Source organism: Stegodyphus dumicola, chromosome X2 (assembly GCF_044657685.1).
Source record: "Stegodyphus dumicola isolate Sdum_Otavi_A_Nest chromosome X2, ASM4465768v1".
Classification (NCBI taxonomy): Eukaryota; Metazoa; Arthropoda; class Arachnida; order Araneae; family Eresidae; genus Stegodyphus; species Stegodyphus dumicola.
Genome location: NC_140781.1, coordinates 69,262,549 through 69,334,637, shown reverse-complemented (window position 1 = coordinate 69,334,637; position 72,089 = coordinate 69,262,549). Strand labels below are relative to the sequence as shown.

Genomic DNA, 72,089 nt, shown 5'->3' with positions numbered 1-72,089 from the left:
TGCTTTGATTGACACAAAATTCGGCAGGAAAGTAGCATATATATTTATGCATAAAACAAAATCAATAATTGCATGCAGAAATTAAAACAATGTTAAATTTTTGTAAGTTATCAGATAATGACATACTGGAGACTTAAACAGAATTATGTATAAAGTGAAAATAAACTGCATAAAATAAAAAAAAAAAAAAAATAATAAAAAAAAAGACATTAATAGGGTTTTTATGTGATCACCCCTCATCTGTATACAAAGTTTACACCTTCTATCCATGCTTTCAATTAGGTGGTCAACCACCGCAGAATTAAGCAATCGCCATTCTTCTTTTAGAGCAGTTTCCAACTCAATAAGAGTGGCTGGATGTGGGAAACGTGAAGATACAGCACAGCCGAGAGCAACCCAAAGATTTTCAATGGGATTAAGGTCGAGCGAATATGCTGGCCACGCCATACGCGCAATCCCTTCACTCTCCAGGTAATCATCGACGATGTCAGCTCTACGGGGACGTGCGTTATCGTCCATTAAAACAAAAGTAGGGCCAACTGCTGCAGCGTACAATCTCACAATGGGTTCTAGGACTTCATCTCGGTACCGGACAGCCGTCAAAGAGCCCCGTTTAAAGATGTGCAGGTCGGTGCGGTATCCTAATGAAATCCCTGCCCACACCATAATGCTTCCGCCTCGGAATGCGTGATGTTCAGTGATGTTTTGGGACTGGTTGTTGTTTACGCCATATCCTTATACGCTTGTCATCTGACTCCAGAGCAAATCTTGACTCATCAGTAAACATGACATTGCCCCAGTCAGACACATTCCAATTGACATGTTCCCGGCAGCATATTTCACAAGTGCACATCTGTGTAACCACCGAGAGAGTGGCTTCTAGGAAGGACCAATGAGCATCCAGTAATATTTCTGTCATGTCACATGACCTTTCGCGTGCTATAAGATTTAAGCAAGATGGTTGAAAATATTCTGCCACGCAATTTTCTGTACAAAATAATTAAAGCATCGTCGATTGCTTCTGAAACTTTTCATTGCGAAGTTAGATCAAATATAGGAAATTATGAAGATTTCACTACCTGGTTGAAATAAATACAAACAGATGTTGGATACTTCGCAAAAATATCGATGTGAAATATTACTTAATAAGCGGTAACTAAGATGAAGAAAGAAATATGTGATAAACATCTGAGCCCAAATGCAATCTTTACATAAAACTATGCGTATGAGAAAAATATTTACAGCAATTATATATGTTAATAGAAGTCAGCACTTTTTATTGCAGTCTGTATGAAAAAGACGTTCTATAATAATATCCAATGCATAATTTTATTCTAAAGTAGTAAAGTAAACTTTACTAATTTGCATTCGTATACATTTAGTGCGTTAAATTTCACATTAAATAAATGTTCACTCTTAAATGTACTGTCTGCACAAGAAATACTCATCAAACAGAGAGAATTTATCGTATTCACAATGAGTATATTCAATTTATTCATGTATAACTTTTAATGTTAACAATGGATATAATCAGATCATATGTGTTCTGAATCTTACACTTTAAAAATTAAAAGAATGCAAGCACTGAATAAGAAAACGCTAGATTCATTGTAACACTTTCAGTCATTCTCAGCTCAATTAAAAAAATATATACACTTGAATTCTCTTAATCCACATAATATGCCGTGAACATCAGTCCTAATATTAATGCGTGATAAAAATCGCGAAAGTGAAATGTCAGCGATTAATCAAACTCATAAAACGAAAGCTGGTTTTCCCCATATGTAACGTGTATACGAGCCAGTTTCCCTTAGAAAGTCCTCCACGAAGGCATTCCTCCTCTTAGGCAGATAGCCCTCGAGGCTTTGCCATAATCACACACACACATAAAACGAAAGCACTACGAGATCTTCTACTATTACGCCATATATTTATAACTGCGAAACAAATGCAAATTAAACGTAAACAACATAAGCTCACATGCACGAAGATTTAACGTCAGAAGGAACAATAGCAGCTCATTGGTCCGTTTTCTAAACCCCTCCCTCAGTGGCTGCGGTGATGTGCACTTGTGAAATATGCTTCCCGGCACCATTGTAATAGTGCCCCTCTTGACTGGACGGATAGAAGAACACAAATTCGAGGTACCTGGGCGTACAGTCCACTCATATGTAATCTTCGGCGTACAATAGCTGCAGATATCGCCTTACCAATGGACGCTGTAACCATAGATGTCACACGTGTGGTGTCGCTCTGCGATTCCGCTTGGCTACAATAGCGATATATCGATCTTCCGCGGTGTTGTAACCCTTGCACGAGCGGCTATGGGTCTTCGGACAACTATCTGCATGGTTTGGAACTGTTTCCATAAACGTGAAATTACAGAATGTTGAACGCCGAAGAAAAGAGCAACATCTGGGATCGACTGTCCTGCTTCAATGCGCCCCACAGCACGCCAGCGCTCAGAATCTTCCATTCGTCTTCTGGAAATCATAGAAACACGTAAGTTTTGAAAACAAATTGTACGGATATTTTAAATACCTTCTATCAGCACTTACAATCAACTTCTGTAACTCTTTATAAAGCTGGCTTCTTATAAGACTGGCTTTTTTGCATATTTCTTGACATGAAAGTGCGATTGGCTGTTACCTAACATATTTGCATACTTCCATCTACCTCTGCAGCGAATTGCATCCTCTTCAATTCTGATTGGCTTCCGGAAATTACCATTTTCCTCTCCGTGCTTTTGGAAGTGAGTGTATTACAAATAATGCTAGTATTTATGCATGGTATTAAATTTGCGTCCAAGTTTATTTTCACTCTCAAGGGGAAAACAGAGAGTATTCAACTTAAATAATTCTCAGGACTAGTATTAAGTATATTTATTAAAATTTCGGAAAAACTGGAATTAGAGCAAAATTTCTCGTTAAATCTGCACTTATTATTAGAAGTAAGCTTTTCACATATTTTAGTAGGACATTGCAATTTTATGTTACTGGCCACTGATTTCACATTTTTCGATACACATTTTGTTTGAAAAACAGAAGTGTTTTTTTTTCCCTTGTGAGTTGACTTTTTGATTGAAACCTACTAGAAAAGTTTCTATACGGCATTCATATAATTTTTTTTGTACCTACAATTTATAAAATAATTCTAAGTAACAGAAAGATTTTTTTCTCCACATTTCTCCTGCGTTTTCATTTACACTTAAATTTATCAATTTTACGTAATATTATTAATGTTGTAAACAGTAGGTAGTATCATGCACTGTAAACAGTAGGTAGTTCAAGACCATTATGGGTGAGATCTACTGTTGGTAATTCGAATGTGGGAAGCTTTCGTTATATCAGACACTAAAAATATTGGTGAACAGAGGAATAGTGCTATACTTGCAGGGCATTGCTAAACCACACATAGAGAAAATGACCCTTAATGCAATTACATCTTTGGAATGGGAATCCATTTTATTCTACGGGCACCTTCCCCCCAGATGATTGTCGTTTGTTCTGCGGGGTGGAAAACAACATGCACAGGAGGGAGTTCCGTGATGATGCGTATATTAAATCGTCGATGGCCAGAGTTATCACCTCTAAACATTGGATAATTTGCAGAAATGTATTCAGAGATCTGTCAGACCGTATCGCACAGTCGTATGTAACTTTATTGTTAAGACAGAGCAATGAAATAAAATCATATAATTTTGGACCTATAGTCACAGCATCATATCACTCCATGTAGAAAAGGATCCATTGTTTTTGACTACGTCGTTTGCCAATGTTTTTTCCAGATCGTGAATACATGTTAGTAAAATGTCAGAGGTTGGTCGGCGCATCAGTTTTTGACACTCGCAGTAAGCTTTTTGGCATTGCCAACTATCTTACGACGCAAATAACCTTTCAAACTCAATAAAAAAAAAACAAATAAGGCAAATAAAACATTGAAGGAGCCTTTTTTTTTTTTCCTTGTTATATGTATTGTGGGAAGTCTTGTCATTGCCATATTTTATGTCAGTATTGCAGACCCGTAATGCATGATTGTGCTTTTCTAGTGCTGTACAGTATCTCTGTTGCATATGACCTCGTTTTTCAGCGAGTGTGAAAGTCACTGCACTTTGATCCTAGAACGTAATGGTTATCACTTTGTTGCCTGATTTGAAGATTTTGATTGGTGGCTTCTTTCCCCATGAAAGTTCTGATGCTTTCATTCCACTGATTTCCGTTTACTTTTAGGGTTGTAAAGAAGCAAGCGTGTTTCATCTCCAGTGATAACATGGAAACAATCTGGTTCATCACTAATACTTTCAAGAAGATGGTCACACATATCCATCTTCCCATACATCATATTCGTAGTGAATAGCTTAGGAACCTAATGAGCATAAATTTTCCTATGACTTAATATATAATTAATTGTTGTAACATTTCTAACTGACATTCCGATATTTTCCAACAGCTATTTTGTGTTTATGCATCTGTTCTTTTGAATAAAGTTACCCGCGGTTGTCTCCTAGTCGGTATTTGTGACGGTTTGTGATGTATACAAAATAATATACTTGCGCACAATACCACGATTCATTGTGACACTACTGTACATTCCCAGGTGTTCTGTATAAGTAACTGTAGCTGAGTTATCACCATGTTTGAATACCGCCGACACTTGTCAGATGATGACGTCAATTTCGTTGCCGTCAGTCACGTTGATGTAAACAGAAAAGTGACGCATTATCAGTTACTTGTTCAGTTAAGGCCCAATGTTGTGTCACAAAAAATTTCAACCTTGTATTTTATCAAAAACAAAATGTTTCTTAGGTTTGTATGATATTTTTTTAATTACCTTTTTACATGAATTACGGAAATCTGATTAGTAACGAGTTGCTTTTTCTTTGGCCCTGATAATACCTGCAGTGCGACGAGACATGATTGAGCAAGTTTATGGAAGTATTACATTTGTGTGGGCCTGCCAAACATCATCTAGAATTTCCCATATATCAGTTAAGGATAGTGATGATGGATGACCAAAACTTGCACACTTTTTTCCCAAATTATCCATATATGGTGTTAAATGGGATTCTCTTATCTAAAGGAAACTTTGCAGGAAATAATCTCAAATTACGAGAACAGAAATGTGCTAACGGCGTCCAGTTGGCTTGGCAGAAACTGGACGTCGAATTAATTGTTTCTTTTCAAGAGTTTCTGTAAAATTAAGAAGTAGAATTCTGCAACTAACGTAACTTTAACAGAACAGGGCCTATTCCGTTCTATTTGGAATAATTTCATTTAAGACTCCATAGTCAATTTGTATGTTCTAAAACTGATACAACTGACCATTATATTTTTGATTGACCACTTACGACAGCATTCCGTTTCTGAAGGCCAATATATATAAATCTTTGTGTATGGTGTCAGCAGCTACTGGAAAACAGCCACCATCGTAATAAACTAATTAAATTGATGAATAATCTGGATAGTTAATATGATTGGATAATTAAAATATGACCACAGCAAATTAATGGCAGATGAAAGCTAAAGAAATGAATTCATAAAAGTTCAGGTGGTTTATTATCTGTAAAGGGCGGTTCCCACTGAGGTTTATCTGAGCTAACAGACACAGCTGACGTAGCTGACCCATCTCCAAAACCAGTTTTTCCTCATAGGGTAGCAAGTTGAAAAATCTGAACTGCAGGCATAGCGGAGCTAGTCGACACATGGAACCGACTCCTTTAGCTTAGATAAACCCCAGTGGGAACGGCCCTTAACACTTGTTTAAAATAATTTTTATCACTGCTTTACTTCAAAATGCCTATATATTTCATCTTACTAGTGCATGAGTGGGCAAAAGATCCAAATGGGGCTTTCCTGTGAAATCTTGTGAAACGATATTCTCATCTCTTTCCTACCGATTATTTACTCAAACTATTGAAAGCAGCAGCACCAGTGCACATTTATTGTAACAGTGCATATGCGCATATATACGCATGACTGTACTAGCGATCAACCTAAGCTGAGAATGTTAAATATTAGAGCCGTACGTACGTATTTTTTCATCTGTGGCCAAAGAGTAAATGCACGCCACAGGTTATTTATTTATTGTTGCACACGCACACACATATATAATTACACTACTACTATTATTACATAAAAAGAAATATATGTACCAATATAAAAAGAAATGTGTAAGTAGGCTAAAAATTCAAATTAAGAAATTAGAATAAATTTTTTTTAAACTCGTCCTGCGCTATGGCTGCAGGATTGAAGTAGAATAAACTTAAAGTATTTAAATTAATTAGTAAATTGGAATAAAAGCAAGGCAGTTCCTCTATAATATAATAAGTGTAACCGTGTACAAGAGGTTTAACACAATATCAAAACTAATCCAATTAAAGAAAGAGTTCATATTAGAACAAGCTCGAAAAATAAAAAATGCGAAAGGGAAAATATACAAAATTATACAAATAAAAATTAAGCTCCTTTTATTGAAACTTCAATTCAGAACTCATCAGGGGAAAATGAATTAAAGCTTCATAAAAGTCGATTAATATGTTTCGTTCTCCTGGTCCATTTGAGATCAAAAACCATAAAAAGATTTCATCAATTTTTTATTAAAGACTTTAAAAATTCGTATAAAACCGAAAACTCGAATCTCAAATGCACCAGAATTTTCCCTACACATTTTCGAAACACTTGGAAAAAAAGAATAAAACATTACATAGTGTCAAAATGACAATTCAAAAACCGTAGAACTTTACATTATGTACACTGCGCAAAAAAAAGGGGGAGACAGTTCTATATCTCTCGTTCTACTGGGTCGAACTAAATAAAGAGGAAAACTAATAGTCATTTAAACAAACTATGAAATTGGGAGGCCCCTGATTACGCTAAACTAAATTTTTAATATCAAGAAAACGAAAAACTGTACTTAGAGATTTCTATAAATAAAAAGTTTAAATCTGAGCTTTAATGTATCATCCTTAATTTTGCAGCATATTGCGCAAAAAAAATATTTAGACCAAATTGGTCTTACACTATTGCATTAACTACCTTGCTTGTTAATATGTATCTGTCTGTTTTAAAAAGCAAAGTTTAGAAGTACTGAAGTGAGAACTCTGAGACGTAGAAATTTAGAAATACTGATGGCGTAAAAATTTAGAAATACTGATGGCGTAGATATGTGACACTTAGAACGTAGAATTCGTATTGACTAAGAAACTTGGCAGTCGAGGCGGTTTTAATTCCATTTTTTTTTTTTTTTAAATCACATTTATAGCCACAGTTCACTTCGCACTCTAATCAGGCCTATTTTCAGAACATTTACATTTTTGAATGCAATTGCGATAGGATGGGAACACAGCGAAATGAAATGGTGTCCAAGCAGCAGCACAAGTGAAGTACGCTTTTATCCAATATGGCAGCCCACCATAGAGGAAGGTTTCGGTTTACGTTAGAAAGGTTTCAGTTTTCAGAGTTTAGGTTCTGAAATAACTACATCATGATCATTATGCAAGCTTTGTGGCATAGATTAATCTAGAAATGGCGCAGTCTAGAAATATTATTATTGTTTTTAGAATAAAGAGGTAATAACCAAATTAAAAAAGAGGACTTAAAATGCTATTACTAAATTAAATTATAAAGCTGATTTACGTATTTTTTATCTCTTTCTCTCTCACACACATATATATATAATAAACGCAAAATTTAGAAGTACTGATGTAGGAACACCGAGACGTAGAGAAAAATAGTGACGATAAAGCAGCGTCATGAAACTGCTTTCAATTTGTGATAAAAAATAACATTATTATTGAAATAAGACTGTATTACGCCATTATTGTGATAACACTGCTTCATTATTGAAATAAGACTAAGACTGCGTTATTAGATGAAACAAGATGATTTGTTGAGAATAAAGTTGCAACGGATCGGGTTCGGAGAAGATTGCATCATAACTTGAAGACTTTGCTGCGCAGTTAGCAAGATACACCGTAAAACTTGCAGACATGGCCTAAATTCCACAAATAATTTTATTTTTCGATAATTCACATTATTACTGTGGGTACGCTATGCACCTCCCAATTTTCTGCAGCTCATATTCTAAATAATGGACGAATTTAGAAAAGTAAATTTTGCGTGGCTAGCGACGAAGCGGAAAGCAGCAGAATAGGCGAGCGAAGAGAAAAAGAAGAATTCTGATTGCGTAGTATGCTAATATGTTGACTTCGTAATATCTAAAAAAATTGGCAGTTTTAATTCCCCCCCCCCTTTTTTTTTTTTTTTTTTTGCGATTGCCATTTTGTGACCACAGTCACTTGTCAATCACTTTGCACAATGGTCGTGCCTATTCACAGAACATTTACATTTTTGATATTATTGCGATAACAGGCAACACAGCGAAATTACATCCTAGCAGGGTAGAGAGCGAAGCTGAAGTGCGTAGTTATGCCCCATGAAAGCACAGGAAGGGAAAAGTTTTGGATTGAGTTAAAAGTTTCAGTTCCCAATTATTACATCATCAGCGCTGCGCAGGCCATGCAAAATGGAATGATCTAGAAACAACGCAATCCGGAGAAGTTGTTACGATTTTTAAAACAGAGAGGAAGAATTAAAGAGTTACCATTAGTTTATATCATAATTTTGATTTACATATCTTAGACACACACACATATATATATACACCGAAAAACCATTACGGGCCACCCTCCATCTATAACAATGGGCTCGCCCAGAAACAAAACCACTTGCGCGTGTGCGGCTGATGTTGGAGTATAGAAAGCGGTTATGCATTGTTTTCCCAAACATAGCTCAATTACCGACATAATGGGAAAAGCCGCTGATTTATCAGATTTCGATAAAGGTCAAATCGTTATGGCTTGGCGACTGGGGACATCAATATCAGAAACGGCGCGTTCAGTGGGCACATATTGAAAGTGGTGTATGGATGGTGAAAGGAAAGTCGCCGGCCAGCATTGCGTAGTCGACGGCGCATTGATTCAAGAGAAGAGCGGAGATTGCCACGCATTGTTCGCCGTGACCGAAGAGCTATAACAGCCGAAATCTACAACAGTGGCGAGCCAGATAGTGTTTCTCAACACACTGTGTACCGTACATTGCTGCGTATGGGCCTAAACAGCCGGAGGCTGAAGCATGCCCCTCCACTGACGACACGTCATCGCCAGAAAAATCGGAAGATCAGAGACATGGGCCAAGCAACATCGGAATTGGCCAATAGAATAATGGAAGAAAGTTGCGTGGTCCGATAAATCACGTTTTCTAGACCATCACATCGACGGGCTTGAGATAATTCGCCGATTTCCAAACGAAACCCTGGCTTCCGGATGCACATTTGGACGGAAACAAGCCGGTGGCGGGGGTATTATAGTGTGGGCAAGGTTTTCATGGAGCTCATTATTACCCATAATTCCCATAGAACAATCCCTGACGTCTGTGCGCTACGTGAACATCGTTGCTGACCAGTTTCACCCATTCATGACAACAGTATTTCCGCTAGGGGATGCTGTTTACCAACAGGATAATACACCATGTCATAAGGGTCGATTCATCAGGGAGTATTTCTGGGAACACTCCAGTGACTTTCAAGTCATGTCTTTGCCTCCAAATTCACCCGACCCGAATTCAGAGCGATGATAGTGGCATCGAGAGGATGCAAAATTACCATGGAACATGGGGTCTCACATTTAGCGGGTGAAAATTGTAAAAATAGACGTCAAGAGGACAGTGAGCCTGAAGAGATTGGCCAAACAAATACGAGGAAGAAGTTCAAGCGGTCGAGAAGAAGAAACCTTTTCGTTATGCAAATTTCCAATGCGTATGGGGAAATAAAAGCAGTGGTCCAGAAGAAGGAACTATCTCGTTTGCAAATTTCCTATGTGGTATAGAGAAAATAAGAACAGGTTCATTATTGGGCATTGCAGAATTTGCCGATATTAAACTTTATTTGGAAACAACATGTCCGATTACACAAACAATGAATATGCGGATATGCAGCTGATTTACAGCCGAGGAGGTGGCAACTGACGCCTAGCATAGTAATATCCGAGGAGGCGTTGTCTGCACCATACCACTTCCACGAACATCGATCGCCTGCTTCAGGAAACTGGATCCTTCCAAATAACGAGGCGTAATGCAAGGCAAGAACGCAAAGGACGCACACCTGAAACAGAAAATCGAGTATTACAACGGTTGCTGTTTCCCTGTCTACCACTTATACGATCGGTTGCAGCTGAACTGTGTATTCGTCATAAAAATGGTATGGAAGATTCTGAGTGCAGAAGGCCCACCTCCGAGGCGATGCTGATTACTCCCTTCGGCTAGATTTCGTACGCTGGATGCTTGAGGCCACACAGAATGATTCACTGCTTTGTTGTTGTTGTTGCTTATGCTCACTTGTCTGACGTAGTCAGCCGAAGCCCAGGAAATTCCTCGTGGCAAGGAGCGCCTGTCTTTGTCAACAGCCTTGAGCACCTAACAAGTGACAGTGCGATTTGACTCAATTCCGCCCTCAGTTTTGGTGGAGAGCACCTCGGGAGGGGAAAACGGGTCCGAGGGTCTCCCATCCTTCTTCCCTTCCACCAAACCACACTTGGCTCGCCCCATATTTAGAGTGCCGCCATGCCGTACCGACACTATACATTTACGAACATCCATGCCTTCTCCGAGATTCAAACCCGGGGCCTTCGGCACGGCAGTCAGCGACGCTAACCACCATACCGTTTGGGCGGCTTCACTGTTTTATTCTCAAAGGAAGCCCACCTTATGAGAGAAGTAGTGATCAACATACACAGTGCGCATATGTGTTTGTCCAAAAATCCCAACAGCTCTGTCTTATCGAAAGTGCGGCTCAAATTCGGCATTAATATCTTGGCAGGGATTCTCGGAGATCATCTGTTGGGACTTCTACCCGAACGCCTCGATGACGAAAATTATCTCGCTTTCCTACAGCACGTCATTCCGGGTTTGACGCACGAAATACCGGCCACTATGAGCCAAAACATGTGATTCATGCATGATCATACATCAGCACATTTTGCACATCAGCGATTGCGGTATTTAACTACCTCGGTGTTAATTATACCGGGAGGTAGATAAGATACTGTGGACCTGGTTGCTTGGTCTCCAGACTCACCGGACTTCAATACCTTGGATTTCTTCTTCTGGGCCACATGAAATCTGTTGCATATTAGAAGCCTGTGGATACACTGGAGGATTTGGGGATAGCACAAAAAAACATCGTCGTCGCCTCAGCAGACATCCGCCAGCACACCGGGTATTTTTTAACATGTCCGGCAATACTTCCTCCGTGAGTGTCGGATGTGCAATGACCGTGGCGGCCGAAGCTTCGAATAATTCCAGTTTCTCGTCGTTTCCTTCCTGACATTGAACAGTGATGTAATCTTGCTTTACGTGAAATAAATATTTTTCTGCTTATTATTGGGCCCGTTTCTTCCAATCGACCTCACACCCTTCGTAAGTATTTTTGCGATTTTTCTCCCACGAAACGTGGTTTGTGACAACATATTCTATGGCAATTTTTCTTTGAAGATTTACAGGGGTGCAAAATTAATAGAAACAGCTGCACACCTGGCAGCTATAACAGCCCTTACTCCACTAGGTATGGAGACAAACTTTGCCTGGATGATGGAAATGGCCAATTCATTCCATACTGCTTCAAGTCTATACCACATTTCATCAACAGTATTAGCTGGAAACGGGTGGTGGTTCAGTTTCTCAGCAACTTTTTTTTTCTCCATGATCAGATGTTTTCAATGGGTGATAGATCTTTAGACCGTGCAGGCCATTGCAGCAATCGAATCAAACAATGAAAAACAAAGCATATCACGAGGGAATAAATGTTCATCTTACGAAGCTATGTTTGGTTGTCCTATGAAGCTGGGAATTGCTAACTCAGTTTTTCCACGTAATTTGATTAGTGTCATGGCCACTGAAGAGGACTTCGAAAAAAAATATGTATTAATAATTAAATGCATGATTAATACAGAAGATGAAGGCACTAATCTTGAATCAACAGTTGATTTAGAATCGCAAGATAATGATAATACATGTGAAAAAGAAACATGCATAACGATGGAAGTAGATACTGAAGTTCAAATTGAAAAAAAGAACCAGATATATGCTCTGACACAATGGGTGCGATTATCAACAAAGTTCAAAATGTGAAAGTATTTCGAGAGAGAACTAAAGAAGGATTTGAGAAGCCTTCTTTAGCTCTAAATCTCTATCTCTTCTTTAGCTCTCTCTTCTTTTTTAGCTGAGTCTACTAAAAACTTTCTGAAATCTACTCTCGGACGAAATATTAAAATAAAAGTACCTGATATTGATAGATTTAAAATCAGTAATAGCCGTTATTACATATTAAAGATGACGAGCTTTATGTTCTTGGTGCTAAGTTTGGTATATTAAATTCGTTGTACAAAAGAAACCAGTTTACCTTCTGAAAAGAAATTTTTTTAAACACCGAAGAAGTTGGTACAGAAGATGTAAGTATACATGAAGTAATAAAAAAATCTTCTTTAGTTGGGGGACAAGGACTCAGAAAATGCAGCTGTTCAAAGAAGTGTACTACGAAGATGCGTTTGTGCAAATCAGCTGATTTACTTTATAATTCAAAAGGCCATAACAGTCAACCTTTTTGTAAAAGGTAGTAAGAAGTATTAAAGTAATAGTATTAAAAAAAAAAAAACATTATACATTTTTCTTATATTTTAAATTTCATAATTTTTATTTTTATTTTTTCTGAGCTATCAATTTAATTTTTAAATCCCAAATTATTTTTAAATTATCTATTCCCAAATTATTTTTAAAAATTATTGAAATCTTTTCAGTAGTTATCCGGAGAATTATGCATTAGTTCAGCGTTTTCACATTTGTTCTTATTTGTTAAATGGCATTAATATCGCATTTTTTATTAAATTTTTTTTCAAGGTATTTTCTCCATCCTTCCGGCATGCCTTCTTGGTGTAACGGTTAGCACACTCGGCGTGTATTCGAGAGGTCCAGGTTTCGAATCCCAGAGGGAGCACTGTTCATTTTTTATGTCTTTTCCTTAAAAAATATACTAATGACTCTACAATGGCACCCGAACTAAAAAGGTGGTGCATGATGATTCTTCACCACCAGGATTTGGCAACTAGGTCTCCTAATACCCAGTCGCCCTTTAAAAGGGGAAGAATATAAGGTATTTTCTCCCACTTTTCTGCGTGCCTTCGGGGTGTAATGGTTAGCACATTCGGCGCATATTTCAGAAGTCCAGGCTCGAGATTCGGCGAGAGCATTGCTCATTTTTCATGTCTCCAGCTTCAAAGTAACCTAATAAATCTACAGTGGCGCCCGAACTAAAAAGGTGGTGTATGTTGATTCTTCACCACCAGGATTTAGCGATTGGGTCTCCTAATCCCCAGTCGCCTTTTAAAAGTGGCATTTTCTCTCTCCTTCCGGCATGCCTTCGTTGTGTAACGGTTGGCACACTCGGCGAGAATTCGAGAGGTCCGAGTCCGGGCGAGAGCACTGCTCATTTTTCATGTCTCATGCTTGAAAAATAACCCGATGACTCAACACTTGTTACTTTTCAAAAATAATTGTAAGACAGTTCCACCTACATAATCTTAGATCATACCTTATTTTGATCACATGCATAGATAGATAAACTGATATGTTATATATATAGTAAGTACTAAATAGTCTGACAAAACATGCATTACATACACAAAACTCATACGAAAATGAACCATTTCTAAAATTGGAAAGTTACCCATTATACGTGAAATGGTTCATTTTAAATAAGGGTACATGCAACCGTTATTTTTTTACTGTAATGAAGTTTTGGTGACTGCTTCCATCAGTACTGTCGACGTTTTGGCAAGATTACAAAACCAGTCTTACCCTAATAACAGGTGCAATTTAATCCCCCCCCCATAGTGGCTACGGAAGCGTTAACCAATATTTCTCCTGTCATGCATGATATTCGTAAAAATGCTGCAATTTTGTTTCAAAAACTTTGCAGGCTCCCGAATAATAAGTACTGGAGGAATTACGGTTTTAAAAATTTCAATCAAATTGGTTATCAATCAGCGGAAGACCTAGACCTTGTTTGAGAAATGAATGTAATGACTGTACCTTTCGACCTCTTGATTACGGTGACTTCTGAGTATCTCTTGAACGAGAAAATTGATAAATTGATGCCCGCTGCCATTGCTTATGAAACTGTTGAGAGAAGATATTCCAGTATCCTCTGTACCCATGTTTACACCCATCGATCCACGACTGAGCGAGGTATTCGAGCTGGTGCAGGAGTGCAGGAGTGCAGTGGGAAGATATACTGCCAGTTTTGATGGGAAAGTTGAGGCTGTATTTTTTGCTCTGATTCAATTAAGCGCTCAGAAAAGTAATGTCCCTCGGGCTGTTATTTTGTTCGTTAGCAAAGCCGCTTTGCAAGCTATCTCTAACAATAAATTTTGTACTTCCGAACGAATTTACGAAGGTAGGAAGATTCTCAACACTCTGGCTGACTTAATTGTCTTGCAATGGATTTCTGCTCATTGTGACATCGAGGAAAATGATCCGATTATGACATCGAGGAAAAATAACCCGATGACTCAACACTTGTTACTTTTCAAAAATAATTGTAAGACAGTTCCACCTACATAATCTTAGATCATACCTTATTTTGATCCCGCTTTCTTGGCAAAAAAAGGAACGACTATTCTACAAACCACTAATAACCATATGACTTTTAATTCTGCAAAACTCCTAAGTAAATTAGAATTTAAGAGGAGGTTTGCCTCCTGCCTATCAAATTAAGCTAAGGGAAAGGCCTGGGACTGTCTCACTAATTCAAAGGCGGTTATTCCAGAATTTCCTCGTACTGTAGCCGGGAAAGAGACCGTTGTGGTCCTGCCGTACATGTTTGGGAAGGCATTATGAACGGATGGGTGGAGCTCCATGTTTCGACTGAGGTTCACTTACCGGTGATGATTTACTGTGATGAAGCTAGCCTCCCCCACGTGCGTCTTTCCCGGGGTACCATTGATCTCGACTTTTTATGGATGACAGTGCTTGGCCACAAAGGTCTCATGATGTTGAGGAGTTACTAGAGAGTGAAATTATCCACAGAATGGATTGGCCAGCGTGGGCTCCTGATTTAAATCCTACTGAACAAGTGCCAGATACTTTAAGGAGACGCCTAGTGGCATAGTTTACCCTTCAGGAAACTCCAAAGACCTGAAACATATGCTCCTTGAGGGTTGGAAAGTCTTACCTAAAGAAATATTATATAATCTGGTGTTGAGTGTCGACAGACGGTGCAACGCAACCATTGAAGTTAGGGAAGGTTATATTCCTACCTAAGGCTCTGGCTATTTTGCTCTCCCTATTAGCCAAACAGTTTTTTGTACCAACGCTTTCTGTAAATAAAGCATTTTTCTATTCACTTCATGTTGTATGCGTCCTATCATTTTTTTGCTACTATACTTTCCTCATCGTTTAAATATCATATTTTTCCTCCGTAATAGGAATTTCATGTCCGCTAGTTGATTTTTTTTTTTTTACGAACTTGCGGCCAAAATCAAAGAAGTTGCTCAAGTTTTGCACACTTTTCTTTTCCTGACTTTACTGCATTATACTGGGAATCATCCATGAAAACACCTCGTTTAATTTTTTTTTCAAAGCATTTCCACTGAAGATAAGCATCACTATGAAACATAGAATTTTCGTGATCGGAAATTCGGTTTATGTTTTTTCAATCTTTGAAACCTCCGTTTGAATTGGAAATAGTAAAATCCAGCTGCATTTTAGTAAAAAGAATGCATGAAAAACAGAATAGCATCATATATCTTTTGAATAAATAAGCTAAGTGCGATGTATTACTTTCGCTTCATAACACTGCTTAAAAAAATTCTCTAGAAAATCTTTTGCCGTCCTTTGAAAGAGATTCCTTGAAATGAACATTTTATCCTTGATCTGGTGCATGTTCTATTATGAAAAGTTTTCTTTTGCCTGAGATTAATGGTCATGTTATAAGATCATTGAAATAATCAATTAAATAGTTATCTTATGCTCAATTTTTTCAGAAATATAAAATATTTGTTTGCTTTTATTTGAATCAAAGTTGTTAAATTCTTCAACTTCAACTGCATTTTCTTTTTAGCTTTCTGTTAATATTTTTAGAAGGTATTTTTCCCATCTTCTTAGCCAGCCTTCGTGGTGTAGTGGTCTGCACACTCAGCGCGTAATTGAGAGGTCCGCGGTTCGATTCCCGGCAAAGGCGCTGCTAATTTTTCATTTTGCTTGCTTCCAAACAATTACCTAATGTCTCTATACTTTTTTTAATAAATTACTTATTGAATTTGAATTTCCACGTTTCATCGGTCAGTTTTGCAACTGTGAAGCACAGCTTTGATGAACTTCATTTGTCAAATTTTTTTCTTCTTTTGTATTCAACACCATAGAATTTTTTGATGCCATCTCTGAAAAATTCGATTCTTGCATTATTTCTACTAAGAAATTATTTGAATTTTACTTCTTGTTATAACGGAGTTAATAAAATGTATTGTTGAATGAAATTTTTGTAATATTGAAACAAAATTATGTATTAGAAAAGATTAAAAAATTATTTTCGCGACAATGTGCTATCCTTGGCATACACTAGCGTTATAAACGCCTTTCGATGGTATATAGCGTATAGTGTTTTTGTTTGACTACTAATAAGATTTTTTTTTTGGAACGCATTTATAAACTCTTTATTTGCTAATTATAACATTCCCTTGTCTTCCGTCGCAAATTTTGAATCTTTTCCGTTATAGGCAACACGCGCCAAAAATGTTTCTCCAGCCAATTTGATATTTTTAGAAAGAAAATGTACTTTAAGCTCATTTCGACCCCAGTAAATTTTTTTCTAAACGTAAGAAATTTGTCTTTTAGGTTGTAGAGGTTACTTTGTGTTTCTAACAGTTATTTTAAGCTTAAACATGCTTTACTCTCTATTCTTGTTTCTTATCTACTACCAGAATGAGTTTTTAGTATTGCATTTTATGCAAATGAGTATTTAAGGAAGGTTGAGCTTACTTCGAAAAAGAGAGCTTAAGTCCTTAGTGGCGCGTGTTTGCCGGCTGGCTACTTCGTTCTTAAATCTACTGCGCTGAGCCGTATTGTACGTTCCTGTTGATAATCGTCGGATAGGTTAAATTAAGGGTTGGTTTTTCATTAAGGGAATTCATTTTCAAATTAAAGGATGGTTTTCCAGCCTTAAATGTTTAATGTAATTATGTCTGGTTTCATCAACGGATGGCGCCAGTAGTTTATCTCCTATTCAGGCTTTCTTGTCTTATCTTATCATTATATCATATCTCGTTCATTTGCGCTTTTGCAGCTGAGGCTGATGGTTCGGTAAAACCATCGAAACTAGTCCTGTGAAAATTTGAAAATATAACTCTGATTTTTGTTGTTTGACTTCTAAATTAATAAGGGGCCATCTGCTATTATTCTTTTGAGTGCATAAAAGGGTATTTTAACCCTCCCTTGGATTTGGTTATTATACATGTGACCTCAGCAATAAGTCGCTCTACAATTCATTTCGTTCCTTTACGTTCTACATAGAGTACCGAGGAACATTGTTAGGTTAATGGTCTTAATAGAGAACGAAATAGAATGCCATAGTTTAAATTTTAATATTATTCACAATACTTACTTTGAAAACAAGAATATAACCATAAGAGATAAAAGTAACACGTTTAATTTAACTATAACAGGCAATGCTGACAGATATCTCTTTCTGTAGAAAATTCTTAGGTGCGTGTTTTCCTATAACGGAAAATATCATATACTTTAAATCGAGCTATGGTTTTGTCCTGCAACAATTTTCTACCACAATTAAATTGTTAATGCCCCAGAATCCGTAATAATTCTTAATTTAGATTAATAATTATGTGTACATTGTAACATTAATGTGAACTGAACGTGATTTTCACACTGAAACCGTTTGGCTTTTCTAAAATTATCCGAAAATGTTTTCATCGTTGACTGAAATTCTGTTAGATGCAATGAATTTTACAAATTCTTCATTTCCTTTTTCTCGCCTTTAACACAGTTCATCAAATAATCCCCTTCAAGATGTTTAAGCAAAACTTGTGACTTTCATTTTAAGCAATTAATTATTTCTGATAGCGAAAATCCTTCTCAGCAACTACTAAGTGATAAGTTCTATGTTCCTGGTCTTTTCGTTATCGTTCGTGTTCACAGTGGCTGAGGGGTAACATAGGCAGCTTGTTCTGGGACAGTTCATGACGGATTGGGGGTATGTAGTCTTGTGTAGCTTGAATATGACAAAGTTCGGTCAGACCACCCTCCACATAAGCATCCTTCCTAAAGCATATAGTGTTGCGAATTTCATTATAATCGATTAATCAATTAAACCAGTGTTTGATATTCCCAGATCTTTTATTAGTTAAATTATTCCCCCCTCCCGAAGCAAAGCTTATTTGAGCTTGAACAAAAATTTATGTATGCTAGCTATTTCTGATTTAAATATGCCAATACATCAGCTGTCAGATAATATTTTTTTTAACGTTCTCATGTTATCTTGACAATAATTTTAAAATTTACGAGATTTAATGGTGGTTCATATTTTATCTTTACTTTTACTTCGCCTCGTCCGTTAGCACAGGATGTTAAATTTCGCGAATATGACCTCTAATTTTATTCACACCACTGAGCAGTTTTCCACCCTTGGCCTAACTAATTTCGATGTTTGAATTTTATATAGTGTATATATAATCTTAAATCAACAAACCATCGTATTGCTTTTCTTTCTTCACATTTCAGTCTTTCCGAAAATAGACTTATTACAAAATTAGAAATGAAACTTCATTGGTAGCATAGTTTGACTAGTTGAGGCGATAAAAGCAGGAAGAGCAATATTTTGCAACAGAAAAGAAAGAAAAGGAAAAAGAAATTTTCCCTGTTGGCTTTTTCGGTACTTCTGAAAGAGAAGTTCAGTGCCTAGAAAAGAGAGGTGAGCGGCTCACTTAAGAAAAAGCTGATAACGGTAATTCGACAAATACTGTACATCAATTAACGCATTACATACATGATATAAAATATGTTTTACTGTGAGTTTTAAACTCAGAAAATTTTTAAAGTCCAAAGGAGTTCGCATTTCGTTCACTAATACATTTGAAATAAAGCTTGTTCTGCTATAAATGTTATACTCAAATGTATTATATCTGTATTTAAATAATATATTGAATATATCAATATTTCAGCTGGCGTTCAAAATTATTTTTTGAGTAATACTTTTCATTTTTTTAAAAAATAAAACGAAAATTAGTTCAAATATTTTCATTTATTATATCGTATACATATATATATATTTTTCCAATGTACAAAAATAAGTTAATTATGTACATAATGAGTAATGTGCTTTTCAGCTAATAAGGGAAAAAAATGACCATTCACTTTACTCGAGCTCACTCAAGTAAAATCACAAGAATATTTGAGCTCATCAGTTTTTCTGCGAATGAAGATGAAGTTTTCACAAAGTTCATCATGTGGCTACATGATCTGTACATTCTTATATACAGGGCTTGGAATAATAGTATCAAACACTGGGATATATTCCTGTTGATTTCCAACTTGAATGGGAAAAATCAGCGGCATTGATTTTCTCTAGACTCTTGGTATGTTGTAATAACTTTTCTGAATCAACAAAGTAGTTTCCTTTATGAGCCACGTCTATTTTCTGACTAAGTACTCTTACTATACCTGAAAATAGAGACATTCGCTCTCATTAATATATACACAATGAAGAAAAGTATACATATCTGTACAATAAAAAATAAATAAAAAATAAAACCTACTATTTAAACTTTCCGAAATTTCAAAATCTTCTGTTTCTTTAATTATAGGTAGCACGTGAAGTGCTTAAAAAAGTACATTTAATGACAGCTTGCAGGCATTTTATTTGTTTAAGCCAAAAGTTCATTCTTACGCGCTCTTCCCTTTCTGGAAAATGATATATTTCTGCTTTTTTAACAAAGGCAAACAGATTCGACACAGATTTAATAAAGGCAAATAGGCAAACAGATTTTTTAAGGCAAACACATAAGTTATCAATTATTAGACAAAATAGCTGTGGGCAGGGATTTTAAAATTTATTCAGATTCAAACTCGTCTATAACGAAATCACATCTATAATGGGCAGATAGTTATAATGATTCTAATTTGCATCTGTTTTCTTTTACAAGGCTTTAACTTACGCGAATATAGTGAATAATGGGTGTGACAAAATACTTTGCTGCTTTTGTTGTACTCGTGGCTAACGAGCCATACGTAGACCACAGGAAATATTTTTTTAAACATGAAATTGCCAAAACACGAATATTTTCGTTATTTGAATACCAAATACTTCTGCAATTGGAAATATATGTCTGCAACGAACATTTGCAAAAATAAAAGCCGGATAAGGAACTTTTGAGTCGAGTAAGGGGGTTGTGTTTATATGTATATATACTTTTGGTAAGGCCAAATGTAATAAGGAAGGTGAGCAACTAAATGTTATAGCAGTTGCGTGTACAAAATTTCAACATTCTACGGCTAATCGATTTTAAGTTATGCGAAATATGTACGTACGTTCGTACAGCCGTACGCCAAAAAGATCCATTTTTGGACAAAGTAGTCCTTTATTCTTTCCTTACGTATAGATGTCAGGGGGAGGTCAAAATAGATTCGGGAAAAATCAAAATGGATATTTCCACTGAAATATGATAATCAGAATTTTTCGCGATTACAATACTTCCCTTCGAAGTTACAGTACTTCCCCACGAAGTTAGTACAAAATAGTCTAAAATGTAAAACTTTCACGTATCGGTATCGTATATTACATTGCATTACAATCACCCTGATAAAGCAATATCAAGCTACAGTACTAGTTGCATCCTAAAGTTCGATTTCTGATGGGGCCCATCAGTGTCGCGTATTTCACCCTGCTTTTCACTCTCCGGCGATTGAATGCTTAGCTGATTTTCTCCAAATGTACTAAGAATATGAGCCACTTAGAAAGTTTTCCACAAAGGGCCTTGATCCGTAAGCAGATAGTCGTCAAGAGCTATGCGGTAGTTTAATCAACCCACGAATCTTGGTATCCCCAATTAAAATGGGTTAGAATTAAGGCGAACAGACCACTTTTTTGCAACAATAATTTCAACAAAAAATAAAATCAATTTTGATTCTCATAATAACTGATTTCCACCATACTTCAAGGTGCATTGATCATATGAAACTTGGATATGTAGTTAGAGGTGCAGGTAATTTAACAACAATCCGTAACCAATATCTGTTGTTATTACCTGCACCTTATATTAACGCAAAAAAACTTGAAATTGTTTGACTATCATTTACTACACACTTTCATGATTCTTTTGAACTTCCAAATTCATTAACTAGTCCGGTTACCGAAAACTGAGCCCAAGACGAGCTTATTTATTTATTTAATTATTAAACGCCTGACTTTACCGTTTTTATTGCGTTCAGATCCTTTTGGGCACAGAGGAAAAAAAAAAAAAAAAAAAGAATTGCTGCAGCAAATTTATGGTAAGATTTTTTAGTATATCCTGGGTAAAATTTTTCATTTACTCTATACCTTGCAACGGTACATTGTTTATCAGGGTAAGAAAGTGAGGAGTTTCATGCATTTTTTTCTCTTACATATTTTGTTCGATATAACTAAGCTTCCTAACATTTATAAAATTAGTTTTCTTAATATAAACATTTTAACGTTATATATATAATTCAGCTATAAAATTTCCCACTAATTCTGCTACCTGTATCATCGTCAGGAACAAAATAAAAACTAATGACAACGTTAAACGTTTTAACTGTATGTAGATTGCAATCATCTATATGTTTCTTTTCTTCATAAACATTATTTAAACGGTTAGGATATGGTCTCATTAGATAGCTATAGAAATCAATCTTTATTTTTGTTTTTTAAAAAAAGCGAATTACTTCAATAATTACTTTTATGTATCTCAATTTTACAGATTCAAGAATGTTCACAATTTTTATTTGGTTTATGTATCATTCATAGGCAAGAATAAATATCTATCATTACGTAGAAAGAGAGGGGAAGTTTTTTTTTCTTCCCAATGCTGCTTGGGGATTAGTTCTGGCGCCTTTCTAATTGTTATGCCAGAATTCTAGTATTTATTCGGGATTCATACAGATGATTACACTGCGAGTTAAAAGTAAATATAATTTTTGTTAATTTTCTTCATTACTAAATTACGTTACGCTATGCCACGCAACAGGTATAGTGGTTAGCGTAGCCAGAAATCTCGAGAAGCAAAGAAATTACTGGAACTCTCTCGCGACCGATTTAAAGCTACAAAATGTCATAAAGAGAACATCTCAGCTCAATTGTTTTGTTAGCTGCTGTTGTTATTTTTGCGAGTTCAGATCGGATTAGTTTTCTCTTTGCATTGCGTTGTATTCTAACGTTTTCAGTAGTTTAAAGGGTAATTAATGATTATAGTGCATGATATTTTAAACACGAGGAAAATTCCAGCATTCTGTTATATTTCTTTTGATAAGAATAAATTTTATTAAACTTTTATCGGACTTGAGCGTTTAATCTATTACGAACCCGTACGTACGCGATACTTTTTGGTGTCAGGAGTGGGGTTGAAGGTCTGTGACAAGAGCGATGGAGGAACAGTTAAGGCAATTGATGGCAGCCTTTGCTGCGTTTAAAGAGGAGATGAAAGCGGGCCAAGAATTCCGTTAAAGAAAAGATAGAAGCTTGTAAAGAATCAGTTAAAGGATAGATGAAAGCGGTTAAAAAAGATATGGAAGCTGGCAAAGATTCCGTTGAAGAGGCGAAAGCTGTTAAAGTAGGAATGAAAGTGGGCCAAGAGGAAATGAAAAGAGAAATCACCTGCATAATAGAAAACAAATTTGAAACTATGGAAGATAGAACTGACACGGTTGAAAACTGAGTTGGAGAAACTGAAGAAAGAGTTTCTGCAGTTCAATAACAAATCGAACAACAAGCTGATGGCAGATTTTCTGCGACCGCCAAAGAAGTCGGTATACCTTGAAGAAATTCGTAGTGAAGGGCAAGGAGCAATAGTGATGGTTTAAAATTTTTACCCATGACTGTTCGTCCCTCTCTTAAGCTATCCACGTATGATGGGAAGACCTCCTAGAAAGTATATAAGACACAATTTTCTGTAGTGGTGGACGCAAATGAATGGAATTCCCACGCTAAGGGCTGTCATCTCACCGCTTCTGTGAGAGCAGACGCTGCGGATATTCTTCAAACTCTTCCACAAAACCAGAGACTACACATGGAAGCTCTATCCGGCGCTTTGGAGCTGTGCTTTGGCGAGAAGTATTTAAAAGATTACAGCAGACTTCAATTAAAATCCCGTCAACAGAAGCTCACAGAAGCACTCCATGGATGTTGAAAAGCTGTCTCATCTTGCCTTAGTGCCTGACAGAAACAAGGGAAATCCTGTCCTTCATCGCCGGCATCCGGGAACTTGAAATACAGAAAGTTCTACGAATGGCGGATGTCAAAGGTTTGAAAAGCTCTCTACTCTACGTCATGAAACTGGACGCAGCGCAGCAAGCAACTCATAGACATCGCCACCCAGTCAGAACTGTTCAAGTCTAGAAACTAGTGGATCAAGTCACTGTTCTTCTAGACGATTTAATTAGACAACTCAGTGCTTTGAGACGGAATATTAGTGACAAGAAACCGACCCTAAAGTGCTGGAACTGCGGTACTGAAGGCCACATACGAAGAAACTGCAGAACACCCCAGGGCACGGATGTTGAGACCGCTTCTACCAAGAAGGAGGGAAACTAATTAGGGTCTATCTCGCAGGGCGGAGGTTGACAGATAATAAGAAGCCCCATTTTAAAGCGCTTCAGATTTCTGCAATGAGTGGCGGCAGTAATGGACCTTTCATCTTGGGACATATCAATGGAGATCCTTACAATAAAACCATCGATACAAGAGCCAACGTTCCCATCATCAGAAAAGATTTGGCTCAGCAACCGGAAAGTAAATTTATCTAGACACCGCCCTACGTTATCGTCCAGACTGTGCCCGGCGAGAAGATCAGCATCGACGGAAAAGTAAACGTTAACATCACCTTTGGAAGTGCCGTCTACCATCATACAGCTTAAGTAGCCGATATTACAGATCCTTGCATACTCGGATTGGACTTTAAAAATAACGAACTGTATTCTGCCCTATTCGGAATTAATGATGGAGTCAAATCTGTCCACGAAATCATAGCTCAAGACGATATCACAATACCAGCAAGAAGGCATGGATGTATTTGTCAGTCCCCTGCTCATAGCAGGCAAAGGTTGTCCCCCTATTAGGTGCCTCCATAATAAAGTGATCACCGCTTTCGGCCTTAGTAGTGGCCAATGCCTGTGGACGGCTTGGGCCCGCCTCTGGAGGTGGGTGATTCATAGTTTATTAGCATTTCTAACTGGAAAAATTTGTAATTCTTGTGAATCTTGCGCAAGATGAAATGCTTAATTTCTGAAATATTGTATTTGTACAGCTTATTAATCGTATCTGGTACTAGTATAGCATCAGGCAAGTTGTCTTGACTTGATGCTATACTTAATATTAAAACTAGACTTTCGTAAAATATAGTACGAATTCCTTTTTATTGTTGAATGCGATTATTAAAGCATATAACTCGGTTTTATATAATTAAGTCAAATTGGTTTTCACTTGACCGTGATTAATTTTCAATCATCGATTGCGATCGATTGAATATTTTAGTCCTAGAATCGCAGGCTTATGGCTTTACTAAATTATCCTGTTTCCTGCAGCCCTTTAGTGTATTTAGTGTTACAAAATACATAACATGAGAAATAAATGATATTTTACAAACTTAACGTTTTTAAATCAGGAAAGCGGATTTTATTAAATCTTAGAAACTTTGTTAAAATATTATACATAACAAAAATATATAAATTACGTTTCTTACCACTTAATGTCTCTATGTGTCCTTTGTAATTTGCATGGATATAACTCTCTCTTCTTTTCATGAAAAGAACCATTGCACAAGTAACGACTAATACTGGTATAACAAGGAGGAATGCACATGTGAAAATGTTAAAAGGATTCTTTGGTTCTGAAAATATACATACAGAAAGGAGTTGGAATTAAGATTTGCTATTATAATTAATCTCAAATGTAGGAAAACTTACAGTATTACAGAAACTTAAAATCTTTACAACAATGAAGCAATAAAAAAGCACATTAAAAAATTCAGCTACGAAGATAATACTAATTCTGTTTGCAGAATATTATACCAACTAAGCTGAGTGATATACAGTGTAAGGGATTTTCTGTTACGTTTGGAAGTTGACTGTTCAGAGAATTTTGTTTCGATCCATTCCTGAGAAGAAAGCAGTGTACATAATATAATATACTATATACTCTAGAGTGCGAAACTATGTACAGTCTTGAAATAAGGTGTTCTTTGAGGTCTAGTGAGGCTTCGTTCAGACGGGGGTATAAACGCCATAACCGGTTTAAGCCGAGCTTCGTTGCTAGGTAACCAGTCTTTGCTACGTCACAAAAACTGGTTTAGGAGCTTTAGCACAAAGTTTGAAGTTTCCAGCTTTATGCCGACTTGGTATAAGAGTCGCCCAGTCAGAGCGAACATGCAAAACCTGAGCAGGAAAACAGAGCCGGAAAGCTGCAGACACATCCACGCATGCACAGCTTCTCTAATTGGCTACGGCTTATACCCTGTCTCGCAGGTGTGAACGTAACTCCTGCATTTTATGCCCTTTATGATTAAGCCTCTATAACATTTATACCACCGTCTGAAGGGAGCTTAAATGACTAATATGTATGATTTCGGTTAGGAGAGAGTGTGGAATACGTTGTAAATTTGCAGGCATGTTCTTGCATACATTATAATGCTGGAGAGCAATGGCGAGAAATTAATTGTAGAGAAACAGAGTTCATGAAAGATTTTGATGAAACTGAAATTGTAAGTGAAATATATGAAATGTTTAAGATCTTTGCTAAAATATTATTCTTTTCAGATGTGTGAAAGGAGATGAGTTACAATTATAAAAATATAGTGATGTTTTGAAGCAATGTCCATTATCTTCCGTAAAATATTTAGTTTTAAACTTGTAAATTCATCCTTCTAAAAGTTGACTTATATGTAGGTTTAGAATTTAAAATCTTAGTAAGCTCTTAAAAGACCTTAGTTTCGATTATTTAAATGCTGATGGGAAACACTATAAGATTATTATTTAAATTAGCCATTAATTTTATAATTTCAACCTTTACTATAACTCCTCCTTCCGTTTCCTTACCAGAATGTAAATGGAGATTTTGGGATTTTAAGACAGAGCGCGTTTCTGCCTATATTTGACTTGTTACATTAGTTCTTCCAGCTCTGATAAATTTCAATTATTCGACTTCACATTACTGCTGCCGACATTTAATTTAAAATTTGATACGCGGATTAGAGTTCTGAGCCAGCTTAGATTTAAATTTAATTGTGTAGTCTTTGACTATTAGTCTACGTTTTAAATCTGAAATTGACTGTGTTACTTTAGTCGTCACAAATTATGGTTAATTCTGTTAGCGCAAGAACGTGCACTTATGTTCTTAAGGTCTGTTAAATAAAAAGATTTGCTTATTTTAAGTCTGTGTTGTTACTTCAGACACAGTAATAATTCGCTTTACGTCTGTTAGGATTTGGATTATTTAGTGGTGGTGGTGTATTTAATTACGGCAAAGCACACTAGGGCTAGCTGCCTAAAGGGGAGGGATGCCTTCGTGGAGGACTTTCTAAGGGAAACTGGCTCGTATACACGTTACAAATTGGGAAAACCACGAAAACACCCATGCAGCCAGCCCGTTCGCGGGATTCGAACCTTGGACCGAACTACCAGTGTTCAGCGACTTTACCGCTCGGCCGCTGGTGGGCTTGGATTATTCAGCCTTACCAGTTTAAGTAAAACCCTACAACATCACTTTACTAAACCTGTTAAAAATAATACCTTCTAAAAATAAGTAAGAATACAGACCTATTTTACATCCTTCTCGAGTTGTAGATCCAGTTGTTCGATATGCAACGTTGGTGTTTATTAATAAAGGCTCACTATGAATAGAAAGATGGTCCTCGGAACGAGTGCTTACCTGCGGAAAAAATGGACATATTTAAACTGAAAAACTAAATTTTATTTCTTTCAACTAAAATTTCGTACATTTAGTTTACTAGGAGTTCTGGAAGTTTTATATTCTTAAATGGTTTCTCTTTTTACAATTATACATAATGTATTCAGTTTGTTATAAATAATGCATTAACTCAAAAGGTAGTATTCCTAGCTATAAAAGAAGTGCTAGTTTTTAATAAGTAGAAATGGTTACTTGGTATGTTAAGAGAGATGTAATTGGAAACATGGTTTTTAAGAGTAAGTGTTTGCCAAAGTAAAATATTATGGATTTGGACAACCTGTTGGTATTCATGTCGAAACACTCATAACGTTTGGTATAGAAAACGTTTGCACTGTCCCTATCGTACGCCGGGCTATGACATACTACCTCGACCATATACTGTTTTCTTTCTCTCTTTTTTTCTCTTACTGCTCTAATTTAAATTTTTTAATGATAATTAATTTAATTCAAATCTTTCCGATTAAATATGACCTGAAAGTTATTAGCAAACATTATAAATGGACTCTACTGATTCATCTTCTTTCTCACTGTCAAAATATATATAAATAAATACGAAGTAAAAAGCAGTTCAAAACCTAATCCAATTACGCGCTGAAAGCTACAGTAGCTGTTGGCCAACCAAACAAACCGGTTTGTTCCGGGTTGAACATCGGATGGATTTGAAAGTTATTATTTTGCTATATTGCTACTAGTTGTTGCAGCTATCTGCGCATAATTGGACACAGGTAGGCAGAGAGGAGGTAATGGAACTTAGGTGCAGAAATGGCGCATTGAAGTGGTATAGGCCGCTGTAGAGTAGTATGTCAAAGCTTTCTGCTGGCGTAAATCATCGTTCTCTGAGCGGATTTCGAGATGTATGCATTATTATACGAAAGCGAAGGTCGTCGAGTATATTTTATCTATGGGCCCTGCGGTCGGAAATGAAGCAGCTATTCAAAGCGGAAATGAAGTACTCTGTATCTCCTTACAGTCCGTGTTAGTTGCAACCCCATATATAAAATGCATGTTAGCGAGCTCCGCTTTCGTGCAGCGATAGATATCGCTCTAAATTTGAACGGAGAATGACGACTTATGCCAGCAGAATGTTTTTATTTACCACTAAAAAGCGTCCAGTATCACCTCAGCCCGAAATTTCTACATTTACATTCCATTACAAAATATGCTTATTTTGGTGCCCTTTATATTTTCCACAGATATTTTTGAGTCATCCTACAGACACATGTAATAAAAAATATGTAAATCAATAAACTCTAGCTTAAATTTGCTCTAGCCCCTTAACTCTTCATTTTAATTCAGATATTTCCCCTTTCTGTTCTAAAAATAGTAATTGCTTATAATAATATTATCTGAGCTGGGTCACTTCCAAATTAATCCACGTCACTGGCCTTTTACATAGCTCTGACGTTTTAAGAACTGAAGGACGACGAGCCAATAATCATTTTAGAACGCTATTAATTAGCTAATCAAATGATATCGACATCTAAACTGAACATCTATCAGCGTATAATTAGACACTCTGAATTAAGATTTTGTCTCAAACACATCACATTTGTTTTCTGCTTCTCCTGCTAAGGCTTGCTCTCTTAAAAATTATACTTCTTGAAATGTAACGGAACCGATTTAATTCTCCCAAAACATGTGCTATGGCACATAATTATTTATGTTGGCTTATTGAAATGCTCGGTGAAATAAAATAGAAAGGAATATTTAAATTTACTCCGACTGCAAGCTTCTTATGTGTATGCTTCAACAATTACCAATTTATTACACTGAGTCGACCACCTGTAATAATTTGGTAATTCATAACCAAGCATTTCAATAAGCCGATGTAAATAAGTTGGCCGAAGTACGCGGGCCTGTTAAAGAATGTTTTACTTATTAAGAACTTTTGGAAGCTAGCAAGCAGCAGTCTAGTTAAGTCGTGGAGTAGAAAACAAGTGCAATGTGTTTAGGACAAAATCTTAACTCAGAAGGGGTTAGTTTCGATTTTGATATCAGTTGATTGGCTAATTAATAAGCAAAAGAGAAAAGAATTTCGTTCATAAGGCAGTTTAGCCGTTATGATGGTGAAGAAAGTCAAATTCGTTGACAGGTATATTTAACTGAAAAATGTGACGGAAATACATAAGAATGTGCAAAACAGGCAAATCCAGGCACATGTGAACGGTCAGAATTGATATGGTTTCGAATTATGAATCATGCATAAATGTAATGTCTTATAGCAGGTTTAACGAAATTTATTGAATATGTGTAAGGCACTCATTAACTATTAATGATGGAGTGTCCTGCATCTCTTAAGATTGAGTTAGGTTTCGTGCATGAGTTTAAACATTAGTTACCGGATAAATTCAACCATTGTTTGAAGCTGATTTTTCTGAAATCTTACCTGGATGGAGTACAGAGACTCTGGCCACAGTGTCAGAACAGCTTCACTATTTACTGTGTACAGATGCCCAGTTATTTCCATTGAATCGTCAATAACGTTCCAAGAAACTTCATACGGAATGTCTCCGTTATCATTCATTACTCTTGGCCAAGTGATTCTGGCTAAGATACCTGCCGATGTGTCGCTTTGCTCCATAGATTCAAGATGAAGTTTCCATGATGTTCTTTCCAAAGCCACTGGAGTCTTGATATCTGGAGTTACAATCACACTGTTCAAGAATGTTGTCTCAGTATCGCATAGTTGATGTGTAGCATTCGCTGCAAGTAAACGAATCCTGGTCTCTTTTTCCAACATGTTTCTTTTCATGTGCACAATGGGGGATGTAGTCTAAAGAAATGGTAAAAAGAAACAAATGAAGCAAAAGCGCTAATCATGAAGTTCATAAATGAAATTATGATTTAAGATTTGGCAGCAACACATATGAAAGTTATTTTTTTCCTAATTAAACAATTAATCATTATTCAATTAATTTTCTTTCATAAGAGTGTCTTAAATCATTGGTATTACGTATTATAATATGGAAAGTGAAATTTTTCTCATTAATCAAGATTTTAATAATAAAAAAGTATGGTTCTTTTTTTAAGATTTTATTTATTTACTTTTTGCAGTTTTCAAAATCAGTAAACGCAATTTACAGTTTTGAAAGACAATAAAATCCACATTCTTTTAATGTCTGATACACATAGAATTAAGCTAAAAAGAATCTATTAGACAGAAAATGGACCAAAAAAAAAAAGTTTAGTTACCTTACAGAAGTAGTAAAATAACGGGCTAAATTTGAAACTGATCTTAATTTCGAAGTTTGTCCTATCAGAATAAAATGGTTGGACGATGCAAAGGACATAAGTACTACCTGTACAACGGGAGGAATACCTTCGTGGAAGACCTTACTAGCGCTTATTCCCATTAAACTTAGGGAAATCGTACAAAAAATTTCATACAGCTAGATCGTTCCCTGGAATTTCAACCGAAGTCAAACTACTAGTGTTTAGTGATATTACCGCTCAGCTACTGGTGGGCCATCAGATTAAGAATGCATTCATGAGTGTTTTAGTTATTCTAGTTAAGCCGAAAGTGCCAGACAGAACAATTTTTAAAGTTACCTTAACCAAAGAATGAAACTGCACAGCTGGTAGAGTGGTTAATGCCGTTCCGATGGGCACGGGTTCGTATCTCGATGAAGGCATGGATGCTTGTAAATGTATAGTGTCTGTGCGCCAAGGGGGCACTCAAAATACACGGCGAGCCGAAAGTCCTCTCGAGAGGTTAGTGGTAAGAGATAAGCAGTGGGAGACCGGCAGATCGCTTCCCAGGATATTTTCCCTCGAAACTGGAGCGGAACTGCACCCTTAGCGCGGCGGATGTGTAACTGTATGGCCATTGATGAAATTCTGGTGTCCCACCCACATCTACCTATACTTCACCAAAGAATGAAGTGATAAATAACGTTGTACAGTTATAACTTTTACATTCTGAAGAAGGAAACTGATATAGCGGTAAAGGAAGATCAAGTACTCTCTTTAAAAGAATACCTGAATTTAAATAATAAACTTATATATGAATGAGCGTTAAGTTCTGCAAGTCAGTTGAACAGAGAAGTGTTGATGATCTCTCATACAGAATTTACATTATCCGGAAGATCGTTTTCTTCTGTATGCCTTCTGATCAGCATCACTTCTTCAAATAAAGAACTGAATTTTCCAGATCAGCCCACAGCTCAAATAAGAACAGCTGTTTTGTTTCAGCTCCATTAAATGTGTAAAAAAATAAGGAACATCTTTTTTACATTGGAGGGCCTTTATACATGGATCTTGTTGAAGGCCGAGAAGGTAACATATCGAAAATTTTAATATACTATGTACGAAATAATTTTTGAGACTTTTTTGCTAATTTAAATGAAGAAACTATTTTTCGACAACATAGTTAATATTAATTTAAAGGATGACTTACTAGCGCAACTTGATGCCATTCTTCGTTTGAATTTCGTAAGAGTGACACGTAAAGGATAGTTCCGTTGCTCTCCAGTTCTTCAGTCATCCATTGCAAAGTAACTCGGTCTGTTTGTGGTTCACATACAGATTTCAATTCCATAGGCATTGAAATATTATTATCTAAAAAACAAAAATTTCAATAAAATCATTGAGGCACTTCCTATTGTAAAATCTTACAATGATGAAATACGACTATTACTGGACTGCGTAATTTGCAAGCTCATTTCATTACCCATTAAACTACAGTATTAAATTAATATTTATTACATATTACAAATAATGGTTTTCGTTGCAAGAAGTTATAGAAAATATCATCGCCTAGTAAATAATTGATGGAAAATGTCAAGAAACAATTAGATAAACAGTTTATATATATATATACTTACGTGTGTCATTATTCTGTGTGATAGAATTACATGCCGATTGACATCCAGGAAACTGAAAATGAAATCAAAATTCTCATGTATTGTCATTATCATTTTATTTGCTTTTTATTTAAATTTGTAATATAAAGCAATTTGTAAAAAACTACTGCAAATAAATATTAAAAACTGGTAACATAATTAAAATTAGTAATATAAGAAACTGAGGGACGATGTAAATAACATCAGTAATTTAATTTTACGGTTATGAAGGGTTCAGGCTACAAGTTTGTCTTTAAGGAATTTCTAAAAAAAGGAACTTTTAAGAACATAATAAAAAGTTCTGAGAATATGAAAACATTTTCATTGATCTTATGCTTAATACTAGTAGCTCGATCTGTTAATCCTGCAGGAGAAACAGCTATAGTACAGAAATGACACAGAAAAGTGTGTAAGGGCTTACCTAGTGTTAGGGCTTAAAATTCGGCTACAGCCCCAGGTAAGATAAGCTCCAGTACTTTAATTTATTATTCAATTATTTGTCATTGATTTAATTCAATTTATTTATTTTTATTATTTTATTCAAGTAATTAGTAATTATTTAAAATTGTGTTTACTTATTTTTGTTATCTTTTCTGACAATCTTCTGTAAGGTTCCGGTCTTTAATTTTACAAATTAAGCCCTGGTGTTGGCAGAGGCGTAGCTAGGGTTTTCAGCGCCCGGGGACAACTGAAGATTTTGCGCCCCTTTCTCTGTGCCAAGAACGGAAAGCATTTCATTCTAAAATTTCGTTACATCAATTTGGCGCCCCCTGAATGCTGCGCCCGGGGACAGATGTCCCCCCTTGCCCCGCCCTAGCTACGCCACTGGGTGTTGGTAAAACAAATTATGGAGTTGCTGAACTGAACATATTGATCAGAAGTTATGCACTGAACATATTGATCAAAATTGCTATGTAGTTACTAAAATTACATAGCCATTCAACTTTGAATACATCAGGAAAACCTATTCATCATTTTTTCCCATCAAACACTCGATATTGCGAATCTTGATAGTGAAGAGAAGATCTGGAACAGACACAGTCTTGATAGATAAATTTAATATACGAATGCGACTAGGGATGTCGCGCATCCCTCCTTTTCCTCAGTAATTGCAACATCATATCTGATTTTTTTGGACCATTCCTGTTTCACTGGTGCTAGATTTTGAAAAGGTTTACCTTAATTGAGTTTATGGAATTTCTTTATTACATCCTATGAAATTTATCATTTGGACTATACCTTTCCGTAAATTTTATGGCAAATGCTGACAAGCTTCCAGTTCGCATCCATCAATCTTTTAGCCACTGTAACTAATGTTCAACAATAACCCGTTTCTAAGCATTGTACCGTTAAATAAAATGCATCTCTGAGATAGCTCAAATGCTGCATGTTATTTACAGTCAATGAATTAGAAACAAACGGAATTTCTTACTTTGAATAAAGGGGAAGGTACACTCTGACCAAGCATAGTACGTAATCTATATGAACAAAATTTGTAAATTTAGGAGTCATTCCCTTAAAGCACTGAAAGTTTATTACTTCATACTTTCACATATGTGCTGAACTCCATTTTCATGAAAAGAATTAACGTCATTTGTACTTCGAACCCTTCAAGTATTTATGAAGTTAGAAACGTTTAAGGCAGATTTCTGACCTACTGAAAGTTTTGCCATTATTGTTTATAATTGAATTCTTTTCTAATGTCTATTTATTTAAAACTTAATTTCTTTTCAAACTTAAATTATTTTATCATTGCAAAATATTTTTAAAAATTATTTATAGTAAAGGCACATTTTTTAAAAAGAATACTTAGGGTTTATTTAAATAAGATTTTTAAAATAATCGGAATTTAAAAAAATAAAAAAAGATAGTATAATGGAATTAAAATTAAGCATATTCGCAATAAAAATACTTTTTTTTAAGCATTTACTTTATCGAGTTTTAACATTATGCATTATATTGAACTTACGCAGATATCAGGAACAGAACACATTGGTCCCCAAATTTTGAAATTTTCATTCAGCATTTTACATGTTTCCCAGCACTGAAAAGAGAGAATTTTAAAGGCATGTCAATCATTATATAAACGTTTACCAAAATAGTTAAATAAACGTTTACCAAAATACACTCATGTCCATAAATTAAGAATAATTCGGAGTCACGCGGAAATCGATCTCTAAAATAAATATATCACCTGTAAAATCACTACACACATCTTCAAGAATCATATGCAAATTTCAGGAAGTAACCAGATGACACCGATGGTACGTCACAATGACGAGAGTGTACGAGAGTGATAAATATGGAATACAGGCAAAGAAGTAAAATTATTCGCAGGCGCTTTATAAGCATTTCAGTGCAATAACCGAATAGTTATGACACAAAGGACGCATTTGGATGATTTTTTACGTGGTATAATTATCGGCCGTCTGGAATGTGGGCGTACTTGGAAGTATCAGACGAACTTGGAATTGCCCAGAGTGTGATCTCCAGGCTTTGGCAACGATTACAAGATGATGGTAATGTGAGTAGACGTTACAGCACAGGTCGCCCCACTGTTACACCGCCGAATGAGGACCGGTATTTGGCAGTTACTGCCAAAAGAAACAGGCGGAGCACAGCCTCAGACCTGTCTCGTCAGCTCTCTTCAGCCACTGGTACGACAATTTCAAGGCAGACCGTGTACAGACGCTTAGGGCAGATTGGTCTATATGCTCGTAGACCTGTCAGATGCGTTCCACTCACTGCAACTCACTGTCGCCTGCGGTTAGCCTGGAGTAGAGAGCATGCACTGTGGACACCGCAACAGTGGGCTTGTGTGATGTTTTCCGACGAGTCCAGGTTTAGCTTGCAGTCTGATTCTCGCCGGACTTTCATGTGGAGAGCTCCAGGTACCCGTTACCACCAAGAAAACATCATTGAACGACACCGTTACGGTGGTGCAGGAGTGCTCGTTTGGGGTGGAATTATTCTGGGTTCCAGAACTGACCTGCATGTTCAAATTGGAACCATGACGAGCCAAATCTATCGGGACTTCATTCTGGAACAACATGTACGTTTGTTTCGGGAAGCCATTTGCGCACAATTTGTGTTTATGGATGACAACGCCCGTCCTCACCGTGCACACATCGTAAGCGAATGCCTTCAATCGGAGGATATCATCCGTATGGATTGGCCAGCATTCTCACCGGACTTGAATCCAGTAGAGCACGTGTGGGACATGCTTGGCCGACGAGTTTCAGCCCGTCAACCTCCTCCTACATGTCCACCGGAACTTCGGAGAACATTGTCTTTTGAGTGGTGTAATATCACCCAAGATCAGATCGATAATTTGATACTCAGTATGCCTAGGCGTTGTACGGACTGTATTGCATCGTCTGGGAGACATACAATGTATTAACAATCATACCAACCATGTAATATTGGTTTTTTGTAAATAGTTTTTTTTTTTTTTTTTTTTTTTTTGTAATTTGCTCCAGGGAGAAAAAATCGCTAATTTTTTTAATAATATCAAACATATAGCATCTTTTTTTGCTCTTTACCTTTTGTTTAATAAATAAGCTTTACAAATAAGTCAAATTTGTTTTGCTTCTAACTCTTCCTTTGCCTGATTTTGCATTATCCTTAATTTATGGACATGAGTGTAGTTTATTTCTCATTTTTTGCTCTTTTAAAGAAGAAGCGTTACTGCATTTATGTCACTTTGATGAAAATTTCTGTACTTGAGCAGAAGCAAATTCCTTAACTGATTAAAGCGAAGATGTGTGTGTGTGTGATTATGGAAAGCCTTGAGGGCTATCTGCCTAAGGGGAGGGATGCCTTCGTGGAGGACTTTCTAAGGGAACTGGCTCGTATACACGTTACACATGGGGAAAACCACGAAAACGCCCATGCAGCCAGCCCGTTCGCGGGATTCGAACCTCGAACCGAACTACCAGTATTAAAGCGAAGAAACTCAATAGCTGTTTGTCTAAGGGTATTTGATTTGATTTGATTATTTTATTATGTTAAAGCACGCTAGAGCTATCTGTTTAAGCCAAGAGATGCCTTCATGTAAGAATTTTAAAAAGGAATTGATTGATTTCACATGGGGGGGGGGGTAAATCATGAAAACTATCATGCAGCCAGCCCGCTCACTGAAATTAAACCTAGGTTGCACTACTGGTGTTGAGTGGTTTTATCACCACTGTCTGATCCGCAAGGAGGAATGCCTTCATAGGATTTTCTAAGGGAAATAACTGGCTCGCATTCACATAGCATATGAGGTAAACAACGAAATTGCCCATGCAGCTATTCGAGTTCGCTGGGATTTGATTTTGCTCAAACTATCCTGCTCAGCAGTCTTATCAACTTGGCGGAGGGGGGTGAAGGTTTGGTTTGCTTGATTATGGCAAAACACTCCAGGGCTATCTGCGTAAGAGGAAGGATGCCTTCGTGGAGGTGGTTCTAAGGGAATCTGGCTAGTATACGCGTTATACATGAGGAAAACAACGGAAACGCCTGTACAGCCACTCTGTTCGCGGGATTCGAACTATTAGGGTTCAACGATTTTACCGCTCGGCCGCTGGTGGGCTTAGAAAGCTAGAATTAAATGTGGAAAAATCTAATATTGTAAGAGTGACAACAGCTTGCCTTTTTCTTTGAAGTTCTTCATTACAGATGTTCAAAGTGTTAAGTTCCTTAAAGCGAAATGCTTTAAGGACATTGAATTACATTCTATTTATTTTTAAGTTATTACCTGTAAAACAACTAACTGAATTTCAGAGTTCAAAGAATCCAAAAATTTAAACAGCAAGACAAAATTGTAATAATACCGGGTTGTTCGAAAAATACGTGATAGTTGAGAAACCGGGTTGTTCGAAAAATACGTGATAGTTGAGAAAAAAATGGGATACAATGAAGTAAATAAAATATTCATTTGTTAATCACTATAAAAACAGTATTTCTTATCGCTGATAATTATATTAATAAGTCTCGAAAGCGAAACAAGACTATCAGGCAGAGAATCCAGTTGTGTTAATTAACACTAGTTGCTTGTATCTCCAATCTGACAAAACTACAGGAGCCAATCTCGATGAGATAAACGTTTCAGCTTTTGCAGGTATAAATCAAACTCTGCTAATTATACTGTTGGAGTAAAAATGAACCACATTCTTCGAACTCTTAAGTACATTTTTTTAAACCGTAAAAAAAAGGGGAGGTGAGAAACTCTGTACCGAGATACATAATATATAAATATATTTGTTAATAATCACAATAATACTGCAAATATCCATAATTATCACTTAGAAATCCTATACATAACACTTAAACAAATCACTCCAAATTGAATCAATTAAATGTATTAAGAGCAAAGTTAAAAATGAAAATATTCAGAAGTAAATTTATTGATTTTAGCTGCTCAGTTTGTTAAGCAATAGAAGTTTAGTTTGAAAGATAAATTAAAGATCTTAAGCTGCATTTAATGTTAGCTTCTGAAAACCGATGAGATGTGAGGCCGCATGGTAGGTTAAGTTAAAGATATCTGGACAATGACACCTATGCAGTGGTTGAGTGATGGCCAGATGGTTGATTGATGGCATGCTAGCGTAACGCTACAGCGTAAATTATCGTTCATTCGAAAGGTGGCTAAAGATTGGACGTAACGTATATTATCATAGTGACTATTTTTAGCTCTGTTTCTTCATTGGTAAAATGCCTTACCTAACAGCCGAATAGTAAAATTCGGCTGCTGTTGCGGCTGAACATTGGTAGTTCGACTTGGGATCAAATCCCTGCGAAAGAACTGGCGCTGCATAGGTTTGGTTTGGTTTGGTTGGTTATGGCTAAGTACACACCAGAACTATCTGTCTAAGGAGGATGCTTTCGTGAAGGACTTTCTAAAAATTGGCTCGTATACACGTTAAACATGGGGAAAATCACGATAACGTCCATGCAGCCAACCCTTCACCGAGATTCGAGCCGCGAACCGAATTACAAATGTTCAGCACTCGGTTGCTGATGACCCGGCTGTATAGGAGTTTTGGAGGTTTTACCTATGTGAGTGCGAGCCATTTTACTTTAGAAATCCTTTTACAAAGGTACCTCTTCGCTTAGTTAGGCCTTAAGTAATTTGCCCATAATTAAAACAATCCAGTCGTTTGTAACAAATGTTATTGTTAGGTTCTGCAATAAAGTTTCAAGATTTCCTCTTCAATTTATGGGTTTATTCTGGAGACTTACGAAGACTTTAATCATGTTATACTTTAACCAGACTTTAATACTGTATAAAAATTGTTCGAAAGACGACACATTAGTCTATAGTTTCCGTCATTCAGTATTATTATTTATCTTACCTTTCTAGGTAATTCAAAAGCAAGCCTACGATTCTTGATGTATAAAACAACATATGTTCAAATGTATGTAGTATACAGAATTTCATTTACTTTTGAGTTTTATTCCTTAAAAAGGAACAAAAAACTGAAATTTATCAATTATTTTCTCTTTCAAAGTTATTCAGACTTAAATTTTGAAATCTAAACATTTCCTCTTTTAGGAAGTTAACGTTAAGGACACTGAATTACATTCTATTTATTTTTAAGTTATTACCTGTAAAACAACTAACTGAATTTCAGAGTTCAAAGAATCCAAAAATTTAAAGAGCAAGACAAAATTGTAATAATACCGGGTTGTTCGAAAAATACGTGATAGTTGAGAAACCGGGTTGTTCGAAAAATACGTGATAGTTGAGAAAAAAATGGGATACAATGAAGTAAATAAAATATTCATTTGTTAATCACTATAAAAACAGTATTTCTTATCGCTGATAATTATATTAATAAGTCTCGAAAGCGAAACAAGACTATCAGGCAGAGAATCCAGTTGTGTTAATTAACACTAGTTGCTTGTATCTCCAATCTGACAAAACTACAGGAGCCAATCTCGATGAGATAAACGTTTCAGCTTTTGCAGGTATAAATCAAACTCTGCTAATTATACTGTTGGAGTAAAAATGAACCACATTCTTCGAACTCTTAAGTACATTTTTTTAAACCGTAAAAAAAAGGGGAGGTGAGAAACTCTGTACCGAGATACATAATATATAAATATATTTGTTAATAATCACAATAATACTGCAAATATCCATAATTATCACTTAGAAATCCTATACATAACACTTAAACAAATCACTCCAAATTGAATCAATTAAATGTATTAAGAGCAAAGTTAAAAATGAAAATATTCAGAAGTAAATTTATTGATTTTAGCTGCTCAGTTTGTTAAGCAATAGAAGTTTAGTTTGAAAGATAAATTAAAGATCTTAAGCTGCATTTAATGTTAGCTTCTGAAAACCGATGAGATGTGAGGCCGCATGGTAGGTTAAGTTAAAGATATCTGGACAATGACACCTATGCAGTGGTTGAGTGATGGCCAGATGGTTGATTGATGGCATGCTAGCGTAACGCTACAGCGTAAATTATCGTTCATTCGAAAGGTGGCTAAAGATTGGACGTAACGTATATTATCATAGTGACTATTTTTAGCTCTGTTTCTTCATTGGTAAAATGCCTTACCTAACAGCCGAATAGTAAAATTCGGCTGCTGTTGCGGCTGAACATTGGTAGTTCGACTTGGGATCAAATCCCTGCGAAAGAACTGGCGCTGCATAGGTTTGGTTTGGTTTGGTTGGTTATGGCTAAGTACACACCAGAACTATCTGTCTAAGGAGGATGCTTTCGTGAAGGACTTTCTAAAAATTGGCTCGTATACACGTTAAACATGGGGAAAATCACGATAACGTCCATGCAGCCAACCCTTCACCGAGATTCGAGCCGCGAACCGAATTACAAATGTTCAGCACTCGGTTGCTGATGACCCGGCTGTATAGGAGTTTTGGAGGTTTTACCTATGTGAGTGCGAGCCATTTTACTTTAGAAATCCTTTTACAAAGGTACCTCTTCGCTTAGTTAGGCCTTAAGTAATTTGCCCATAATTAAAACAATCCAGTCGTTTGTAACAAATGTTATTGTTAGGTTCTGCAATAAAGTTTCAAGATTTCCTCTTCAATTTATGGGTTTATTCTGGAGACTTACGAAGACTTTAATCATGTTATACTTTAACCAGACTTTAATACTGTATAAAAATTGTTCGAAAGACGACACATTAGTCTATAGTTTCCGCCATTCAGTATTATTATTTATCTTACCTTTCTAGGTAATTCAAAAGCAAGCCTACGATTCTTGATGTATAAAACAACATATGTTCAAATGTATGTAGTATACAGAATTTCATTTACTTTTGAGTTTTATTCCTTAAAAAGGAACAAAAAACTGAAATTTATCAATTATTTTCTCTTTCAAAGTTATTCAGACTTAAATTTTGAAATCTAAACATTTCCTCTTTTAGGAAGTTAACGTTAAGGACACTGAATTACATTCTATTTATTTTTAAGTTATTACCTGTAAAACAACTAACTGAATTTCAGAGTTCAAAGAATCCAAAAATTTAAAGAGCAAGACAAAATTGTAATAATACCGGGTTGTTCGAAAAATACGTGATAGTTGAGAAACCGGGTTGTTCGAAAAATACGTGATAGTTGAGAAAAAAATGGGATACAATGAAGTAAATAAAATATTCATTTGTTAATCACTATAAAAACAGTATTTCTTATCGCTGATAATTATATTAATAAGTCTCGAAAGCGAAACAAGACTATCAGGCAGAGAATCCAGTTGTGTTAATTAACACTAGTTGCTTGTATCTCCAATCTGACAAAACTACAGGAGCCAATCTCGATGAGATAAACGTTTCAGCTTTTGCAGGTATAAATCAAACTCTGCTAATTATACTGTTGGAGTAAAAATGAACCACATTCTTCGAACTCTTAAGTACATTTTTTTAAACCGTAAAAAAAAGGGGAGGTGAGAAACTCTGTACCGAGATACATAATATATAAATATATTTGTTAATAATCACAATAATACTGCAAATATCCATAATTATCACTTAGAAATCCTATACATAACACTTAAACAAATCACTCCAAATTGAATCAATTAAATGTATTAAGAGCAAAGTTAAAAATGAAAATATTCAGAAGTAAATTTATTGATTTTAGCTGCTCAGTTTGTTAAGCAATAGAAGTTTAGTTTGAAAGATAAATTAAAGATCTTAAGCTGCATTTAATGTTAGCTTCTGAAAACCGATGAGATGTGAGGCCGCATGGTAGGTTAAGTTAAAGATATCTGGACAATGACACCTATGCAGTGGTTGAGTGATGGCCAGATGGTTGATTGATGGCATGCTAGCGTAACGCTACAGCGTAAATTATCGTTCATTCGAAAGGTGGCTAAAGATTGGACGTAACGTATATTATCATAGTGACTATTTTTAGCTCTGTTTCTTCATTGGTAAAATGCCTTACCTAACAGCCGAATAGTAAAATTCGGCTGCTGTTGCGGCTGAACATTGGTAGTTCGACTTGGGATCAAATCCCTGCGAAAGAACTGGCGCTGCATAGGTTTGGTTTGGTTTGGTTGGTTATGGCTAAGTACACACCAGAACTATCTGTCTAAGGAGGATGCTTTCGTGAAGGACTTTCTAAAAATTGGCTCGTATACACGTTAAACATGGGGAAAATCACGATAACGTCCATGCAGCCAACCCTTCACCGAGATTCGAGCCGCGAACCGAATTACAAATGTTCAGCACTCGGTTGCTGATGACCCGGCTGTATAGGAGTTTTGGAGGTTTTACCTATGTGAGTGCGAGCCATTTTACTTTAGAAATCCTTTTACAAAGGTACCTCTTCGCTTAGTTAGGCCTTAAGTAATTTGCCCATAATTAAAACAATCCAGTCGTTTGTAACAAATGTTATTGTTAGGTTCTGCAATAAAGTTTCAAGATTTCCTCTTCAATTTATGGGTTTATTCTGGAGACTTACGAAGACTTTAATCATGTTATACTTTAACCAGACTTTAATACTGTATAAAAATTGTTCGAAAGACGACACATTAGTCTATAGTTTCCGTCATTCAGTATTATTATTTATCTTACCTTTCTAGGTAATTCAAAAGCAAGCCTACGATTCTTGATGTATAAAACAACATATGTTCAAATGTATGTAGTATACAGAATTTCATTTACTTTTGAGTTTTATTCCTTAAAAAGGAACAAAAAACTGAAATTTATCAATTATTTTCTCTTTCAAAGTTATTCAGACTTAAATTTTGAAATCTAAACATTTCCTCTTTTAGGAAGTTAACGTTAAGGACACTGAATTACATTCTATTTATTTTTAAGTTATTACCTGTAAAACAACTAACTGAATTTCAGAGTTCAAAGAATCCAAAAATTTAAAGAGCAAGACAAAATTGTAATAATACCGGGTTGTTCGAAAAATACGAGGACGGGTTTCTTTTCTTAAAAACATTGATTCTGATCATATGTTTCTAATTACACAATTTTCAAAATTTGGTTGAGAAATTTATTAAAGCTGTTTGGATATTAGGGTGTGTGTGTGTATGTGAAAAGGCTGGATGAATGCACAAATATATCTTTTTATATGGTCCCTGTGGAAATCAAGAAGTCCAAATGGTATAAATGTTACTATGCTTTAATAATTTCAACACATAAAGCTCTATATCTTTGTTAGAAAAATTTGCGGAGGCATTTGAGAAGGAATTATTGACCTAGATTGCTTTTTCAGATGTCTATTACCAAGAGCAATTTCGATCATGATTTGTCCAGATTTGAGAAACGGTAGAACAAATTTTGCTTATCCTCCCTGTTGGCATGGTGGTAGCCATGGAGGAAGGAAGGATTTCTTCCTACATGGTGGTAGCGGAGCTGGCTGCTGTACCCTTGGGCCCATTTTCGAATCACTTGGGAAGCTCGGGACACTTAAAATACTGGCTACCCGAAAATGTTGTCGAAAAGATGGAGACAGAGAATGAGGGGTAGGAGACCTTCAGATCTGTCCTCAGAGATGTTCTCCATCAAAAGTAAATGAGCTTGCCATTTCTCGCAGGTGTAATTCGGTCGCGCCCTATGGTGCACCCGAGCCACGTTCTCGGTGATGAGACAGCAATGACGGGTGGATTTAAGCATTTCCTGATGAATGCGTTAAGTGGCAAATGTCCGACAATTTAGCACAACAACAAAAAAATATTGCTCATTTTGATGATAAATAGCTCCATTTTAGGTAAAACAGCACTTATTAATTTTGAAACTCACTCCCTGATTATTAATATCTCTGCGAATTTTACTTGTAAAGTTATAGAAATTTTTGCATTTAATTTTTGAAACTATAATGAACATTTAAAAAACTAGAGTTTTTGCTCTACGATCATATAAAAAGTTCCATCCTTAATGCTACACCTATTTTTATAAAATCCTTCACCTTATTTCGTATTATAGTTTTGTAAGTGCGTGTCTAGGATAAGCATTTAAGGATAGATACCTGTTTCGAACATTTTATTTAATGATGGCAACTGATATCAAAGTTGATATTTGGAATTTATAATTTCATCACTGATACAGTTAAAAGATTTAGATAAATATACGGAAATTTATAAAATGTCACGCGAAGATCTTAGCTTACGTAAGAATATTTATGTAGAAATAAATACAGAAGAAATAAATATGAATAAAGAAGAAAAAAGCATATTCAGTTTTTCTTTTCTATTAAATCTAAGTACAATTTGGTTTTTTTATTAAACTTTTCTTACCATGAAGCAGTCTGGTTCTTTATGACAGTTTTCTTCAGTACGTAAGTGAATGAACTGAAAAAAAAAAAAAAAAAAAAAAAAAAAAAAAAAAAAATGCATTAGTTACGTTGCTTTTATTCAACACTTCCTGTTCTAAAAAATTATTTACTTTCTAAACATTACTACTACAAACTACAAAACTAAACATTATTACTATTAGTATTTCAGAAAATTAGGTATCAGTTAAATTCTTTCTCGAAATTCCTCTCTACCTTACATATTTCATTATTTACCTATGTAATCAATTTCTGATTTTATAATATAATGGTATTAATAAACTGCTACTTCAGCATTTTTCTCCGAGACTCCTTATGCACGTCTATAAATGCAACCACCTATGAACATCTTCTCTAAGACGACCTCCACCCCTGGATTCAGAAGACAAATCTTCCGAATCCATGGGTGGTTGCATTAGAGAATGTACTTCGTGTCTGCAGATGATTATATCTATATGCTTTAATTAGTTAAAAATTTGCGTGTAATTTTAATAAAGTGATTATTTAGTATCTTTCCTAATCAACTCCAGTACTTGGAATTCAGAACTCGAATGGGAAACGCATATCTTCGAACTTCAGAATTATCAAGGTTTTATCATTTTATATTATAAGTAACGAACTAATAAACATAAAATGTAGCAGAAGATTAATAAATAAATACTTTCTTCCATTTACTCAGCGTAAAGCAGATAATAAATTTCAAGAGCTAATGTTATTGTAGTTCATCTTTTAACACACAGTGAGAGGACAAGTCCTTTTCCCGTTAAATTGATGCATTAGCAAATGGCTAGAAAATATTCTGCAAACCACCAGACCACAAAACTTGGGTAATTAACAACCAGCTGTGTATTAGAATTCCTCGAAATTTTTCAGAGATCCATGGAGTTGCGGTGATCTCGCATAACATCTTATCTAGATCCAATGAATTCCGTTTTGGCGCATTCTTCCCCACAAAACTATCAGTTTCTTATCCTCAGCGTGGGATTTTCGAGAAGCAGAAGCTGGGGAAGAAGATAAAACGATAAGAGGTCAGGAAAGGTTAATAATGCTCTCCCACCCTTACTGTGGCCTCGCAAACGCGAAACGAGCTCAACAAGCAATGGCTTTAGCTTCCTGAAAAAGAAAGTAAAAACGGAGAAAAAAAAGACGAGAATTGAGTCCCGCCCCACCCCCTGTGCGCATTATCCTCCTACCATCACCTATAAATTTTTCTAGTTTACTTTAGAATTAACTTAAGTAAGGTGACAATGAGTTCGCAATATCCCACTGTCCTATATTTTAGGCTCCCCATTTCTGTTTGCAGCTTGTTTGTTTTATGCAACTGATAGCTTGCTTCTTAAGATTTGTTGTCTTTTATTTTTATTGGTGTTTGTTTCAATATGTCTTTTTGCTTTGTTTATCTGACATTTACCGGTTATTAATTGTTTCGTTACACTTTGCTTTATGCGAAACTCTAAACTGTTCAACTGTTCTTGCAGTAATAATGCAATAATAATAATCTTTGCGTCACTAAGATTCATTTTCGATTGAATTCAGAGTTGCAAGTGGCGAGGACGAGTAATCTCTCTCTCTCTCTATATATATATAACGTAAGCGTATTATAAAGGAAAACGAGCCTCCGAAAATGCTGATCGACTGCTATTGAACTCTAAAGAGGGTGTATCAGAGAAAAAATAATAATTAAAATCAGTTAAAATTGCATTTTCAGGTAGTTGTTACTAATTGTAATGGATTGTAATATTTGAATTTAAGTTATTTAAATATTAAAAAAAGATGACTGCGAAAATAGAAAAAGTTTTCTTTTTAGTCCAAAAGGGCTTTGTCCCTGAAAAACTATTGTTTTCGTTTTGCGATTTTTGCGTTGAAAACTTTAAAAAGCTGTATCACTTTCCAAATCGTTGCTACCAAATACTATTGCCCTGTATTATATTTGAAGAAATTAAATAATAAAGAATGTGCATAAATGTATGTATGTTTCTCACATTGTGATAAAACAACGGTACTTAAAGCCATCCAATTTTGAATGACGTAATCCTACTGCGAATAATGGGCATCAGAAAGCCCAAATTTGAAATTTGGCATTTGTTTTATTATCGATTTCCTATTTTGTAAAACTTTAACGAAATTTTGATTAACAAACTCAACGATTTAAAAGCGAGCAATGGCAGCAATCTACGGTGGGGGGTGGGGGGGGTGGAGTTTTATCTTCAAAGCGCGGAACTGTGTATCGGAAGTTCTAAAGATATGCTCATTTAAAATTTTTTTTGCGACATTGCCTCTTGAACTGAATTTTATGGCTTAAGAGCAAAAAACATGATATTTAATAAATAAAGGTAACGCACAAAACCTTAAAAAAAAGGCCCCATTGGACGTAATTTAAAATCTGCCTTTCGGATTTTTTCCCTCTTTTCTTTTCTTCTTCTTCTTCTTCTTTTTTTTTTTTTTCCTTATAGAATACACATCAGTTCATTTTAACTTAACCAAAACTAAAAATTTTCAGTTAATTAATCTGTCTTCTATCAAGCACCTTAGTTCAGTAATCTGTACTAATGTGTCATTTTTTAAAAAAAATTAAATGGTTCAAGTATAATTAGAAAAGGACCTAAGCCTCTTTTTCCCCTCCTCATTTATAAAACTGCATTTTCATCTATAATCATGTGAAATAATTCTCTAAATATAATTCAGTACAGAAAGAATAATTTATAGAAGCGATTTGGAAATGGAATCGGCATTGAGAAGCTTATAAAAATCTAGGAAGCGAAGTAATTCTGTAGAATATTTTATAACTTTTTACAGTTGAATTGCATTGAATTTCTCTTTATCAATGACTTGTAAATATAATTTAATGATATTATGAGTGTATATATGCTACATACATACATACATAGTATATACATAGATGCATACATACATATAACACACACATTTATTCATAAGTTCCATATGAATTACCACGAGATTTCAACAGCTATATACTTTTGTTGTGCCTTGTTTACTATGTCGAAACTTCTGAATGAAAATTACAATTATCATCTAAACTTTGATCTCAGTGACATTAATAAGGCAGAATTTCTCGTTAAAAGAGAAATATTTACAGAGTTTTATTTTTGCTATTGCTAGGCAAAACGAAACAGGAATGTGGAAGGTCGGTCCTTTCGAATTTTCGAATTTTATTCTAAAATACAATTTTCAGAATAAAGTTTTTAAATATTGAAATAGTATTTCGAACCTTCCTCACAGTTGCTGTAAGTGCTACTAGTCGTGAGAAGAGTTTTCTGAATAAATTTTATTTACAGAGCTTTTATGAATTGTCAATGTTTACTTTGCATTGAAGACATCTTTCTATACTGTCTGCACTACAGTAACTGGAGCAATTAAGTAGACCTCTATGCTGGTTTTGCAAGCAAAAAGCAAAATAATAAAATTTTAAAATGTTGGAATTGAAATTTTTCTTCAATAACACACATAGAGTTTATTTCCTTATATATTATTTTGATGCTTTTTTGGTTTTTTATTTGCATATCACGAGGGGCGGCAAATTTAGGGACAGGGCAGGCGGCAAAATCATGGACCGCCCCGGGCGGCAAAACTCTAGTTACGACACTATAGATAAGAATTTTGATTGATTCCTATCTATATGTATCCTGCTTTTATAAAACGTCTAACAAATAAATTATCCTATTAATTCTAATGCGTATTCGCATAATAACATAATAACTATGCCATTTAATCTGAAATTTTAAGATCTAAGTCAAACGCGTCAGTGGTTTTAGACTCCAATATTTAATTTTTATCATCAGAAGCTTTTAAGAGTCATTAGGTAATTTGATGTCGGTGAAATGAAAAATATGCAGTGCCCTAGCTGGGACTCGAAACTTGGACCTTTCGAATACGCGTCGAGTATGCTTCCATCTACACCAAGAAGACATGCTGGAAGGAGGGAGAAAATACCTTGTAGGTATACTTTCCCTTTTAAAGGGCGACTGGGGTTAGGAGACCCAGTTGTCAAATCCTTGTGGTGATGAATTATCGTACACTACCTTTTAGTTCGGGTACCACTTTAGACTTTTGAAACAAGGAGACCTGAAAAATGTGCAGTGTCCTCGCCGGGACTCGAAACCTGGACCTCTCGAATACGTGTCGACTATGCTTCCAATAACACCACGAAGGCATGGGGAAATGAGGGAGAAAGTACCTTATAGCTTCATTTCTAAAAGGAATTTCATGCGGAAAGGAGTTTATTATCATTTTTAAAATGTCATAAAAACCTAATTTTGTATAGCTACTTCAGCACGGAACAAATCTGCAAACTATCTTTGAATTCCTGTTATTTTTTTATAACTCTTAGAAGGAGGTGTGGTGAATAATAATAACAATAAATAAAATAAACCCCTGATATCAACAAGCTTCATTAAACTTCATTTAACTCAGGATCATTTTCAACTAAAAAAAAATGCCCATAGGAAGCGAATGTTTAACTGCCATGTGAAAAGTTTTATGTATTAATTTTTAACACAGTTTTACGCCAGTTTACTGAATAATTAAAAATTTTGAAATGCTCGCTCAGGTTTAACACTTCCTTTAACGCTTAAATATAATGATTCGTTACTCCTATTTAAGCTAATCGCTTTCCTTTTCATATCATGCGTCAAAACTATTTACAGAATAACAAAGCTAGCTGATTCTCCTTCCCTCACCACATATATGGTATGCAAGTGAAGATCACGATGCGCTTTGGCTGACAAAAGGGGAGTGAGCGTCTGAAGAACAAATTTAGCCCACTCTCTCGGCATTTTATGATTGATTGATTTCTGCTCATTACTCAAGCTGTTTTTGCTTTCAAGTTCTTTTCGTATAAGATGTGCTAAGGCAGTAAGAATTCCACTCCTAGGAGCAGAAAACATTTAAACAATTGTCGTCTTTTAGTTTTTAATTATCATTACCAAATTTTTTTTCACTGAAAATTTTTTATCTTGCAAACAATTTTAAGAGTAATAGGTTCTGTTGTCTTCTCTCAGATTAAAATATAGAGCTTTTAGTATTCTTCCAAGATGTGCAATTCGTTAGCAAAAATTCAATTATCAGTATAAAAACTAGATAAAACAGAAGAAAAATCAAATGCGGAAGAGTTTTCAGAAGCCTGCTTTTGAACTGCCGATTTTATTAAAAAGAATAATTATTTTCAGGTACATAAGTTTTAGAAATTACGCAGATCATCTTGCTTTATAATTTTAATCGTGGTTCTTATACGTTTTTTTAAAATTTAAAAATTTACAAAAAGCTTTCTCACATATTACTTTTATTATGATGTCTTTACTCATTCATATATGCAACTTTTAATTAATAATTACTCATGTTTCTTAATACGGTGACCTCAAACTGGCGGGCCCTGATGCAATTTTATGCAGCCCGCGACTATATTTCAATTATAGTATATTTGGTGCATTATTACTGAATTCCGAGTTTACATTATTTTTATTACCATTAAAAACGAAAATGAATAATGCGCCAGAAAATCTTAAAATGGAGCTAATTAATTAACAGTGTAATATAAATCTTATTCAAAGATTTCAAGATACAAATTTGATTAACTTTTATTCATACATCTGTCAAAGAATAAATTAGCTCAATTATGAATTTTAGGACTGAAAATAATCGCTTTATGGGAATACATTTATATGTGAAATTTTTTTTACATGCTTAACAATTAATAAGAAAAGAACCCAATTAACCGATAAGCATCTATGATCCGTGATGAATAAAATTTCTAATAATTTCTGTCTAGAGTTACAAACATTATTACAATCGAGACACCATCATGTATCGAGCTGTATTAAGAAATAAAGAAGTTTGTAGTTATTAACATACAAACATCATGATATTAAGACTGGAGAGACATGATTTAACTACCATTATTGGAGAGACATGATTTAACTACCATTATTGGAGAGACATGATTTAACTACCATTATAGACCAGTCATCGAAAGTTTCAAAAAAGGCGTTTAGTGTGTTTAAGTTTTTTTTTTTTTTTTCCATTAGTTAAGTTTTTTTGGGTGTGTTGTATCCGAATGGTTTTACATGTACATGGAAAATTTAAAAACGAGAAGTAGCTTATACATAATAATAAATCCATCTGTAAAGTTTGATGAATTATATCTTTTTATGCCGCTGAGGACTTTTATCAAATGCTAAAAATTTGTACTAGTTTCATCAACTTTAATGGCTTTTACTCAAAATTAATAGCTATAAAACTTACGTACTTAATTCGGATCAATCATATTAATTAAACTTTATAACACAAAAATAAATGTAACAAAAAACTGTACCAATAAATAACGTTTATAAATAATTATCATAACAAAGTTATTAAATAATTTACTTTTAAGTAATGTTCTCACAAAACTTGATTCTTTAATGCATGCTTTTTCCCCAAAGCCCGTTTTGAATTAAGATATATAGTTTGGTTTGGTTTATTTAACTATGGCAAAGCAAGCGAGGGCTAACTGCCTCGCTTGTATACACATTACACGCGGGAAAAACCATGTGTGTATTTAATTATGGCAAAGCACACTAGGGCTATCTGCCTAAGGGGAGGGATGCCTTCGTGGAGGACTAAAGGAAAACTAAGGGAAACTGGCTCGTATACACGTTACACATGGGGAAAACCACGAAAACGCCCATGCAGCCAGCTCGTTCGCAGGATTCGAGCCTCGGACCGAACTACCAGTGTTCAGCGACTTTACCGCTCGGCCGCTGGTGGGCTCGGGAAAAACCATGAGGAAAGCCCATGCAGCCAGCCTGTTCGCCTGGAATTAGAACTCAGGTCGAAACTACCAGGGTTCAGCGACTTTACCGCTCTGCCTATTTTAAGATACATACAAAACACTGAGTGAAAGTTAAATGCAGAAATTAAAGATGTGACATAAAAGTTTGCGATAAAGAATTTTAATTTAAAAATACAGTAACTATTAGATATAGTGTAAAAGAAATGGGTAGAAATTTAAAAAGTTTGAAAGTTTATTATTTGCATGACCCTACAGTCATACGCATTTAAACGTTATACATCGATAAAATATTTATGTATATATGTGGAGAGTTTTAGGAGTCAAGGTTCAAAATATTTTCTTCACCATTTATCTGCCCTCAGGACACTTTCTGGCTTTCACTTCAAAATCTAGATAAAATGCAAAACTAGATTTCTGAAAGAATAAATAAGTAAATAAACATTGCACCACCCTCTTCTTCATCCGCTTAATACGGTATGGATGTTAGCTGAGACTGTCTAGACCTAAGTCTAAAAAAACATAGTGTTGTCCTACCACTTTAGGCTCGGCTTCGAATCCCGGGTAAGCCAATTATTTTTGCTGCAGTGGGGGCGCTTTAAATCTGTCGCACTGAAAGTTTTGTTGAAAGTTTGATGTATAGGAGATCCTCAGATTTATTCCACATAAGTGCTGCCGGTTAAAAAGGGGATGGATCTTACGTACCGACCCTTGTGCGCTTTGCCTTAATTAGGTACTCATAATTGCAAAAATGAGTTTTGATGAAAACTTCATAGCTAAACTCGTTTGTATATTTCTCAAACTTACTTTCTGTCATATTAAAATTTATTAACAGATTTTTATCAACAACATTATTGCTGTACGAAGAAACTGACCCTCAAATAAAAGTTATTCAATTACATTTCAGCATATTAGCTAATCTTATCCTTTCTCGCTTAGGTTTAAGAATGGGAAAAAAAAATATCGCTTTTATTTGTTATTTTGTGTAAGATATTTTTAAAGACAAATATTTATTATCAATCTATTCTTGGAGGTTGCAGGTAAGACACATCATAACATTGTTTGTGGCAAATATTCAGGAAAAGTGAGTTTTTTTTTTATTAATGTTCGAACAATACTAAAATATTTGTTTCATAAGTTATTCAGTGCCTGCTCTTTGGAAGTATATTTCCTAACTTTTCATAATGAATAAATGAAACGCAATTGTTGAAGAAAAAACTATATTAATTCATATATTCATGCTTATGTGTGTGTGTGATTATGGCAAAGCCTCGAGGGCTATCTGCCTAAGAGGAGGGATGCCTTCGTGGAGGACTTTCTTAGGAAAACTGGCTCGTATACACGTTACACATGGGGAAAACCACGAAAACGCCCATGCAGCCAGCCCGTTCGCGGGATTCGAACCTCGGACCGAACTACCAGTGTTCAGCGACTTTACCGCTCGGCCGCTGATGGGCCTATTCATGCTTATGAAATTCTCTGTCATTTTGTAGCAAACAAATAGAAAAGGGAAAGAAATCTACATAAATCCATATATTCTTGATTTAAAAACTCAGTATTAGCATATCAAATTTTCTGAAATCAATTTTAGATTTAATGCGACATAGATTTTCTAAATATCGTTAAATATGTTTAGATTAAAAAATACACAAAAATTTGCAAACGACGTCATTGATCTCAACTTAAAATTACAGTTAAAGAAAATTTATAAAATTGTAATTAAAAAACATAAGATATAAGGATTAATTTAACATAATTAAAATGTTTTAAATAATTTAATTTAGCAGAATTAAAATGCTTTCGTTATCATAACAATAATCTATCACGAAAGTAACAAAATTCTCTCTTTGACAAAAATTTTCAATAGAAAAAACTGCGTTATTTATATTATGTCCTTAGATTTAAAAATGTTAAAAAAAAGTTCTTAATGAATTCTAAAATAGCTGCTATAAATGAAGTTTATCTTAAAATTTTAATCAGATTGTAACTTAAAGTAAAATGAATCGAACACACAAAAAACTGAAGGATCGAGGCAAAATCCGTTACGGAGTTGTCTTCCTGCCCCCTCGTAATTTTTTCAACATATTAGATGTCACCAATTATATTTCAAGTAAAGTACATTCCATATAAAGTATTTCGTAAAATGACCTTTAAATTCCCATTTTTCATTTAGAATTATTTAAACAAAAAGTACATTTCTGTACATTTAGTTTTCTGTACATGGTTTCGGTTTAGAGTGTGTCGAAAATAATAAATACTTACATATTTTTAGCGAGGACTTTATTTTTTCTCAAAGAAATATTTTTCGATATTTATATCCTGATTATCTTAAAAGTTAATTTTAGAACTCTTTGCTCATTATAAACGATTGTTTAATAATTATAATTTTAATGAAAAAGGTTTACATTTTATTTCTTAACAGTTCATAAACTTGATAAAAAATGCATCAATAAACTGAATATTCTAATAGAAATATTTCAGCTAAAAAAAAAATATTTAATCCCCGGAACTCGAACTCTATGATCTGTCGAATACAAGTCGAGTATGCTTCCAGTTACACCATGAAGGCATGCGGGAGGGAGGAAGAAAATACCCTTATGCTGTAACTAACAATTATAATAAATGATATATTTTTAGGTTTGAAATTTATATAATTAAAGTATACCAACCAGTAAGGGAACTAAATTTCATAATTTAGAAATAAAAAAGCTTATTGCTTGCTTAATACCGATATCATAAAATTCGCGCCGATTGTGCTACTGTTACACCACGAAGGCATGCAGGAAGGAGGGAGAAAATACCTTATACAGTTTTTTATGTTATATTCCATTAGTTAATATAATAATACTGACTATTTCTTATTAACGTATTCTAGCCTAAGATCTCTGTAAAAAGTTAAAAGTCTACAGTATTCTAAATTTTTTTAAATACCAAAGAACAAATAATTGGAAATATCTAAGCTAAAACAAACTAGTTATAATTTTATATTTTTAAAACCTGGAATTAAATAAATGCATAAAATGTTACATATTTTAAACATTATAGGAATTTGGTATTATTGGAATTAAATGGAGGGTCGTTTTAAACTAGAAGCGGGAACACGTGCACCATTTGTCGTTGAGGAAATCGCACCTTGTAAATTATTTCTCTCGTAATAACCTTCCCCATCATCAGCGTTTTCGAGTTTTATAAAAGAATATTTAGCTACCTGAATAATGAGTTTATTATAATTGTACTTAATTACAATGCAGGAATATAATAAGACCTCACCTATCAAAAGCAAGACGCATGATCTTAATTTTCTTTAATTCCCCCAAATATTTGATTCATTACGGATGCTTATAATAAGGAAATTTTATCGGTGCTCTGGTGGACAATTTCCTGTACTACACAACTTTCAGAATGAAATGGGGGGTGTAGCTTAAAACGTACCATAAACCTGTCAGTTAGTTTTCTGACTATTCAGTTATCAAAATAAGTAAATAAATAACAGTAAAAGAAATCATGCATTTGCAATCAAAATCTTTGCTTTTTCTAATTAGAGTCACAAGTAACAGCAATAGATTTTTGGTTCTGTTATTAAAAATTTATACTGAACAATGGATAGAAAACGATAGGACTACCGTGAATTTTGCGTTCATTTCTTAAACATATTATTGACTCTAAATAAAAGATTATAATCCAAAATCCACGAGAACAACTTCAAGTAAGTCATTTTTTTTTTTTTCCAGTAAAAATGAATTGTTTATGAGTAAAAAGAAATTAAATAAAAGAATCCTAGAAAATAATTACTGCGTCTCTGCATTTGACTGATTGGGTATTTAGAATATCACAATAACACAAAGGTTTTTTTTTTTTTTTTTTTTTTTTTTTTTTTTAAGTTTAGCTTGGAATATACAAGTGAGAGTAACATAATAAATGCTTTGATGCTTTGATAACTGAGTAAAGTAGTCATATTACATAAACATTTAATTGAGTTTAAAGATGACATATTGCGATGAGAACAAATTAGCACATTTTAAAATCTGAAGCGCTAAATTAAAAATTAATGTTATGTCAGAAAACAGGGTAATTGCAAGTTAGTTAAAAAACAAAATAAGAGTATAACAAGAATAAACAACTAACTATAAGGGAACAAATAGTCTGATACCAAACCGATTTTCTTCGCAGATATTTACGAATTAAAAATCTTAGACCAAGAGCCGGTCTTCTTTAAAGATTTGGCCAAATAAGGGCGGAGAAGAAAAAAAAAAAAAAAAGGGGGGGAAAGCTCGAATAAAATGTAGGATGCTAGATGAAGAATTCTTTGTTAAGACCGACAGCGCATCTCTTATGTCTCATGGTCACACATGGGATATAAACTTTACCCATTTTCTCTGTAGATATATGCGAACAAAACGTGATCTGACTTAGTAATTCCAGATTGAGGAGAAATAGCTGTCAAGCTAGTCGAAGAAGATAGGAAATTGTTTACCTTGTCGAGGCAGGCCGCCCGGCAGCGAGTAACGGCAAGAACGGTCTTCAAATGGATTTCACTGCCCAAAACAGGTCCCAGGAAGAGAACAGCTAACACCACCACAGCGTTCATCATGGATCGTGATCTAACAATGTTCAGATTCGGGGTTGGAGCCCACCTTTTAAAAGTTTTTCCCTCGTTGTTTCCCTCCCCCCTTTTCACATCCTGCTTTTGGCGCGTCATCGCTGACGATCGATTTCCACTTTGGCGGAATAGTCTCCGGAATTTGAAAGGAAATTTGGTACAATAACGGATGTTTTTATTTCGTTTATTCGTATCCGCATGTTTATGCTTCTGTTTAAGTTCCTTTTTCGTACCCTGTTGTTGATCCGGAATTTTATAAAGTGATTAGTAGGGATTTCCGAAAAGGTTTATTTGATTGACATGCGTGTAAATAGATATCCATGCTTTTGTTATGTATTATTATTTTCCTGTTTTTAGTTTACTAGGCACTTATTCTCTTAGGCTATAATAATTTGAATATTTTATACAAATGACAAATTATTTTCCTTCTGCTTCTAATAGCATTTCGAAGCTGACTTAATAAATGACTAAATAAATTGTTATACTTCTTTAGAAGATGATCTTTTAACTTCATTAAATAAATAAAAGCAATAAGCAAAGATACAGTTTAAATCTTTCGTTTAGAGTTTACATGCGCATCTATGCTTCAAAGCAATTAATTCATCTCTGTTAAATAAATATGAGAGTTCTAATAATTAATTCGAGTTTAGTATTCAAAATTAGCTGTCGCGTCTAAAAAAATTTCTTAATAAAAGTCATATTCACTTACTTTTGAGAGCACGTTTTCAGTCTAGATATCAAGGTATATAGCAGATATAATCGATTCTGAAAGAACCATGCATGTAGTATTCTCCAAATTTAAATTCTAGAAATAAATATACCATATTTTTAATATCTGATTTTATCTAGGAATTATTTTTGTATAAGCTTCCTTGTGAACATTTAAAAAGAAAGAAAGAAAAAAAAAAAAAAAAAAAGTAATACAAAATTAACGATAAGAAATTGTCACAGTATCAGAAATTCAAGCATTCCGCCTTACATGTTTCGTGATGTGCCGCCCATACGTTATAGCGGTCAGGGAAGCCTACTGCGATACCAAAGGATACGGGTTCGAATCACGGCGAAGGCATTGATGTAAATTGTCTGTCCCTTCATAGGAGATAACGTTGGCTGTCTACTAGGTGTCCTCATAATAAAATGACCGCCGCTTCCGGCCTTTGTAATGGCGAAAGCCTAAAAATGGCTAGTGTCCGATGTAAAACACAGGCCATATCTATGTAGGATGCCATCAGCGATTTTGCTAATAGAAAAATGAGTAAAATATCATTTTGGAAGTTTTGGTTATTTAAAAAAAATGAACACGATCTTTTACTTATTTCCTTATGCATCATTTTGACATTTATATATATTTTTTGCGCCCATTCAGGGTAGAGACAAACAGATCGCCTCAAGCGGCAAAAACTTTAGCTACGTCACTGTTTAAGTATTGTGTATAGTTGTTCCTGACATGAAACGTCTTCTTCATTATTCGTCTTGACCTGGATTTGGTCAACTGGGTGTCTCTTCTCTCCTAAGTCTTTCTTTAAGAGGAGAAGTCGCTCTTATGCGAATTTTTTTTTTTTTTTTTGTTTACTTATTACGTGCTCCGCCCTTAGGCACTGCACAGAAAGGGAGGGATGCCCGTGGAGGTTTTTTTAAGGAAAACTGGCTCGGATCGACGTTACACATGGGGAAAACCACGAAAACGTCCGTTCAGCCAGCCCGTTCGCCGGGATTCGAACTCCGGACCGAACTACCAGTATTCAGCGGCTTTTACCGCTGAGCCGCTGGTGGGCGAGGTGCAAATGCTTAGCAACTGAAAGATCCGTGGTTCGAATCCCCAAAAGTTTACATTTGATTTCTCAGACATCGAAAATCCTAACGATCTCTGCAAATGGGGTTATAAAAGTTCTGTAACAGTGCTTATTCAAATGTGGTACTCTAACATTCATGGGTAAGTGAAAGTCTAACAAGGAATGCATGATCCAAATTGAATTTAAAATTAACGAAATGACGAGATTTATAGACGATGGAGACTTTTCAGTGTGAATTTTCCTCTTTTAATTATCTTATTAATAGGGCACAGACAAAGGCACTATCCTCGTAGTAACTTTCGTGTGAGCATCCATAAACTAAGTCGCAGCTCTGGGTGAAAGTTTCAGTTAAACTATCTTCAGAAATTAGAGTCAAGAATGGTCCTCCTTGAATGCGTTTATGGATTCACAATCCCTGAAATCCAGAATAAGGATTTTTCCGCTTTATTTTTGAGCAAATTTCTGAATAAAATTTGTGGTTTCTCTTCACAATTTCCTCAGAAACATCTATATAAATTTTAAAAAATTGTCTGTGATTGGCAACTATGAAGTAAAGATGAAGCGCATTTTCCGGCAACTTTTCAAATTGCGTAGTAATTAAATTATAGCCAAAGTGAAACATTTTCTTTTTGCGTTATAGCAATCAAATAAAGTGCCTAATCATAGTTAACTGTTTTTATGATGACTATAGTCTATATAAACATGTCAAGCTAAATACCTTAAATACACCTTATAGTTTTAATTTTAAGTGTTTAAAATCTGAGGTGTTGCACCGTTCTGATTAACTGTAGTTGAACCTAATAAATCGGTATATCTTAATTGATAATTTTGAATTTTATATAGTGTTATGTTTTCGAACAGTTTATTACTAAATAATTTCGTTATTTCTGTGAAACTGTTTCCTCAAATTCGTCATAAATAGAACAACTTCTGCTGATTATATATTAATTTGCTAAATTATTCTGCTATTAAGAAGTGGAACTAATTCTGCATTCAGCATAGTATGTCACACTTATGATGTTAGTTTTTACCTGCATTACCATGCTGATAGTTTATTTCCGAAGCTTCTCTAAATTTTTTCCATATTTTGACACACATCTCTTCAAATATATGCTTTTATAATTTAATAGAGATTATGTTTTATAACCTATAGTCAGAGCCTAGTTTCTAAAGTTAGAAATATCAGATCCTTGTGAAAAGTCGGCGGGAAAGAAGAACGAAAATAAATTTTTAAAAAATTAATAGTTACAACTAGATAAAAGTGAAGAGATAAATAAAAAATAAAATTAATTAACGACAAATGGTAAAATGGGGATAAATTAAAATGCCGGAGTTTATCTAATGTAGAACTCAGTCTAGAATTATAATTTTACTGAGAAACTAAGAAATGCCGGAGCCAGGCTCCGGCTTAACTTAAGCCATCCGTGTTGTAGCTTAGACGGGGAAAAAAAAAGCCATCCTAACATGAGTATAATATATGATAGACAACTGACTTAAGAAAGCAAACACTTTGTGTTATTTTTTCTACTTACGTATTAAAATGTTTACAAATTCTTGAAAACTAATAAAGTTCTTCATATAGTAAATACTTCACCAGTTTCTCCTTATTTTAAGTAATTCATGCTAAAAATCGATTGCAAGGCTTTACGACAAACAAAGAAAACACTGATTCTTATTTTCATTACATGACTCAAACAAAGAGAAAATATGGCTAAGTTTTTCAACTCATAACCATTTTTGAAAAGAAAGTAATAAAAAGGTTACTTTTGAATCCATCCATCAAACACTCGGCATGTTCCTTGATAAGTCAATGTCATCTTCTGCCAGCTTAAGACGTCATCTTTTATTGATTGCTCTAGAACTCTTATGTCATCAGTATTCTTCCGATTACTTTTTGGTACAGTTTTTGATACATTTTTTAAAACGAATTCCCCCACTAAATCTTGAAAAGAAAAAAAAAAAAAAAAAAAAAGAATACTTTCTTAGGTAACTTAACGCTAACTCTAAATTTTAGCAGTTTCTTCCTTATGCGTATTTGATGCTGAAAATTTAGTAAAATAAAATACTATAGTGCTTCATACTATAACAGCATTTCTTTTATGACAACGATAGAAAAAATCTAAGATCCAATTATCGCATACGCAATTTTTCACTGAGATAATCGTGACAATTTATCTGATATTAATAAGGAAATTTCGATGTACTTTTTTTTTAAAAAATTCTTATTAGTTTGTTTTAAAAAAAGTATTGTTTAAATCGAAGAATTATAAAGCGTAACTGGAACACTTTTCTTTCTTCCTTTTTTACTGGAACACTTTCATTTTTTCCTTTTTTGCGAAAGTCTAGATTACTGTTAATATAGACAGAGTGCCACAAAATAATGGTTACACTCTTTAAAGGTTAATAGCAAAGCACTCTAAAAAATGACTTGATCAGGTACTTTGCTATGTAAAATTATAAAGTTTATGTTATGTTTGTTTGAACACGTGTAAGTATTCTCTTGTTTTTAGATCTGAAGGTGTCAGGCATTAGTGGCAGACGTTACCACCAGGGGCCGGTGGGACTGATCTAACTGCCGCGGATAACTTGCATAAATGTGCCGGCACTTTTTAGTAAATTGGCTGTTTTTCTCCAAGACGTAAAGAGACCCCGGCTTAAAGGCACAAATGTGTTGGCATCTTTATGAAGTTAGTTTGTATTATATTATAAAAAAGGCAACCTTTATCAAGCTGACGAGATCCCATTTAAATGTCTTTATCTTCAGGAATTATCGCTGACTTTTATAAAGATGCCGGCATCTTTATGACATTTAATGAAATCTTTATTTATCTCAGATTTTGACGGAACAACAAATTTATTTTGGATTAAGCAGCAGAATTCTTCATACCCTTGAAGAACAGGGACCTGTGTCTTTGAAATCGATAGAGTTTTGTTCGAAATATATGCCAAATAAGGCTGCTAATTTGCCAAACTAAGGTTTGCCTAATTTTAACTTTTGCATTCTTCTACTTTTACTACAATTTTTATTTAGCTCTTTACATTTTATTGCATTTTAATTAATTTGATTTTTTTACTATTAAGTTATTTATTTATTTTTCCCTCTTTTAGAATGTCCTTCTATAGAGCTTTGGTACTTCTAAGTTTAGAAATTAAGCCATGTCTGCAAAGCGTCCATTTACTATAGAGTCAGTGGGAAGAAAAGATAATGTTAGAGTAATTCAAAATTCGTTTCGGAGTAGTTCCCATATTTCTTATAAAAAGAACTAGCATCAGATTTTTTCTCTTTCAGATGAACAGACGTCACTGGATAGCTACAGGATAAAGATTCCCATTCGTACCTTATATAACCTACATATTGATTTTGATGAACTTCTGCAAAGATACCTGGAGAATATCACTTCATAACAAAGAATAACGCAACATATATATGTGATATATCAACTTTAGTCGTAGCTTAAATAATCAGACGATAAGTTTAAAAAACAGGATCCATTTATTATTATTCAGGAGAAATAGCAGTTACAAAAATCACATATCCGGAGTAAATAAAAAATATTACTAATAACTTTTTGCATGAAGTTTACTGCATCATGACATTTAAGAAAAAGCCCCGATATATCTTTTGCGAGTCCTTTTATAGTCTCTGGAAAGGCGGAGCTTCCAAGAAATGACGTCAGCCTCGTCAGCCAATCCAGTTCGCTTTAAATACTTCCAGAACATTCTATAACTGTACGTGTAGAAAAGGCGGGAAAAACAACTTGACTACTGGGCTGTGGATTTAATTCCACGTACTTTCAAATTAGAGAACGTCGCCATTAAAAATGGAAAGAACATACAGTTAGAATTAAGTGTATTCTTGACTATGGAATTTTATTATTACAAATATATGTATGATATTTTCAGAAAGATACATTTTTCATGTTTGATTTTAAAATGTTTGCTTTACAAAGGCAAATGTATTACAATCTTATAATTAGTTTCTTAAAATACAGCCTTTACCTCAAGACTGCTGTTTCTTACTTAATTTGTAGTTTTTTCTACATACTTCCCTCTATTAGAAAGAGAATGGCATACGTCAGAGGTCACGAGACACATTATTGGATGACATGACATGAATGTAAGAGACACAGCATGGATGTCAGAGCGGTAGATAACGGTAAAATTCGTAAAATGACTACCAAAAAATTTAAGAGTAATAAAGCAGAATTTAGATATAATAAAATAGAATTTCATTTATTAAATGGAATTAATAAAAAAATTATTAATTCCATTTAATAAATTATTAAAAAAGTTAGTATAAAGTAAGTTAGTAAAAAAGCTCAGTACAGAAAAGAATTAGAATTTGCCGACTTTTACAACGAGGAAGGTACTCATGTTCTGTTTCACTGTGGGATTCTGAGTGATTTGCTTTGTTAACATAATACAAAGGAAGAATGATAAAGAAGTTCTTATTTAAAAAGAAACAATCTTTTACAGGAATACGGAAATTGAGCAAATATGAAAAAATGAAATGAAGAGAAGTTATCATCTCTGCGCAGAAATGATACTTAACAAAGAAAGAAAAAGGACTGTCAGTCAAGTGGAAAAAAGCTCTAATAGAAAAATTTTTTAAGATAAAAAATATCTTAGAGGGAAAAAAAAAAAATACAAACGGATTTTCGTTATTGCAAGAACCAGAAGACCGACAAATTCAAATTTCGTCGTTATAATGATCATTCGCTCTATCCTAAAGAAATTAAACTCTATAAGCATTAACGCAAACAAAACTTTTACGACTTTTTTCATTACAGCAATGTTCTCATTACAACCGAATGTAATTGTTTATGAATATAAAGAGCTGATATTTCTTACTTCCCTTTTATGAGTTTGTAAAGGGTATTTTCACGGTATTCCTTTAGTTTGAGTCTCTTGTTTAGTAACTCAAATTGCTTCATTGACGGGTTAGTTAAAATGTTCCCCTGCGAGTAACAGCACTCCCTAATCTCTTCACATCACGTAGTACTAAAAGATTACGCAAATAAACTTGCGTTGGCGACGGGAAAAGTTAGCATTATCTTGGCGACCGTTCTTTTCCCCTCCTCTTGCAACCCTGCAGGTAATCCATTTTTTTTCCTTTTATCGTTGACAGAGACCGGGAAGGGAGATAGGGGAAGGCCCTGAGCGACCTTCTACTGGAGGCGGACAGAGCCGGACTCTCTTCTAGACTCAAATTCCCTCCTCTACGTGGATAAGGCTTTCTTCAGCTACCCGGTGCTTAGCGACCGGAAATTACCAAATTTACGGATTTCCCTGGGAATACTGGATCTCAGAAATAGGAAACCTAGATTTCCTAGGGAGGGATGATCGGCTAAGGATAACGACTTGCAAGAGTAAAATACAAGTAGAGAAAGTGACATTTTGGAATAGGAATTTAACACCTAAAATGATTTTGGGGTATTCTAAAACTGCAGAGTTTATAGTTGGAATTTCCATATGTTTTTCTTCTTGTACTGACTGCTCTTGTCAAATTCTTACAATCTCTAATTTGAAGAAAACTGGAATTAACTTAAAATTAGTTGCTAGAGCTCGTAGAAATTTAAGTTTTCATTTGTGTGTATGATGCACGCTACACTATATTGAAGTCAAGAAATCCTCTTTCTGATGATTTGTTTTCATCTTCCTATTCATGAGTTACCTTGATTTGTTGCCTGAAATTACAGTTTTTTTTTTTTTTTTTTCTTTTTTTTTAAAAGGACTGCTGCGATTTTATGGTTTATTTATACGCTGATACATGTAGCTTTCGTTTAGCCTGAGGCTAAAACAGCAGAATACAAGAGCTTGCTCAATTGTCCACATTTTTATTCTAGTGCTAATTGATCTGTGAAAATTTATCTCTTCCTTAACAGAACATGCAATTTCCTCATCCTTTACGCATAAATAGTTTAATCTCTGCTGAAATATACTGTTAAATTATGTATTCATCTCTTTCTTCTGTGCATGTTATATCTAATACAACAACTTATTTAGTATCTTATTCCTAATCTTTATTTATTTTTTTATTATATTTTCTCTTCCATAAGGCTTAAACTTTTTTTAAGCATTTAATAATGTACTTTCATGTGGTTGTTTTTTTACAGCTCCACCTAAATTCAACTTCCACTCTTCAATTCCAGCAACTCTGAACCCACCAGCGGCGGAGCTGAAAAGTCGCTGAACATTGGTAGTTCGATCCGTGCTCGAATCTCAATGAATAGGATCTTCCATGATTTTTCCTGAATGTGAATACGAGCCAGGTGCTCTTAACATCCCCCTCTTAGTCAGTATCCGTGTGGTTAAGTCGCTTAACTCTGGCAATTAAATTTGGATTCGAATCCCGAAGAACAGGCTGAAGCAGGAGCATTTTCATGAGAAAACGGAGAACATAGCGTTTTCATGATTTTAACAATGTGTAACGTCTGTACGAGCTAATTTCCCTTATATGATCCTTTACGTAGTCTTGTCTTGGTCTACTTGTCTTAGTTTCGTTTATTTAATTATGGCAAAGCACTCGAAGGCTCTGGCACTCGAAGGGAAGGGATGATTTCGTGGAGGACTTTTTAAGGTTAAATGGCTCATATACATGTTACACATGGTGAAAACAATGAAAGCGGACGGCCATACAGTTAACTCGTTCGCAAGGATTCGAACCCCGAACAGAATTACCTCCACGTAGGCATGCATTCCCTTAGACAGATAGTTCTCGCGTTCTTTATCATAATCAAATAAAAAAAAACTTCGCATGCTTTGCAGTAATACAAATAAAATAATCTAACCTAGATGTTTTATACCAGTTAGTCTCCTCCTTTGTCATTTATACTTGGCTAAATCAAGTCCATTTATGTTCATGTATCAAAGCATTTATGTTCATGTATCAAAGCATTTATGTTCATGCAATCAACTCAGTTTTAAAAAGTCAGACACAATATACTTGAAACAACTAGTTAATACTGAAATGCCTTGAATCGACTTTTTATTTCCCTATAGTTCGCTAAAATATAATCGTTCCTGTGTTATTAGTATTTTCTGCCTCCATACTAAATAATTAATTGCTATTGCTCCATACTAAATAACTTAAATTCAAAATTATGGAAGGAAATTGCGTGTTTAGATTTTTAACAAAGCAGCTCCTCTTTCCGACAACTTGCGGCCTTTAGTTGAAACTGTCGAATGGCAGTAAAGTTGCATGGTATTTTACATATGTGATTCTACCATTTCGGACCATGTGTAACGTGTATTTTCTTTCAGAAAGTACTCCCTGAAGGCATCCTTCCTCTTAGGCAGATGGCTCTAGCGTGCTTTGGCATAATCAAATAAACCAAACCAAATCATTTTGGGACAATATTACTATAAAGAAATTTAAAATAGCAATAACAGTGTTTTGGCGCCATGAAATTTAGTCGTAATTTTGATGTGAGACTCTACAAAATCCTTTAGAAATTGTCGAGGTTCCGTTAGAATGCCTAATTCGATATAAAACTCGATAATTTTATAATGGCTGTATATCATTTTGAGATAAATACACTACACACAATATATAGCTTGTAGAGTCATTAGGTTATTTCGAAGCAGGAGACGTGAAAAATGAGCAATACTCTCGCCGGGAATCGAACCACGGTCCTCTCGAATACGCTCCGAGTGTGCTGACCACTACACCACGAAGGCATGCTAAGAAGAGGGGAGAAATACCTTATAAACTAATATATGAAATGCAGAATGGCACCGTTCTTGTAATTTATCACGCTTTCATTTTATCATTTTATCACGCTTGACGCTAAAGACAGAATTACTTTTTTTTTTTTTTTTTTTTTTAACTAAAGAGGATTATTCAATCTGGCGAGATGGAACGGGGCTCTTACTTAGTAAAGTGGCTAACATTCAGTTGGGGCTTCTAATACTTAAAATGTAGTAAGAAAATAAAGTAAGTAAATATAAATATAAAGAGGAAGAATTTAATCTTGATTTCAGATGCGTTTGTTAAAGAACCAAAAACATGATAAATAATATTATTACTTAAATTTGCCATATTTGCCAATATTTGATATATTTGTTTTCAATATATTATTATTACGATTATTTTCGTTACCAGCCCAGTTCTATACTGAGGATAGAAACGGATATACCCTGGCAAAACAAAACAAGAAACTGAGATAGCTTTATGTACTAAGTTAGTAGATCAACGTTTTCGACTTTTAACGAATATTTCTAATACTCTTTGAATTTAAACTTCTTTAAGCTGTCTGCAGAAAAACAATGTAAAATGAAATAAATGTCCTTTGTAATGTAAGTAGATAAGTAATCAGTATAAGGCTGAGCATGTATTATAAGCCTTCATTACCTTAACATAATATACGAAACATAAATAAATTATACAGTCTGCTCTTAAACAAGGCAGGCAAAATTTTACCAATAATTTACTTAATTATTCTATAGAAAGGCCAAGTTTTTCGATTTTGTTTATTTTTGTGTCAATAAAAATGAAAATTGCATTTTAATCAAATAACTTTAAAATAATTTTATTAACTAACTTATTTATATGTTATAAACTATAAAACTATTTAAAAAAATCAATAGCAATTCTGGAAGAATATTTTAATATTTGCATATTTTCTGCTCATAATTTAGGCATTCGTATTTGTAGGCGCAAAAGTAAATAATATTTTTGAAGATAAAAGTTTTGATCTTCCTCTCTGTGGCCTTATCTTAGAATACATGAGCATCACATTTTAAAAATGCGAGTGAATTATGTACAGAGTTATAGTTCCTATATCAGACAAGATGCCATTCCCAGCAGCCGCAAAGAATACTTGCAAGGAGTTTTGCTATTGCGCGGTTAAAGTCTCGTAAATCTAAAAAAGCTCTATCAGCAATCAGCATGCTCGCACCCTCCCCATTATGTCTCGAAACGGGGTGTCTAAAAGTATCTCTTTTTGGTTCTAAAAGAACTTGCGTTGAGACGTCCTAATCTCAGTTTTCCTGAAGAATAGGGAGGGAGGTTGATTTTTATTCAGCCACACCGCGGAGCCTGCTTGTGGAAGAAGTTTTCTAAAGAGTAGAAAAATAAATAAGTGAAACCGTGCTTGTTTGCTTCAGCTGTACTGGCATCGTGAATATTTATGAGGGCCTCCAGCACAATTCTGGAAGCCCATAAAAAATTCGTGCATTGTGATTTTATTCTTTCGTGGAATATTATGCTAAACGTTGTATTTTCAATGGTATCCAAACCTTTTCATCTGAGCCTTGGACTAAAAGAGGACTTCGTGTGAACATTTCGCTCCAGAGAGTACATTTGGTGTTGCTGCCTCCATTTGAAATTACTTACCGAAAATGAATATAAAACGATACAATCTTGAGAATGAATTAATATCTCCCGAGATGCTGTAGAAAAGCACCATTACACATATCTAGCAAAGCATAAATAATTTCACATTGCTTTGAATAACAATAGGAGACGCGGTTATAAAGAAATCCTACATGTTTGGAGTATTTTAAATGTGTTTATGAAAATTTATTCGAACAGTTTGTTTTGAAATTTAACTTGTTCAATAACATCAAACTAAATGACAAAGTTTAAATATTTGAATAGGTAAGATAAAAAAGAATACGGATTCAAATAAAAAATATTGATTCAGCTAGCAATCTGTATTATTAGTTTGATTTGATACTGTGCTATGTGTTATTAGTATGTTATCATAGTTAAGAAATACTGAATGGCTTCATTGATTTAGATATTATTTTGTTTCATTTCGAACTGTTTTCGAAGATCTTATTTTAAACCACTGCAGAAAATTCTTATTTGTGTTGTTTATAATTTCAGTATCATTTACATTTTAAAGGTATTTAAGTAATCAGGCTTTATTTGCATTTCTCTCTTCCTGCAAACGTTCACATTTTAAATATATTCTAAATGTTGCGAAGTCTTTGTCAGGAAGATTACTATTGGCTCGAATGCTTTATTTCATAACACATGGCAAGAACAGTAGGGATAAGTTTGTAAAGAATTTGTACAAATCTCTGAAAGAAACATTTTTTATTTGCTGTATACGTGACTTATATGACTGATCAAAATAACAGAACTTAGTAGAGCTATAAACGGAACATTAAATACTAAAACGGAACCCTCCAGGACCACAAACAGCAGAACAGCCACCATACTACTTTAAAATAACTTTAAAAAAAGTTTAACTACTACAGGTTTAAACTTATTCTCTAAAGATTGGTGAAATCTACCAGTCACTCCGACAAATAACACTTAATTACAAACTTTGTAATATAAAATACAACACATGTTACTCTCATGTACAAAACAATACACTAACAATACAAATATAAAGATTCATTTTAATTTTAAATAGAATGGACAGAATGTCCTGAACTCATTCAGTATACAGTTCCATTTCGTTTACAGACACATATTTTACGAAAATTGACAGTCTTAATTTAGACGCTACATATTTACATAAATCAATTAAGGTATTGAATTTAATAATATTAGGGATAAATCTTTGTACAATATTTTTCATAGTAGAACAACTAAATGACAGGTGCTCTAAATTAGCATTTTTTATATCACAGGAAAAAGCACAATTTTTAATCGAGAACCTTTCATAGTAAGATGGAAAATGTCCATGATGAATCAAGACTTGATTAAGATACTTGTCGCTGATACACTTAATATTGAAATTAAATTGTAAGTGAACCTTTCTTTGGAATCAGGGTCATTCAAACAAACAAAAAGACAGTAAAAAGAAAAGGATAAATTGCTGAAAGATTATGCTACACTTGGTAAATGCAACCAAAGAGAAGCAGATTTTAAAATGGAGATTTCCTAAACATAATTTTGCACTTCACTTAAACAATGAAATAAAACTGATAAAGAACTCGTAAAAAATGCAAATGTTTCAAGGAAGGGCAGAAGGGATGCAAAATCAAGAGACGTTGAAGTTTTAGATTTGTTTCAAGCCATGAGACTAAAAAATATTCCAGTTTCTAGATCTCTTTTGAACACAAAATCTGTAGAATTCGCTAAACTGTTAGGAGAAAAAAAGGTTTTTGTGCCAACTGATGGATGGCTTACAAGATGAAAAGAGAGAAATAACATCGTTTATCGGAAACTGCATGGTGAGAGGCAAGGAGCAGATCATAACTCGGCTGAAAAATGGATAAAAGAGGTTTTACCCAAACTTTTCAAAGAATGCAAGCCACACGAAATTCATAATACAGATGAAACAAATCAGAGTATAGGAGCACACATTAATGCTCAAATGTGAAACAGCAACAAGTTTTAAGAAATTTAAAGAACAAATTACTGTCCTATAAACGTGCAGTTTGGATGCAATAATTAAAAAGACGCCAGTGGTTACCAAGGAACCAAGAATTGACCTTTAAATTGCCATAATAACAAGAACTCATGGAATAAAAGCAGTATATTTACTGATTTCCTTTTGAAATGGAGTAGAGAACTTAAAAACGAAAAAATAGCTTTACTGTTAGATAACTGTGCTACACACTCCTCTGATATCGTTCTGAAAAATTTTTAATTAAATTTAATTAACATTTCTGCCTGCAAATACGATTTCTATCATTCAACCATTAGACCAAGCTATTATAAAAGCTTTTAAATGTAGCTACAGAAAAGGTTTCATTTTAAAAAAAAGATAAACAAAATTGAATATTGTGAAAATGTAAACACTTCGAAGGAAATAACTAAGTCGATATCTTTTTCAGAGATTGTTCATATTATAGTCAACACATGGGAAGCAGTCTCCCAAAACACAGTTATTGCTTTAGAAAATGTGGTTTTTATTTAGAAGAAGCTGTATAGGAATTGCAAACTATTTCTAGTATTCCCTACATTACTGAGGGAAATTACGAACATTAGCTTTTCAGAATACGTTTCAGAGTTTTTTAGAATAGGTTTCAGTTGGTCATAATATTAAGACAGCATGTGAAAATACTGACCATGCTATTATAGAAAGCGTTGAAAGAGCTGCAGAAAATGAAACTGACAGTAAAAGTGATACTGAAGAAAGTTATTACATGCCTACCTCAGCTGAATCGAAAAAAAGCACTGCAAACTCTAAGAACTTTTGAACTGAAAAGTGGAGATCAGAAAAGGTACCAATAGTTTTAAGAACTTGAAAATACAATTGAAAGATTGCTGACGAACAATACGAAACAAATACCGATAGAGCAGTTCTTTGTAAAAGTTTAAAATTTCATCAGTTATGTAAATATATTTTTTTTATTAAAAAAATTAATAAGAACGAAAAAATATAAAAAATTTGAAATAAATAAAGGTAACACACAAAATGTTAAAAAAATCCTTTGGGAGTAATGAAAATCTGAAAGCTTTCAGATTTTTCAGATTATTTATTAAGTATCATGCTTTTTGCACTTAAATCATAAAATTCAATTAAACAGCAATATCGTAAAATAATTTTAAAATGAGTATATCTTTAGGATTTCCGATACATAGTCTCGCAGCGCTGGCGATAAAAATGTCTCCCCCCTCCGTACAGTGTTGCCATTGCTCGCTTTGAAATCGTTGAGTTTGTTAATTAAAAATTCGTTTAAGTGTTACAAAATATGAAATAGATAATAAAACAAATTTTAAATTCCAAATAAGGGTTCCAGAAGCCCATATTCGGTGGCAGATTACGTTATTCAAAATTTGATGACTCTAGGTACCGTTGCTTTATCACAATGCGAGAAACATACATACATTTATTTATGCAGATTCTCCATTATTTAATTTCTTTAAATATAGCACAGGGCTATAATATTAGGTGGCAACGATTTGAAAGTGAACCAACATCTATACTGAATCAACGCAAAATGCCAAAATGAAATTAATAGCCCTTCTGGGTTAACGCCCTTTGGGCTAAAAATAAATTTCTAAGTTTCATGAATAATTTAATCTAAGCATTAATTTTTAATTCTAACCTAGGTATTATTTATTAGATTACGTTTTAGTTATCGTCTTACTAAATAAGTTCAAAGTTGATACCGTAATTTACAATATTGAAATCGCCGTTTATTAAACGCAGCCGGTTAATAGACTCAAATATGTTTAGAACGCAAATGATTTAAAAAAGCGACGGGTATTGTGCAATTCATTGACTGAACGGACAGTATGCTGACTGATTTTCTGTTGCAGTAATTTGTTTTCATATTGGTATCATGTCTGTGGAAGTATTTAACAATCCGTTAATTGATCAAGTTCAAACATTGTAGTCACAGAATAATTCAGAATTATTTTAAAAGAACAGAGTATGAATATCTGAAGTCCCATCAATCGAATTAAGTATTATGAACTCAAATCTATGAAAAGTGATGTGCATTCCGTAGATCCGAAACGGAAAAGCAAATTAACAAAACCAATGCTGCAATGGAGTCAAAACTGAATCCTCCGAACAGCTTAAGACTAAAGTCTCAAATGTAACTCTTAAGCTTTCAAATAAAGCATAACCTGAAGAAAAAAAATGCCATCGTGCCATCTCATGAGCGATAAATACATGAAATTCAAGAAGCAGATCTCCTGGCCCATTTGTACATTTCTTCAAAAAATCAGACCGCGTAAATTCGAGACAACACATGAAGCCTGGTTATATCTTTCAGATTCAAGCCGAAAGACGGGGATTCAGAACATCAGTCTTGGTCAAAACCGGCGAGATACAACTGCAGTAACTTCGGTTGCTTATCTTAAATGTGTTACATGGTTTAGATTGATATTTCTGTGAATGTGGTACCAAACCTCCTTTCGTTCAACCATAGGCTAAAACTGATTCACAGGTACTACAGATAGAAAATTTTGCAATCATTTCTGCAGCAATATCTCTCAAGAATGTAATAAAGGGGATTATAAGAATCTGCAGCTTCACCCGCCGCTAATGTTTCTCATAGACCGAAAAGTTTCATATACAAGACCTCACAAATGGATGCCGAATTGTTCTATTTGTCCCACTTTGCGACTATTTCCTGTGATAAGGAGAAATATGAAAAATAAAACACACAAGAGGGAAAATATATGCAAGAGGAAAATAAAACAAACAAGAGGAAAAATATGTGCAAGAGGAAAATAAAACAAACAAGAGGAAAAGTAAGATATCTTTAAAAAATGTTGGAGAACAGATGAAGAAATTTTACAAAGAAATGGAATTTCGGGCTTTAAACTCGTGGCCAAAATGATGTGGACTAATCATTGGAAAAATTAGTCACACTGAGAAATATCTTGTACTGAGAGAAGTACTTTTGTAAAATTAAAGAGTTACGATCAAATTTCTATAAAATAAAAAATTTGTGATTTTTTTATGAAGGCGGCATCAAATCATACTGTCTGACGCTTGGCATTGTAATATATCTTTTGCGGTTTGTAAAGTTTGCACTCGTGATGGGCCAAAATTGCACATTTAGCCGTTAAATTGTTGTTATTGTTAGCAGTCTCACTTGTCTGACAAAGGTCAACACAAGCCCACGACATTCATCGTGGCAAGGAGTCTGTCGTTGGCAAGAGCCTTGAGCACCGTATAGGTGACAGCCCGACTTAAGCTCAGTTCCGCTCCCAATTTTGAGAGAGAGCAACCCGCGGGACGTATCTCCCACACCTCTTCCATTACCAGTAACCTTTCGAGAGGTCTTTCGGCTTGCCGCATATTTAGAGTGGCTCTCATGCTGCACAGGCACTATACATTTACAAACATCCATGCCTTCTCAGGGATTCAAACCCGCGCCTTTCGGTCAGCGTCGCTGACCACTACCACGGTTTGGCGGCTGGCAATTACTGTACCTTAGATTTTGCTTAATGTGAGTCTGTTATGACAGTTTAATTTCCTACGAACTATAAACAGACACATCTACAGATAAAACAGCTCTTACGCGACACCGCAGGTTAGAAAAAACTGCCTTCCCGTACGATGAAAAACGAATAGGCCGGCTGCCACCGAAGCCTACCGCATCACCATTTTCACATGTTATCCAAGATACATACAGAACTAGGAGAAATTCCTTAAGTGCTAAAATGTGCGTCTTTTTAATTCATTTGTCATGATTATTCTGCTAT

The 72,089-nt window shown here is 34.7% G+C and overlaps 1 protein-coding gene across 1 annotated transcript; it reads right to left on the bottom strand.

Annotated features, from left to right (window-relative positions):
* Nucleotides 1-19,340: 19,340 nt before the first annotated feature.
* LOC118199915 (uncharacterized) lies at nt 19,341-55,251 on the bottom strand. The gene is made up of 9 exons (XM_035371789.2): nt 55,095-55,251; nt 43,802-43,855; nt 34,063-34,137; nt 32,076-32,127; nt 31,649-31,809; nt 29,639-30,025; nt 27,102-27,213; nt 25,031-25,177; nt 19,341-19,778 (listed from the first exon to the last, which is right to left on the bottom strand). The coding sequence occupies exons 1-9, from the start codon at nt 55,209-55,211 to the stop codon at nt 19,615-19,617; spliced, it is 1,269 nt and encodes a 422-aa protein (XP_035227680.2). The 5' UTR covers nt 55,212-55,251; the 3' UTR covers nt 19,341-19,614.
* Between the last annotated feature and the right edge of the window lie 16,838 nt (nt 55,252-72,089).

Coding starts and splice junctions, on each gene's coding strand:
- LOC118199915 (XM_035371789.2), bottom strand. CDS start 55,211: ATGATGAACGCTGTGGTGGTGTTAGCTGTTCTCTTCCTGGGACCTGTT. Junction 43,856..55,094: donor GGGCGGCCTGCCTCGACAAG/GTAAACAATTTC, acceptor TTTTTTTTTCAG/TTCATTCACTTACGTACTGA. Junction 27,214..29,638: donor AGTCTCTGTACTCCATCCAG/GTAAGATTTCAG, acceptor TTTTTTCCGCAG/GTAAGCACTCGTTCCGAGGA.